The 72089-nt window shown below is 41.9% G+C and overlaps 1 protein-coding gene across 5 annotated transcripts; it reads right to left on the bottom strand.

Moving 5' to 3' along the window:
* Positions 1–25096: 25096 nt before the first annotated feature.
* Positions 25097–51457, bottom strand: fam3c (FAM3 metabolism regulating signaling molecule C). Of its 5 annotated transcripts, none has more exons than XR_014620545.1 (11): positions 51373–51457; positions 50658–50710; positions 47171–47275; positions 45458–45484; positions 39156–39279; positions 34998–35056; positions 32288–32338; positions 32111–32195; positions 31543–31669; positions 26270–27937; positions 25097–26238 (listed from the first exon to the last, which is right to left on the bottom strand). XR_014620545.1 is itself a non-coding variant. In XM_084330310.1 (10 exons), exons 2-10 carry the CDS (start codon positions 50680–50682, stop codon positions 27848–27850), a joined length of 693 nt encoding a protein of 230 aa, XP_084186436.1. In that variant the 5' UTR covers positions 50683–50710; positions 51373–51457; the 3' UTR covers positions 25097–27847. The 5 variants fall into 5 exon arrangements, 3 of the variants coding, with proteins under 3 accessions (XP_084186436.1, XP_084186437.1, XP_084186438.1); XR_014620546.1 differs by having other exon boundaries at positions 26391–27937; XM_084330310.1 differs by having other exon boundaries at positions 25097–27937.
* Positions 51458–72089: the final 20632 nt, after the last annotated feature.

Here is a 72089-nt window from a genome sequence, read left to right as displayed (position 1 = left end):
TTTGTTTTGCTGACGTTCAGGGAGAGGCTGTTTTCCTGGCACCATCCCGCCAGGACCTTGACCTCTTCCAGGTAGGCCCTCTCGTCGTTGGCAGAGATCAGGCCCACCACCACTGTGTCGTCAGCAAATTTGACGATTGTATTGCTACTCCGCTGAGCCACACAGTCGTGTGTGTACAGGGAGTAGAGGAGGGGACTCAGAACACAGCCCTGGGGGGCCCCTATGTTGAGGGTGATGGATGAGGAGGTGCAGTTGCCTGCTCTCACCACCTGGGGTCTGCCAGTCAGGAAGTCCAAGACCCACTGGCAGAGGTCATAGCCCAAGCCCAGGTCCCTGAGCTTGGCTATGAGTATGGAGGGGACTATGGTATTGAATGCCGAGCTGTAGTCGATGAATAGCATTCTCACATAGTTCCCCTGCCTCTTGTCCAGGTGTGATGCTGCTGTGTGCAGCACATGGGATATGGCGTCCTCCGTGGACCTGTTGGGGCGGTATGCAAATTGCAGGGGGTCCATGTTGATGGGGAGGGAGGAGCAGATGTAGCCCTTTACTAGCTTCTCAAAGCACTTCATGGCTATGGAGGTGAGAGCTACAGGGCGGTAGTCGTTGAGGCAAGCAGGCTTGGATTTTTTGGGTACAGGGATAATAGTGGACTTCTTCAGGCAGGTGGGGATGACAGCCTGTTCTAAGGACAGGTTAAATATGTCAGTGAATACTGGGGCCAGTTGGTCGGCACAGACTTTTAGGACGCGGCCGGGGATGCCGTCCGGACCTGCTGCCTTCCTGATATTCACTTTTTTAAAGGTCCGCCTCACCTCATGCTCTGTTACCCTGAACACTGCGCCTCCATCAGCATCCGACCCCCCCCCCCCCATTGCCGAGGCTTGTGAGCTGGTGTTGTTATTACCAGCATCAAACCTCGCATAGAAGGTATTGAGGTCGTTTGCTAAGGAGATGTCACTGTTCAGTTTGAGGGAGGCGCCTTTGTAGTCTGTCATCGTTTTGAGCCCCTGCCACATAGCTCTAGAGTCAGCTTGTTCAAACTGGAGTTCAATTTTATCCCTGTAGCGCCGTTTGGCCTCTGACACTGTCCTCCTTACGTTGTGTTGCGCCACCTTGTGGTCATTCATGTTGCCTGCCACTAGGCCGTCATTGTATGCTTTGGTGCGCTCTCTCAGAGCTTCACGGACGGATTTGTCTACCCAGGGTTTTTGATTTGGGTAAACTTTCATTTTGGTAGTGGGGATTGTTTCTTTCACCCTAGTACAGACATAGTCCAGCACTGTCTCCGTGTAGGCATTAATGTTATCTGTGTCGCGGAATACAATCCAGTCTGTGTTGTGGAACACTGACCGGATCGTATCCTCTGACGTCACATCCCATTTCTGCACCTCTCGCGAGACTACGGGAGTACTTTTAATTCTTTGTCTGTACTTTGGTGTAAGGAAAATGGATGCGTGATCTGACTTGCCAAAGCCACTATCAGAATGAGCCTTGTAGCCACCTTTAAATTGCGTGTAACAGTGATCTAGGATGTTACCGCCTCTGGTGTTGCAAGTCACATGCTGGTAGAAATCAGGCAATACCTTTCTCAGATTGGCGCTATTGAAATCTCCCAGTACTAAAATGGCGGCGTTAACGTTCGTCGCTTGTATATTATTTACCTCGTCGTGTAGTCTGGAGAGCGCGGCGTTGTTGTTGGCTTGCGGTGGAATATACACTCCAACCAGGACGATCGCCGTTAACTCCCTCGGGAGGAAGAAAGGACGACACTTGATGGTTATATATTCCAGTTCTGGGGAGCAGTGGTTGGATAATTCCTTCACATTCGTTGGATCACTCCAATTTTTGTTAAACATGAAGGCAATACCTCCACCACGTTGTTTACCGGACTCTGATTGTGTCCGATCCTTCCTATGGATAAAGAAGTGATCCGCTGGTTGAATCGCGTGATCTGGAACCTCCGGTGTTAGCCATGTTTCGGTGAAGCAAAGGACATTGCAGTCCCTAACGTCTCTTTGATATTGAATCCTTGCTCGGATGTCATCCAGTTTATTGTCTATTGATTGTACATTGGCTAGCAATATACTGGGAAGTGGTGTACGGTGTCGTCTGGATCTCAGCCTGTTTCGGATCCCAGCCCTTTTTCCTCAACGTCTTTTCTTGGGGTCTAGGAACAAAGGATCTGGTCCTAGTCTCCGGAGGATTTCTTCCGGCCATTGATGTGGTTCGGAAAGTTGATCCAGCGAGTAATCCAGTTGGTAAGTTTCCCGTAATCCAATGTCTATGAGTGACTGACGGTCATATACATTAAATGCACCAACAGTTGGTACGCACAAAACTCTAAAAACTATAAATATTAACAAAAGTAAACACAGTCTCGACGGAGCTAACAGAGAGGCAGCCGAACGGGGCGGCGCCATCATCAAATGTAGTGTGGTCGTGAAAGTGTTAACCCTTTGTTTGTCATTACCAAGAAATAGCCTACATTTCTTTTGTAAATTATTTTGTTATTTTCCCATTTATTTTATATATATTATTCAAGATAACCAATAATCAATAACTTACAGCACACACGCACACTTGTTATCACACACACTGCTGCTACTTACACTGAGTGTAGATCATTCTTTTAATTTTTATTTATCCGCTGTTTTCTTTTCCTCATAAAAAAAAGACTGTATACCTTGTATTGTATATAGTTTGTATAGATTGCTGTGTATTGTTGTTTACAAATCTACTACGGTTGAGGAGCCGGGAAAAACAAGCATCTCACGTTTTTCTGTATGTATTTTAAAAAGCGGTGACAATCAAATGATCTGAATCTGAACAATATTGACACAAAGTTTACATCCTTGTGAAGTGAAATAGTCGTGTTAAGTGTTAAGTAATTGACTGTGTGTACAAGTCGCTGCAGCGCACACAGATGATCAGGTCTGTGTGGCCTCAGGCCAGATGTTAATGGAGAGGCCTAAGTCCAGAGCGACACTAAAGATTAGTAAACAAACACGTCTGCTGCAGTGAAGGCTTACAGCAACTGGACACACAAGCTGACATACATGATGCAAGGGCGCCCCCTGTCTGTCATCCCAAGGACAGCAATTATGTACCTGTAGCCTGTAGGACAATGGGACAATATGGTAAACATTTACTTTAATGTACAAGAAAACAGCACACAATGAAACTCTATCTAATAAAATGTCATTCTGTAATATTTGACCACCTCATACTCATAACATAATGTATGTTTCAACCATTTGCAGACAATCATGTGGCACTACATTCCATACAAGGAATATACAGTAGGTAGACAGTAGACTATGAACAATTTCAAAAACTGATCTGTTAGCTGTCTTTAACCCTTTCACTACCATACTACCAAATGGTTAACCCTTTCACTGTGACGATACATAAGGTTAACCCTTTTACTGCCACACGACAAAGGGTTAACACTTTCACGACCACACTACAGAAGGTTAACCCTTTCACTACCACACAGATGGTTTGTAGTGTGGTAGTGAAAGGTTAACCTTCTGTAGTGTGGTAGTGAAAGGGTTAACCTTCTGTAGTGTGGTAGTCAAAGGTTAACCTTCTGTAGTGTGGTAGTGAAAGGGTTAACCTTATGTAGTGTGGTAGTGAACGGGTTAACCTTCTGTAGTGTGGTAGTGAAAGGTTAACATTCTGTAGTGTGGTAGTGAAAGGGTTAACCTTCTGTAGTGTGGTAGTGAAAGGTTAACCTTCTGTAGGGTGGTAGTGAAATGGTTAACCTGCTGTAGTGTGGTAGTGAAAGGGTTAACCTGCTGTAGTGTGGTAGTGAAAGGTTAACCTTCTGTAGTGTGGTAGTGAAAGGGTTAACCTTCTGTAGTGTGGTAGTGAAAGGTTAACCTTCTGTAGTGTGGTAGTGAAAGGGTTAACCTTCTGTAGTGTGGTAGTGAAAGTGTTAACAGTCTGCAGTGTGGTAGTGAAAGGGTTAACCTTATGTAGTGTGGTAGTGAAAGGGTTAACCGTATGTAGTGTGGTAGTGAAATGGTTAACTTTATGTAGTGTGGTAGTGAACGGGTTAATCTTCTGTAGTGTGGTAGTGAAAGGTTAACATTCTGTAGTGTGGTAGTGAAAGGGTTAACCTTCTGTAGTGTGGTAGTGAAAGGTTAACCTTCTGTAGTGTGGTAGTGAAATGGTTAACCTTCTGTAGTGTGGTAGTGAAAGGGTTAACCTGCTGTAGTGTGGTAGTGAAAGGTTAACCTTCTGTAGTGTGGTAGTGAAAGGGTTAACCTTATGTAGTGTGGTAGTGAAAGGTTAACCTTCTGTAGTGTGGTAGTGAAAGGGTTAACCTTCTGTAGTGTGGTAGTGAAAGTGTTAACCGTCTGCAGTGTGGTAGTGAAAGGGTTAACCTTCTGTAGTGTGGTAGTGAAAGGGTTAACCGTATGTAGTGTGGTAGTGAAAGGGTTAACCTTTTGTAGTGTGGTAGTGAAAGGGTTAACCTTATGTAGTGTGGTAGTGAACGGTTAACTTTCTGTAGTGTGGTAGTGAAAGGGTTAACCTTATGTAGTGTGGTAGTGAAAGGGTTAACATTATGTAGTGTGGTAGTGAACGGGTTAACCTTCTGTAGTGTGGTAGTGAAAGGTTAACATTCTGTAGTGTGGTAATGAAAGGGTTAACCTTCTGTAGTGTGGTAGTGAAAGGGTTAACCTTCTGTAGTGTGGCAGTGAAAGGGTTAACCTTCTGTAGTGTGGTAGTGAATGGTTAACATTATGTAGTGTGAAAGGGTTAACCTTCTGTAGTGTGGTAGTGAAAGGTTAACCTTCTGTATTGTGGTAGTGAAAGGGTTAACCTTATGTAGTGTGGTAGTGAAAGGGTTAACCTTCTGTAGTGTGGTAGTGAACAGGTTAACCATCTGTAGTGTGGTAGTGAAAGGTTAACCTTCTGTATTGTGGTAGTGAAAGGGTTAACCGTCTCTAGTGTGGTAGTGAAATGTTAACCTTCTGTAGTGTGGTAGTGAAAGGGTTAACCGTCTGTAGTGTGGTAGTGAAAAGTTAACCTTCTGTAGTGTGGTAGTGAAAGGGTTAACCTTATGTAGTGTGGTAGTGAAAGGTTAACCTTCTGTAGTGTGGTAGTGAAAGGGTTAACCGTCTTTAGTGTGGTAGTGAAAGGTTAACCTTCTGTAGTGTGGTAGTGAAAGGTTAACTGTCTGTAGTGTGGTAGTGAAAGGGTTAACCTTCTGTAGTGTGGCAGTGAAAGGGTTAACCTTCTGTAGTGTGGTAGTGAATGGTTAACATTATGTAGTGTGAAAGGGTTAACCTTCTGTAGTGTGGTAGTGAAAGGTTAACCTTCTGTAGTGTGGTAGTGAAAGGGTTAACCTTCTGTAGTGTGGTAGTGAAAGGGTTAACCTTCTGTAGTGTGGTAGTGAACAGGTTAACCATCTGTAGTGTGGTAGTGAAAGGTTAACCTTCTGTAGTGTGGTAGTGAAAGGGTTAACCGTCTCTAGTGTGGTAGTGAAAGGTTAACCTTCTGTAGTGTGGTAGTGAAAGGGTTAACCGTCTGTAGTGTGGTAGTTAAAGGGTTAACATTTTGTAGTGTGGTAGTGAAAGGGTTAACCTTATGTAGTGTGGTAGTGAAAGGTTAACCTTCTGTAGTGTGGTAGTGAAAGGGTTAACCTTCGGTAGTGTGGTAGTGAACAGGTTAACCATCTGTAGTGTGGTAGTGAAAGGTTAACCTTCTGTAGTGTGGTAGTGAAAGGGTTAACCGTCTCTAGTGTGGTAGTGAAAGGTTAACCTTCTGTAGTGTGGTAGTGAAAGGGTTAACCGTCTGTAGTGTGGTAGTTAAAGGGTTAACATTTTGTAGTGTGGTAGTGAAAGGGTTAACCTTATGTAGTGTGGTAGTGAAAGGTTAACCTTCTGTAGTGTGGTAGTGAAAGGGTTAACCTTATGTAGTGTGGTAGTGAAAGGGTTAACCTGCTGTAGTGTGGTAGTGAAAGGTTAACATTCTGTAGTGTGGTAGTGAAAGGGTTAACCTTCTGTATTGTGGTAGTGAAAGGGTTAACCTTATGTAGCGTGGTAGTGAAAGGTTAACCTTCTGTAGTGTGGTAGTGAAAGGGTTAACCTTCTGTAGTATGGTAGTGAAATGTTAACCTTCTGTAGTGTGGTAGTGAAAGGGTTAACATTCTGTAGTGTGGTAGTGAAAGGGTTAACCTGCTGTAGTGTGGTAGTGAAAGGTTAACCTTCTGTAGTGTGGTAGTGAAAGGGTTAACCTTCTGTAGTGTGGTAGTGAAAGGTTAACCTTCTGTAGTGTGGTAGTGAAAGGTTAACCTTCTGTAGTGTGGTAGTGAAAGTGTTAACCGTCTGCAGTGTGGTAGTGAAAGGGTTAACCTTCTGTAGTGTGGTAGTGAAAGGGTTAACCGTTTGTAGTGTGGTAGTGAAAGGGTTAACCTTATGTAGTGTGGTAGTGAAAGGTTAACATTCTGTAGTGTGGTAGTGAAAGGGTTAACCTTATGTAGTGTGGTAGTGAACGGGTTAACCTTCTGTAGTGTGGTAGTGAAAGGTTAACATTCTGTAGTGTGGTAGTGAAAGGGTTAACCTTCTGTAGTGTGGTAGTGAAAGGTTAACCTTCTGTAGGGTGGTAGTGAAATGGTTAACCTGCTGTAGTGTGGTAGTGAAAGGGTTAACCTGCTGTAGTGTGGTAGTGAAAGGTTAACCTTCTGTAGTGTGGTAGTGAAAGGGTTAACCTTCTGTAGTGTGGTAGTGAAAGTGTTAACAGTCTGCAGTGTGGTAGTGAAAGGGTTAACCTTGTTTTGTGGTAGTGAAAGGGTTAACCGTATGTAGTGTGGTAGTGAAATGGTTAACCTTATGTAGTGTGGTAGTGAACGGGTTAATCTTCTGTAGTGTGGTAGTGAAAGGTTAACATTCTGTAGTGTGGTAGTGAAAGGGTTAACCTTCTGTAGTGTGGTAGTGAAAGTGTTAACAGTCTGCAGTGTGGTAGTGAAAGGGTTAACCTTGTTTTGTGGTAGTGAAAGGGTTAACCTGCTGTAGTGTGGTAGTGAAAGGTTAACCTTCTGTAGTGTGGTAGTGAAAGTGTTAACCGTCTGCAGTGTGGTAGTGAAAGGGTTAACCTTCTGTAGTGTGGTAGTGAAAGGGTTAACCGTATGTAGTGTGGTAGTGAAAGGGTTAACCTTTTGTAGTGTGGTAGTGAAAGGGTTAACCGTATGTAGTGTGGTAGTGAAAGGTTAACTTTCTGTAGTGTGGTAGTGAAAGGGTTAACATTATGTAGTGTGGTAGTGAACGGGTTAACCTTCTGTAGTCTGGTAGTGAAAGGTTAACATTCTGTAGTGTGGTAGTGAAAGGGTTAACCTTCTGTAGTGTGGTAGTGAAAGGGTTAACCTTCTCTAGTGTGGCAGTGAAAGGGTTAACCTTCTGTAGTGTGGTAGTGAATGGTTAACATTATGTAGTGTGAAAGGGTTAACCTTCTGTAGTGTGGTAGTGAAAGGTTAACCTTCTGTAGTGTGGTAGTGAAAGGGTTAACCTTCTGTAGTGTGGTATTGAAAGGGTTAACATTCTGTAGTGTGGTAGTGAACAGGTTAACCATCTGTAGTGTGGTAGTGAAAGGTTAACCTTCTGTAGTGTGGTAGTGAAAGGGTTAACCGTCTCTAGTGTGGTAGTGAAAGGTTAACCTTCTGTAGTGTGGTAGTGAAAGGGTTAACCGTCTGTAGTGTGGTAGTGAAAGGTTAACCTTCTGTAGTGTGGTAGTGAAAGGGTTAACCTTATGTAGTGTGGTAGTGAAAGGTTAACCTTCTGTAGAATAGAATAGAATAGATCTTTATTTGTCATTGTTGGTACAACGAAAATTTGTTAGGAACATCACCACTGGCATACAACATAAGATATAGCATGTGCGAAATAATAATGTCAATAATAATAGTAATATAGTAATAAAGTATCAATGTCCCAATGTTCTCAATATATAACATACCATCATTGTCCCAAGTGCATTTAGTGCTAGTGCAAATAATTTAATAAATATAAATATTTCAGTCCAGTGAGTTGATGGAAGGAGGGGGGGGGGGGGGGGGGGGGCGTTGACTTGCAAAGGATGAAGTATTGTATAGTGCAGCAATGCAAGTCCGGTTCACAGTTATTGTTGTAATGTGGGAGTGGGAGTTATGTCACCGGGGGTGGGATGCGGGGGGGGGGGGGCAAGTTGATGTTCGTCGTTGAGCAGCCTGACAGCCCGTGGGTAGAGGCTGTTGGTCAGTCTGCTGGTTCCGGACTGGATGGATCTGTACCTTCGACCAGAGGGCAGCAGTTGAAAGAGATGGTTTGCTGGGTGGTACTGGTCTAGTAAGATGTTATTTATACGCCGTATGCAGCGGGAGGTAAAGACTGTGGAGATATCTGGGAGGCTAGCTCCAGTGATCCTCCTCGCACCCTTGACCACTCTGTGGAGGGCCTCCTTCTCTGCCCTGGTGCAGCCAGTAAACCACACCAGTAGTCCGTACGTGAGTACACTCTCTACTGCGCAGTGGTAGAAGTTGGCCATCAGTCCCTGTGGGAGTTTAGCCCATTTAAGCTTCCTAAGATAGAAAAGGCGCTGCTGTGCTTTGCCCACAGCAGAGGCAATGCTGACCCCCCAGGACAGGTCGTCAGACATTGTCACGCCCAGAAACTTAAATTTTGAAACCCTCTCCACCTCCTCATTCCCAATGAGGAGTGGAGAGTGGCTGAGGTCACCAGTCCTGCGGAAATCGATGATCATCTCCTTGGTCTTCGTGGGGTTGAGAGCAAGGTTATGACCATCGCACCACTCCACTAGTTGCTCAACCTCCCTCCTGTATGAGGTCTCATCATTCCCTCTGATGAGGCCAAGCACTGTTGTGTCGTCTGCAAATTTAACTATGAGGTTAGATGGAGAGGAGGAACAACAGTCGTGTGTGAAAAGTGTGTAGAGAAGTGGGCTGAGTACACACCCCTGAGGGGCCCCGGTGCTAATGGCCAGGGTGGGGGATGTGTGCTTGCCAATCCTGACATGTTGTGTGCGATTTGTGAGAAAGTCCAAGATCCAGTTGCATAGTGTGGTGTTCAGTCCGAGTTTGTGCAGTTTACTGTGGAGCTTGTTGGGTAGAATGGTGTTGAAAGCTGAACTGAAGTCAACAAAAAGGAGTCTACCATATGTGTGCCTGTGCTCTAGATGTTCCAGCAGAGTGTGCAACACTGTGTGGTAGTGAAAGGTTAACCTTCTGTAGTGTGGTAGTGAAAGGTTAACTGTCTGTAGTGTGGTAGTGAAAGGGTTAACCTTCTGTAGTGTGGCAGTGAAAGGGTTAACCTTCTGTAGTGTGGTAGTGAATGGTTAACATTATGTAGTGTGAAAGGGTTAACCTTCTGTAGTGTGGTAGTGAAAGGTTAACCTTCTGTAGTGTGGTAGTGAAAGGGTTAACCTTCTGTAGTGTGGTAGTGAAATGGTTAACCTTCTGTAGTGTGGTAGTGAAAGGGTTAACCGTCTCTAGTGTGGTAGTGAAATGTTAACCTTCTGTAGTGTGGTAGTGAAAGGGTTAACCGTCTGTAGTGTGGTAGTGAAAAGTTAACCTTCTGTAGTGTGGTAGTGAAAGGGTTAACCTTATGTAGTGTGGTAGTGAAAGGTTAACCTTCTGTAGTGTGGTAGTGAAAGGGTTAACCGTCTTTAGTGTGGTAGTGAAAGGTTAACCTTCTGTAGTGTGGTAGTGAAATCGTTAACCTTCTGTAGTGTGGCAGTGAAAGGGTTAACCTTCTGTAGTGTGGTAGTGAATGGTTAACATTATGTAATGTGTAAGGGTTAACCTTCTGTAGTGTGGTAGTGAAAGGTTAACCTTCTGTAGTGTGGTAGTGAAAGGGTTAACCTTCTGTAGTGTGGTAGTGAAAGGGTTAACCTTCTGTAGTGTGGTAGTGAACAGGTTAACCATCTGTAGTGTGGTAGTGAAAGGTTAACCTTCTGTAGTGTGGTAGTGAAAGGGTTAACCGTCTCTAGTGTGGTAGTGAAAGGTTAACCTTCTGTAGTGTGGTAGTGAAAGGGTTAACCGTCTGTAGTGTGGTAGTTAAAGGGTTAACATTTTGTAGTGTGGTAGTGAAAGGGTTAACCTTATGTAGTGTGGTAGTGAAAGGTTAACCTTCTGTAGTGTGGTAGTGAAAGGGTTAACCTTCGGTAGTGTGGTAGTGAACAGGTTAACCATCTGTAGTGTGGTAGTGAAAGGTTAACCTTCTGTAGTGTGGTAGTGAAAGGGTTAACCGTCTCTAGTGTGGTAGTGAAAGGTTAACCTTCTGTAGTGTGGTAGTGAAAGGGTTAACCGTCTGTAGTGTGGTAGTTAAAGGGTTAACATTTTGTAGTGTGGTAGTGAAAGGGTTAACCTTATGTAGTGTGGTAGTGAAAGGTTAACCTTCTGTAGTGTGGTAGTGAAAGGGTTAACCTTATGTAGTGTGGTAGTGAAAGGGTTAACCTGCTGTAGTGTGGTAGTGAAAGGTTAACATTCTGTAGTGTGGTAGTGAAAGGGTTAACCTTCTGTAGTGTGGTAGTGAAAGGGTTAACCTTATGTAGTGTGGTAGTGAAAGGTTAACCTTCTGTAGTGTGGTAGTGAAAGGGTTAACCTTCTGTAGTATGGTAGTGAAATGTTAACCTTCTGTAGTGTGGTAGTGAAAGGGTTAACATTCTGTAGTGTGGTAGTGAAAGGGTTAACCTGCTGTAGTGTGGTAGTGAAAGGTTAACCTTCTGTAGTGTGGTAGTGAAAGGGTTAACCTTCTGTAGTGTGGTAGTGAAAGGTTAACCTTCTGTAGTGTGGTAGTGAAAGGTTAACCTTCTGTAGTGTGGTAGTGAAAGTGTTAACCGTCTGCAGTGTGGTAGTGAAAGGGTTAACCTTCTGTAGTGTGGTAGTGAAAGGGTTAACCGTTTGTAGTGTGGTAGTGAAAGGGTTAACCTTATGTAGTGTGGTAGTGAAAGGTTAACATTCTGTAGTGTGGTAGTGAAAGGGTTAACCTTATGTAGTGTGGTAGTGAAAGTGTTAACAGTCTGCAGTGTGGTAGTGAAAGGGTTAACCTTGTTTTGTGGTAGTGAAAGGGTTAACCTGCTGTAGTGTGGTAGTGAAAGGTTAACCTTCTGTAGTGTGGTAGTGAAAGTGTTAACCGTCTGCAGTGTGGTAGTGAAAGGGTTAACCTTCTGTAGTGTGGTAGTGAAAGGGTTAACCGTATGTAGTGTGGTAGTGAAAGGGTTAACCTTTTGTAGTGTGGTAGTGAAAGGGTTAACCGTATGTAGTGTGGTAGTGAAAGGTTAACTTTCTGTAGTGTGGTAGTGAAAGGGTTAACATTATGTAGTGTGGTAGTGAACGGGTTAACCTTCTGTAGTCTGGTAGTGAAAGGTTAACATTCTGTAGTGTGGTAGTGAAAGGGTTAACCTTCTGTAGTGTGGTAGTGAAAGGGTTAACCTTCTCTAGTGTGGCAGTGAAAGGGTTAACCTTCTGTAGTGTGGTAGTGAATGGTTAACATTATGTAGTGTGAAAGGGTTAACCTTCTGTAGTGTGGTAGTGAAAGGTTAACCTTCTGTAGTGTGGTAGTGAAAGGGTTAACCTTCTGTAGTGTGGTATTGAAAGGGTTAACATTCTGTAGTGTGGTAGTGAACAGGTTAACCATCTGTAGTGTGGTAGTGAAAGGTTAACCTTCTGTAGTGTGGTAGTGAAAGGGTTAACCGTCTCTAGTGTGGTAGTGAAAGGTTAACCTTCTGTAGTGTGGTAGTGAAAGGGTTAACCGTCTGTAGTGTGGTAGTGAAAGGTTAACCTTCTGTAGTGTGGTAGTGAAAGGGTTAACCTTATGTAGTGTGGTAGTGAAAGGTTAACCTTCTGTAGAATAGAATAGAATAGATCTTTATTTGTCATTGTTGGTACAACGAAAATTTGTTAGGAACATCACCACTGGCATACAACATAAGATATAGCATGTGCGAAATAATAATGTCAATAATAATAGTAATATAGTAATAAAGTATCAATGTCCCAATGTTCTCAATATATAACATACCATCATTGTCCCAAGTGCATTTAGTGCTAGTGCAAATAATTTAATAAATATAAATATTTCAGTCCAGTGAGTTGATGGAAGGAGGGGGGGGGGGGGGGGGGGGCGTTGACTTGCAAAGGATGAAGTATTGTATAGTGCAGCAATGCAAGTCCGGTTCACAGTTATTGTTGTAATGTGGGAGTGGGAGTTATGTCACCGGGGGTGGGATGCGGGGGGGGGGGGGCAAGTTGATGTTCGTCGTTGAGCAGCCTGACAGCCCGTGGGTAGAGGCTGTTGGTCAGTCTGCTGGTTCCGGACTGGATGGATCTGTACCTTCGACCAGAGGGCAGCAGTTGAAAGAGATGGTTTGCTGGGTGGTACTGGTCTAGTAAGATGTTATTTATACGCCGTATGCAGCGGGAGGTAAAGACTGTGGAGATATCTGGGAGGCTAGCTCCAGTGATCCTCCTCGCACCCTTGACCACTCTGTGGAGGGCCTCCTTCTCTGCCCTGGTGCAGCCAGTAAACCACACCAGTAGTCCGTACGTGAGTACACTCTCTACTGCGCAGTGGTAGAAGTTGGCCATCAGTCCCTGTGGGAGTTTAGCCCATTTAAGCTTCCTAAGATAGAAAAGGCGCTGCTGTGCTTTGCCCACAGCAGAGGCAATGCTGACCCCCCAGGACAGGTCGTCAGACATTGTCACGCCCAGAAACTTAAATTTTGAAACCCTCTCCACCTCCTCATTCCCAATGAGGAGTGGAGAGTGGCTGAGGTCACCAGTCCTGCGGAAATCGATGATCATCTCCTTGGTCTTCGTGGGGTTGAGAGCAAGGTTATGACCATCGCACCACTCCACTAGTTGCTCAACCTCCCTCCTGTATGAGGTCTCATCATTCCCTCTGATGAGGCCAAGCACTGTTGTGTCGTCTGCAAATTTAACTATGAGGTTAGATGGAGAGGAGGAACAACAGTCGTGTGTGAAAAGTGTGTAGAGAAGTGGGCTGAGTACACACCCCTGAGGGGCCCCGGTGCTAATGGCCAGGGTGGGGGATGTGTGCTTGCCAATCCTGACATGTTGTGTGCGATTTGTGAGAAAGTCCAAGATCCAGTTGCATAGTGTGGTGTTCAGTCCGAGTTTGTGCAGTTTACTGTGGAGCTTGTTGGGTAGAATGGTGTTGAAAGCTGAACTGAAGTCAACAAAAAGGAGTCTACCATATGTGTGCCTGTGCTCTAGATGTTCCAGCAGAGTGTGCAACACTGTGTGGTAGTGAAAGGTTAACCTTCTGTAGTGTGGTAGTGAAAGGTTAACTGTCTGTAGTGTGGTAGTGAAAGGGTTAACCTTCTGTAGTGTGGCAGTGAAAGGGTTAACCTTCTGTAGTGTGGTAGTGAATGGTTAACATTATGTAGTGTGAAAGGGTTAACCTTCTGTAGTGTGGTAGTGAAAGGTTAACCTTCTGTAGTGTGGTAGTGAAAGGGTTAACCTTCTGTAGTGTGGTAGTGAAATGGTTAACCTTCTGTAGTGTGGTAGTGAAAGGGTTAACCGTCTCTAGTGTGGTAGTGAAATGTTAACCTTCTGTAGTGTGGTAGTGAAAGGGTTAACCGTCTGTAGTGTGGTAGTGAAAAGTTAACCTTCTGTAGTGTGGTAGTGAAAGGGTTAACCTTATGTAGTGTGGTAGTGAAAGGTTAACCTTCTGTAGTGTGGTAGTGAAAGGGTTAACCGTCTTTAGTGTGGTAGTGAAAGGTTAACCTTCTGTAGTGTGGTAGTGAAATCGTTAACCTTCTGTAGTGTGGCAGTGAAAGGGTTAACCTTCTGTAGTGTGGTAGTGAATGGTTAACATTATGTAATGTGTAAGGGTTAACCTTCTGTAGTGTGGTAGTGAAAGGTTAACCTTCTGTAGTGTGGTAGTGAAAGGGTTAACCTTCTGTAGTGTGGTAGTGAAAGGGTTAACCTTCTGTAGTGTGGTAGTGAACAGGTTAACCATCTGTAGTGTGGTAGTGAAAGGTTAACCTTCTGTAGTGTGGTAGTGAAAGGGTTAACCGTCTCTAGTGTGGTAGTGAAAGGTTAACCTTCTGTAGTGTGGTAGTGAAAGGGTTAACCGTCTGTAGTGTGGTAGTTAAAGGGTTAACATTTTGTAGTGTGGTAGTGAAAGGGTTAACCTTATGTAGTGTGGTAGTGAAAGGTTAACCTTCTGTAGTGTGGTAGTGAAAGGGTTAACCTTCGGTAGTGTGGTAGTGAACAGGTTAACCATCTGTAGTGTGGTAGTGAAAGGTTAACCTTCTGTAGTGTGGTAGTGAAAGGGTTAACCGTCTCTAGTGTGGTAGTGAAAGGTTAACCTTCTGTAGTGTGGTAGTGAAAGGGTTAACCGTCTGTAGTGTGGTAGTTAAAGGGTTAACATTTTGTAGTGTGGTAGTGAAAGGGTTAACCTTATGTAGTGTGGTAGTGAAAGGTTAACCTTCTGTAGTGTGGTAGTGAAAGGGTTAACCTTATGTAGTGTGGTAGTGAAAGGGTTAACCTGCTGTAGTGTGGTAGTGAAAGGTTAACATTCTGTAGTGTGGTAGTGAAAGGGTTAACCTTCTGTAGTGTGGTAGTGAAAGGGTTAACCTTATGTAGCGTGGTAGTGAAAGGTTAACCTTCTGTAGTGTGGTAGTGAAAGGGTTAACCTTCTGTAGTATGGTAGTGAAATGTTAACCTTCTGTAGTGTGGTAGTGAAAGGGTTAACATTCTGTAGTGTGGTAGTGAAAGGGTTAACCTGCTGTAGTGTGGTAGTGAAAGGTTAACCTTCTGTAGTGTGGTAGTGAAAGGGTTAACCTTCTGTAGTGTGGTAGTGAAAGGTTAACCTTCTGTAGTGTGGTAGTGAAAGGTTAACCTTCTGTAGTGTGGTAGTGAAAGTGTTAACCGTCTGCAGTGTGGTAGTGAAAGGGTTAACCTTCTGTAGTGTGGTAGTGAAAGGGTTAACCGTTTGTAGTGTGGTAGTGAAAGGGTTAACCTTATGTAGTGTGGTAGTGAAAGGTTAACATTCTGTAGTGTGGTAGTGAAAGGGTTAACCTTATGTAGTGTGGTAGTGAACGGGTTAACCTTCTGTAGTGTGGTAGTGAAAGGTTAACATTCTGTAGTGTGGTAGTGAAAGGGTTAACCTTCTGTAGTGTGGTAGTGAAAGGTTAACCTTCTGTAGGGTGGTAGTGAAATGGTTAACCTGCTGTAGTGTGGTAGTGAAAGGGTTAACCTGCTGTAGTGTGGTAGTGAAAGGTTAACCTTCTGTAGTGTGGTAGTGAAAGGGTTAACCTTCTGTAGTGTGGTAGTGAAAGTGTTAACAGTCTGCAGTGTGGTAGTGAAAGGGTTAACCTTGTTTTGTGGTAGTGAAAGGGTTAACCGTATGTAGTGTGGTAGTGAAATGGTTAACCTTATGTAGTGTGGTAGTGAACGGGTTAATCTTCTGTAGTGTGGTAGTGAAAGGTTAACATTCTGTAGTGTGGTAGTGAAAGGGTTAACCTTCTGTAGTGTGGTAGTGAAAGTGTTAACAGTCTGCAGTGTGGTAGTGAAAGGGTTAACCTTGTTTTGTGGTAGTGAAAGGGTTAACCTGCTGTAGTGTGGTAGTGAAAGGTTAACCTTCTGTAGTGTGGTAGTGAAAGTGTTAACCGTCTGCAGTGTGGTAGTGAAAGGGTTAACCTTCTGTAGTGTGGTAGTGAAAGGGTTAACCGTATGTAGTGTGGTAGTGAAAGGGTTAACCTTTTGTAGTGTGGTAGTGAAAGGGTTAACCGTATGTAGTGTGGTAGTGAAAGGTTAACTTTCTGTAGTGTGGTAGTGAAAGGGTTAACATTATGTAGTGTGGTAGTGAACGGGTTAACCTTCTGTAGTCTGGTAGTGAAAGGTTAACATTCTGTAGTGTGGTAGTGAAAGGGTTAACCTTCTGTAGTGTGGTAGTGAAAGGGTTAACCTTCTCTAGTGTGGCAGTGAAAGGGTTAACCTTCTGTAGTGTGGTAGTGAATGGTTAACATTATGTAGTGTGAAAGGGTTAACCTTCTGTAGTGTGGTAGTGAAAGGTTAACCTTCTGTAGTGTGGTAGTGAAAGGGTTAACCTTCTGTAGTGTGGTATTGAAAGGGTTAACATTCTGTAGTGTGGTAGTGAACAGGTTAACCATCTGTAGTGTGGTAGTGAAAGGTTAACCTTCTGTAGTGTGGTAGTGAAAGGGTTAACCGTCTCTAGTGTGGTAGTGAAAGGTTAACCTTCTGTAGTGTGGTAGTGAAAGGGTTAACCGTCTGTAGTGTGGTAGTGAAAGGTTAACCTTCTGTAGTGTGGTAGTGAAAGGGTTAACCTTATGTAGTGTGGTAGTGAAAGGTTAACCTTCTGTAGAATAGAATAGAATAGATCTTTATTTGTCATTGTTGGTACAACGAAAATTTGTTAGGAACATCACCACTGGCATACAACATAAGATATAGCATGTGCGAAATAATAATGTCAATAATAATAGTAATATAGTAATAAAGTATCAATGTCCCAATGTTCTCAATATATAACATACCATCATTGTCCCAAGTGCATTTAGTGCTAGTGCAAATAATTTAATAAATATAAATATTTCAGTCCAGTGAGTTGATGGAAGGAGGGGGGGGGGGGGGGGGGGGGCGTTGACTTGCAAAGGATGAAGTATTGTATAGTGCAGCAATGCAAGTCCGGTTCACAGTTATTGTTGTAATGTGGGAGTGGGAGTTATGTCACCGGGGGTGGGATGCGGGGGGGGGGGGGCAAGTTGATGTTCGTCGTTGAGCAGCCTGACAGCCCGTGGGTAGAGGCTGTTGGTCAGTCTGCTGGTTCCGGACTGGATGGATCTGTACCTTCGACCAGAGGGCAGCAGTTGAAAGAGATGGTTTGCTGGGTGGTACTGGTCTAGTAAGATGTTATTTATACGCCGTATGCAGCGGGAGGTAAAGACTGTGGAGATATCTGGGAGGCTAGCTCCAGTGATCCTCCTCGCACCCTTGACCACTCTGTGGAGGGCCTCCTTCTCTGCCCTGGTGCAGCCAGTAAACCACACCAGTAGTCCGTACGTGAGTACACTCTCTACTGCGCAGTGGTAGAAGTTGGCCATCAGTCCCTGTGGGAGTTTAGCCCATTTAAGCTTCCTAAGATAGAAAAGGCGCTGCTGTGCTTTGCCCACAGCAGAGGCAATGCTGACCCCCCAGGACAGGTCGTCAGACATTGTCACGCCCAGAAACTTAAATTTTGAAACCCTCTCCACCTCCTCATTCCCAATGAGGAGTGGAGAGTGGCTGAGGTCACCAGTCCTGCGGAAATCGATGATCATCTCCTTGGTCTTCGTGGGGTTGAGAGCAAGGTTATGACCATCGCACCACTCCACTAGTTGCTCAACCTCCCTCCTGTATGAGGTCTCATCATTCCCTCTGATGAGGCCAAGCACTGTTGTGTCGTCTGCAAATTTAACTATGAGGTTAGATGGAGAGGAGGAACAACAGTCGTGTGTGAAAAGTGTGTAGAGAAGTGGGCTGAGTACACACCCCTGAGGGGCCCCGGTGCTAATGGCCAGGGTGGGGGATGTGTGCTTGCCAATCCTGACATGTTGTGTGCGATTTGTGAGAAAGTCCAAGATCCAGTTGCATAGTGTGGTGTTCAGTCCGAGTTTGTGCAGTTTACTGTGGAGCTTGTTGGGTAGAATGGTGTTGAAAGCTGAACTGAAGTCAACAAAAAGGAGTCTACCATATGTGTGCCTGTGCTCTAGATGTTCCAGCAGAGTGTGCAACACTGTGTGGTAGTGAAAGGTTAACCTTCTGTAGTGTGGTAGTGAAAGGTTAACTGTCTGTAGTGTGGTAGTGAAAGGGTTAACCTTCTGTAGTGTGGCAGTGAAAGGGTTAACCTTATGTAGTGTGGTAGTGAATGGTTAACATTATGTAGTGTGAAAGGGTTAACCTTCTGTAGTGTGGTAGTGAAAGGTTAACCTTCTGTAGTGTGGTAGTGAAAGGGTTAACCTTCTGTAGTGTGGTAGTGAAATGGTTAACCTTCTGTAGTGTGGTAGTGAACAGGTTAACCATCTGTAGTGTGGTAGTGAAATCAATCAATCAATCAATCAAATTTATTTATATAGCACATTTAAACATGACACTTGTCAACCAAAGTGCTTCACAAAGGATGCTTGGTTCATACACATACAGCTCATTATAGTAATATTCCACAATTATTACATTGATAGTAATAATGGCACACAGTCATAAATTCACCAACATGCGCATTTGTTATACATGCAGGACTCTTTGAGACAGACGTATGCGTATTACCGCTGCCATGTTTGGCGCGGAGCACCCGGGGGGGGGGGGGGGGGGTAGGGGGTTAACCTTCTGTAGTGTGGTAGTGAAAGGGTTAACCGTCTCTATTGTGGTAGTGAAAGGTTAACCTTCTGTAGTGTGGTAGTGAAAGGGTTAACCGTCTGTAGTGTGGTAGTTAAAGGGTTAACATTTTGTAGTGTGGTAGTGAAAGGGTTAACCTTATGTAGTGTGGTAGTGAAAGGTTAACCTTCTGTAGTGTGGTAGTGAAAGGGTTAACCTTATGTAGTGTGGTAGTGAAAGGGTTAACCTGCTGTAGTGTGGTAGTGAAAGGTTAACATTCTGTAGTGTGGTAGTGAAAGGGTTAACCTTCTGTAGTGTGGTAGTGAAATGGTTAACCTTCTGTAGTGTGGTAGTGAAAGGTTAACCTTCTGTAGTGTGGTAGTGAAATGTTAACATTCTGTAGTGTGGTAGTGAAAGGGTTAACCTTCTGTAGTGTGGTAGTGAAAGGGTTAACCTTCTGTAGTGTGGTAGTGAAAGGTTAACCTTCTGTAGTGTGGTAGTGAAAGGGTTAACCTTCTGTAGTGTGGTAGTGAAAGGGTTAACCTTCTGTAGTTTGGTAGTGAACAGGTTAACCATCTGTAGTGTGGTAGTGAAAGGTTAACCTTCTGTAGTGTGGTAGTGAAAGGGTTAACCGTCTCTAGTGTGGTAGTGAAAGGTTAACCTTCTGTAGTGTGGTAGTGAAAGGGTTAACCGTCTGTAGTGTGGTAGTGAAAGGTTAACCGTATGTAGTGTGGTAGTGAAAGGGTTAACCTTATGTAGTGTGGTAGTGAAAGGTTAACCTTCTGTAGTGTGGTAGTGAAAGGGTTAACCGTCTCTAGTGTGGTAGTGAAAGGTTAACCTTCTGTAGTGTGGTAGTGAAAGGTTAACTGTCTGTAGTGTGGTAGTGAAAGGGTTAACCTTCTGTAGTGTGGTAGTGAAAGGGTTAACCTTCTGTAGTGTGGTAGTGAATGGTTAACATTATGTAGTGTGAAAGGGTTAACCTTCTGTAGTGTGGTAGTGAAAGGTTAACCTTCTGTAGTGTGGTAGTGAAAGGGTTAACATTCTGTAGTGTGGTAGTGAAAGGGTTAACCTTCTGTAGTGTGGTAGTGAACAGGTTAACCATCTGTAGTGTGGTAGTGAAAGGTTAACCTTCTGTAGTGTGGTAGTGAAAGGGTTAACCGTCTCTAGTGTGGTAGTGAAAGGTTAACCTTCTGTAGTGTGGTAGTGAAAGGGTTAACCGTCTGTAGTGTGGTAGTTAAAGGGTTAACATTTTGTAGTGTGGTAGTGAAAGGGTTAACCTTATGTAGTGTGGTAGTGAAAGGTTAACCTTCTGTAGTGTGGTAGTGAAAGGGTTAACCTTATGTAGTGTGGTAGTGAAAGGGTTAACCTGCTGTAGTGTGGTAGTGAAAGGTTAACATTCTGTAGTGTGGTAGTGAAAGGGTTAACCTTCTGTAGTGTGGTAGTGAAAGGGTTAACCTTCTGTAGTGTGGTAGTGAAAGGTTAACCTTCTGTAGTGTGGTAGTGAAATGTTAACATTCTGTAGTGTGGTAGTGAAAGGGTTAACCTTCTGTAGTGTGGTAGTGAAAGGGTTAACCTTCTGTAGTGTGGTAGTGAAAGGGTTAACCTTATGTAGTGTTGTAGTGAAAGGTTAACCTTCTGTAGTGTGGTAGTGAAAGGGTTAACCGTCTCTAGTGTGGTAGTGAAAGGTTAATCATCTGTAGTGTGGTAGTGAAAGGGTTAACATTCTGTAGTGTGGTAGTGAAAGGTTAACCTTCTGTAGTGTTGTAGTGAAAGGTTAACCTTCTGTAGTGTGGTAGTGAAAGGGTTAACTGTCTGTAGTGTGGTAGTGAAATGGTTAACCTTCTGTAGTGTGGTAGTGAAAGGGTTAACCTGTAGTGTGGTAGTGAAAGGTTAACCTTCTGTAGTGTGGTAGTGAAAGGTTAACCTGCTGTCGTGTGGCAGTGGAAGGGTTAAAGACCCCCGTGAAATGGAGCATTTGGTTTCTTCCGTGGTTTTGACTGTGTCCAAGGTAAACGGGATGTTTGTAGAGGCCTTGACTTAACCAAGGATACATGGAGTGACGTCGGTGTTCGCCTTGAAACTATTCAAGGGCAATTAGTATGAAATGAAACATAACGATAGGTGGAAGTCTCTAATGAACCTGAGGCACTTTAATAGTGGATATTCCTCCAACTAACATGTACCTCGCATTCATCAGGGAGAAACTCACTCAGGACTCTTAATCAGATTGTAACTCACTCAGTCAGGAGCCTTCATCAGTAAACTGAGCTCAATCACAATACCCAAGCAGCACATAATTATGGGCGGCTCTCATTTAACACGATGCCATCCAATATTCAGAACCATGTTTCTTTAGAAATAAAAGTAAACAAGGGGCCTATTCTATATGTAAACAGATTGTTCTATTAATAAGTGTGTGATTCCATTCATCTCAAAATCACATACAAGTCCCCTTGAGTTCATGGAAAAACTTTGGAATTGTATTTTTCTTAGAAACAAAACAGAAAACCTTGCCAGTGTCTCCGATTATGAGCTGCAGGAAATTAAGACACGGTGAACATTTAAGACCATTAGTTTTATTAATCAGTTCAATCATACTGTACATTTTCACATTAAGACAAAACGTGATCCTAAGAACATGAGCTATCTCGGCCACCATAGTGTACAGTACGTTCAGTGCTTTGCAGTTGTAGGCTAGCAGAAGGGGGTTGGTTGGGAAATGGGCATAGACCCATGGTGGACCGATACAGTTTTAAAAAGGCACAGTAGTGGGCTGGATGCCATTGGGAAGATGTGACCCCCCCCCTCCCCCCCCCCTAGTCTAGACACTTAACCCCAACCGGATAGGAATGGAAATGGAGGAGATGCTATATAATGTTATGCACATCCATTCATTTTAATGTATGTAGGTCAGGTCATGGGCTTTTGTCTAGACATGGTGCCCTTTGGAGGCAAGAAGCTCAGAGAAGGTGAAGACCAGAGAGGGGGCATATCTTCTGAATGCCATTAGTTCCCGCTTTCATGGGAAGAGCTTGTTTTGTTTTTATGGGAGCCCTCTGATGAAGGCCAAGCACGCGAGTTAGACAGGAGAGATGGATGACGGTAGGTTGTTGGTTTGACACTATAACTGATTTTGAGGTTTACTGAAGAGGGTCTAATATCTAATTGGACGGTGAGTCATGCATTGTGCTTTTAACCAGGTACAAAAAGCTAAGGCAAACAGCATACTTTACCACAAAAGATTCTGGTTTGTGTTTAGTTTTTTTCCGCCAGCCGCCCTGTCCCAAGTGTTACTATAGTTACAGAGGGCAAGAATTCAAAGGCCTTCATGTCAGGGCTGTGGAACTGGTTTAGAATGGCTTCCATTAGACCGTGACGGACAGAATTATCTTCCTCTTTAGCCGTGCCAGTTAGCCTGTAAATGTTGTCTTTATGACCCAAGGTGGGAAACCTGAACCCAGACTGTCCTGCTCTAATAATTCGAGAGGTGCCTCTTTCTCAAGCAAATCAATTTACCAATAAAACAAATCTAAAAACATCGTGCCTCTTCAGTCTGCCGACCTTCAACTAACGTGTCAACAGATTGAAATGTCACCCATGTTTTTAAGAATTGTAAAAAGACATTGATTTGATCGTCTTTACCCTGAGAGTGTGTCCTACCAGTTTACCGCCTTACAAGTTTACTTCCTGCTGCAGTGTTTGCGAATATCAATTACTAAGCTGTTCCCCTGGAAACACAATTCCAGTGAAACCGTCTGTGATGAGCGACCACCTACTCTGGACCCCACAGCCACTTCCATGATCCAGTTTCCTGTAATAATCTCGCTGAGGATTACGGAGTATTGCTGTAGAAGTTGCCTAGCAAGGACAAAGCGGAGGAAGACAAAATATTTAAATACTTTGCAGTCAACTAAAGGTCCGACTGTAACAATGCAGTAGTCTGATTGAAGCACATTAGACCCAAGTGTTAATATCTCCCTTTTCAAGCGCACAGAATTGCTTTTACCAGCTTTCAATGTGTTTATGAAAGCAAAAGAGATTATCATACCATATAAATCACTAACAATTGGCTTTTATCGATTCTCCTGAAAATACAAATATATTTCAGCCCTTAATGGTTTTGTGAATTAGGTCCTTATGCACACAAAACACAAATGCTCATTAGCAAACAAACACACAAAACGATCTACTTTATACTACCAATAACAAAGCATTAGGAGATCACTAACAATAGCATTTATTTTAAGAAATTATATTAATATTATTACAATAAGATTCATTTAAATAGGATCTCTAAAATTTGGACCCTTCTTTGTAGTAATATTTACAAAATTCACAGTGAATTTGGTACTTGGTTGAACTCAACCAAAAGTCTTTGAAACGTACAACTTTCCCAAACTTCTCCCTATAAATAAACAATTCTCATTAAAAAAAAAAAAAAAAAAAAAAAACCTTACGAGCATGGATTCCTCTCATAACGGACACAATCATTTTTGCCAAGCCGTTGCGCCTTATTTTGGTATACGAGAAAAATTAATTAATCACAGAAGATCAACTGCTAAATAAAGCATTAAACATGAATGCGAGTGTAGCTGACAAAAAAGGAACATGAGACACAGTTGACACTTAATACACCTGGCATATGAAACATATTTGAATTGACATCTCAGCACACTATCATAGCACAGTCCCAAAAAAATTTAAACACTCAACAGTTCCATCCTGCCATGGCCACAAGCAGTAGAACCACACGTTCCCTTTGCTACTGTCATTTACAGCAGCTGTAATTTACAGTAGCTGTCATTAACAGCAGCTCTCATTTTACAGTAGCATTTTGCCACATAAAGACATCAAAAGACAAGTATAGGGAGGTGTAGTGGTGACGTCATTGTTGTTTCCGGCCGGTCCACCTCGCTTGAAATTGCAATGTATTTCCAATGGACACATTTCTAAATCGTCTCGGTTAAAAGAAATAAAGCATGAACATTGGCATGGTGTACCTTTCTGTGTGTATTCATCCACAATCTATAGCTCAACATGAAACAATTCGTAATTAAATCGTAAAATAATTACGTATAATTTTATTTCAACCAAAAATGCTTAAACAATAATGTTAGTGATAGAAGGGAACTCATTTAGTGCAAAAATGGAAAGCTTGCCAATGTTCATGAGACAGAATTATTACAATAGCCGATAATACATTTTCTCAATGATAAATTCCCTTTACGGGTGGACCGCGTGGGAAACTAAAGTGACGTCAGACTACAGCTCCCTATAGCCAGGAATGTTCGGATGGGTCTTCAAGGCATCCAACAGAGTTTTCCTTGTAAACAACTCACTTTGGTTTATATTCACATGTTCACCTATACAAGACACCTCAAATAGTATGAATAAATACTATTACAGAAGCTTTGCAAAGTGCATTTTCACTGTTCCCTTTGCTCTTGCATTGCTTAGCAGGATAGCAGTTATACATATTTTTGTTTTACTATCCGCTGGGTGAAGTCGTAGCAACCACCTCCTTCGATTGACAGGTAGTTAGCGTGCGTGAGATTCCAATGAAGAAGTATGACCAATCAATTTAAAGCTCAAGGGCGGGCTTACACGCATACTGTACTCGAGGTGTGCTGGAAAAACATTAATACTCAATTTCTAGGGACCCCTTGCTCCCTACTGTGCTCACTAGTGCTGCTTTTTAAACTAGTGGTCAAAAACTCTGTTGGATACCTTTAACACTTTCAGCGCCATGCTTAATCACCATCCCTGCCGCTAGAAGGCCATTTTAAAATAGTCATGTCCGCGGTGTTTCACAATGTTTGCAGAGCTGTGTGTGTTCTGTATTATAGCTGTGGAGACAATGGCGTGGCTCATTTGACAGACACTACTTGTAGTTCAACATGGAAAAAACTGTTTGTTTCTACACACTGTAGTTTATCACACGCTAAACATTGCGCATTTCCAGGATAATCCAGTATTTTTTCATAGATTGCGAGATTAAACGTGCTATGTGCAATAAGTCTGAATCGTTCTGGTTGATTCCCTGAACCCCCAAATCAAAAAGGTATATGACATGTACATATGTACCTTCACAAAATCATCAAGAGGTCTTACCCCGAAAATCTGATAGTTAGAAAAAGCCTTGTTTATGACCTGTAAAGTAAGCCACTGTGATCGTTACATAAACATGTTTCACGTTCGGTAAAATAGACATAGGGGGTCCTTACCTCAGCCAGAAGGTAATCCAAAAAGAATAATTCCAATGATCCCATCGGCGATCGCGATTACCTGTTTATATGTAATTACACGTGTCTACGGGACACTATAGGTTCCGAGGCGATCAGATCCGCCAGCGATTGCTTTGGAAGAGCTCCTCCCCCTAAAGGCCTCTACATGCTACAGCAAATTCAAAGCAACTTCGACACAACATCGACAAAGCAACGGTGTTGCAGACACTCTACCTTTATGCTTCTGCAAAATCAACGCGCAGCCTATGTAACATTGTACCCCGTATGTAGCTAGGTTCCCTAGATAGATGACGCTTCCCTTCTCAACCAACCCATTGATAAAAGCAGAAAAATAAGCATAGTTTTTACTTCCGGGCGGGGGGTTTCAAAATAAAAGAGCGAGTCTAAAAGCACCGTAAATACGTTTATTTTTTACAATATCTAACGTTACACGAACCTAAACTAATCTAAAGTTAGTTTAGGTTCGTGTTAACGTTAGATTATGTACAAAATAAACGTATTTCCGGTGCTTTTAGTCGTCGCTCTTTTATTTTGAAATTCCCCGACCGGAAGTATTATAGTGTCTGTTGCTAGCAGCTTAACCTTTGTCAGCCGGTTCTTTGCTTTTTAACGTAACTTCATTCGTTTCCAATGGAGAGGAGAGAAAGACCGGCTCACATGCAGCTCAAACTACCTATTGGAATAAATTAATTGATTGATGTTTAACTTGTCCCTGTGTGTGTCCAGTCATTTCGACTAGCAAACGTTGTATTTAACGTTAAAGTTACCTCAGGATACCATTGTATTTAGCTATGCAGCTAATGTGGATAGCATTTTGTATAGCACCAATGCTAGCTGGCTGGCTACAGCTTTATTTACTAAATTATGGAGGCTTTTTTATCGTCAAGGTAAGAGAGGATTTGTCATGATCAACTGAAGGCGTATGCTATGGAACAATATGTGCTTGGGTTTTCAGAAAAAGGCCAGCTATGTGACGCTAATTATTTAGCATCAACGCTGGCTGGCTACAACAATGGCGGATGGTATTCTCTGCGATACCTATATTATTCTATGACAGCCCCGCCCCCATTCGCTAACCAACCAATCACTGCTACGCAATATCAACGCAACGGTTGTTTAGGTTAGATTTTGGAGACATGTACGCAGATTCCTCGCAACACAGTCTACAAGACCCTAAACAACAACCGCGCTGAAATCGCGCTGATGTTGTGTTGAAGTTGCTTTGAAGTTGCTGTAGCATGTAGAGGCCTTCAGAGCGAGCCTCGATAGTCCGGTGCATTCACCGACTATCCTGTTGCCTTTCTATCCGAGTTCAAAAGGTAGGTGATACTGCCCCCTAGTGATATTCGATCGGCATTGCAATTCCAACGTATACAAACGACCCAGGGACGGCTAGAATGACCCGGATGATGATTTAGAACGGGGATCAGAGGAAAAAGATCAAAGGATCTAAAAACGTAATATTGCGTGTTTGGCGCTCAACTGCTGGCGAGCAACGTAATATTATGTTATTGGCGCATAATGAGTTAAGTGTAATCAAAAACTCTGTTGGATAACTTTAAGTGTGATCAATAACTCTGTTGATACATTTAAGTGTGATCAATAACTCTGTTGATACCTTTAAGTGTGATCAATAACTCTGTTGGATACCTTTAAGTGTGATCAATAATTCTGTTGATACCTTTAAGTGTGATCAATAACTGCTGATACCTTTAAGTGTGATCAATAACTCTGTTGATACCTTTAAGTGTAATCAATAACTCTGTTGGATACCTTTAAGTGTGATCAATAACTCTTGATACCTTTAAGTGTGATCAATAACTCTGTTGGATACCTTTAAGTGTGATCAATAACTCTGTTGGATACCTTTAAGTGTGATCAATAACTCTGTTGGATACCTTTAAGTGTGATCAATAACTCTGTTGATACCTTTAAGTGTGATCAATAACTCTGTTGATACCTTTAACACTTTGGATGCGACGGACGACATAACACGTGTTATCAGCCCGCCCCCTGAATGCCCACAACGACAAATATCGTTTTATTTTTTTATTAGCGATCTGAATTCATATTTCATCAACCGAGTCTACCGTTGGGAAACCAGCCCCGCCAGGCGCTCAGATGTGAAAAAAGCGCCCCCTATCGTCTCTCAGATGGTAATGCACCCTTTTGGAATGGACTCAATGAAAATGGATGAGAAAAAAAACGTTTAATTTTACTTCTCACGCATGTAACCAGAGCCGATCGGATTCATTGTGGACCATCAGAACAGCGTGTAATATGTCTTTACAGTACGTAGCATTGGATCAATAAAAGGATAGATTTTTGGAATGGCGATCAGGAATTGGAATAATCTTTTTGGATACCATCTGATCTCAGGTAAGGAATCAGACCTGTTTTCACTGAGATTTAAGCTTTTCCCCTATATGTGATATGGCTGTTTGGCTGTGCGAGCGATCAGGAAATAAGATAATCGATTTTCAGCTTGCGGCACCAGCGTGCATACGTACACATACTATCGATAATGTAGCGTTTATTTGAAAACTATTCATAAATAGGCAGAAAAATGACAACGTTCTAGAATATTCCAGTACAGGGCGTTTATCACGGAATATTTTTATTTTCCGTGAAAACGAGGGCTTTTCAAAATGCTATAAAACGGAAATGAACCGATAAAAAAACAATCCGCTTCGACAATGTTAACTGGAAAATGAGTCATTGATAAGCGACGGGCAGATTAGACACATAGCCATAATTTAAAACATAGATTAGGCAATATTAACGTTAACATTGAAGTGGTTGATGGGCATTCAAGGGGGTAAAAAGGAAAACACGGCCGGCTTTGAAAGTGTTTAAGTGTGATCAAGAAGTAGTGGATAAGAACAGGCGACTCCAAGCAGCGCAGACTTCACCTTATTTTGATTTGGGGGAATTTGAACAAACAGTTTGTGGTCAGTTCTCTCCTGGGAATCAATACTTCTCAACTGAACCGACAAGAAAATAATGGTTAAAGCGATTAACAAACGTGCGCAGGCTCAGTTAACTATCGAGTTCTTTATGGTCCGTTCTGGAAGGAAAAAAAAGGAAAAAAAACCTTGTGCTGGAAATATTTCCTGGGTTTCTAATGATTTTAGAATTTTTGAAGATGAAGACTGTTTTGTTAAATCCACACAAGGTAGCCTTATCTGAGGAGGACGGTGGGGCGTGCCCCCAAAAAGAGACGGAAGATCCAAGGTTTAAACTCAAAGAGTTCAAAAGGTCACTCTTGCCGCTGGGGGACGCAGCCCTCCATCTCCAGGACCTCCGGCCAGCCTTCGTACTTGTTGGTGTCTGCGCTGTTCTTTATGTGCTGCAGGGGGGGAACACACAGCGTGGAGGTGGGGAGGTTATGACTGATAGCGAGCCTCTACCGTCATAATAATTTCTTTTATATAATTCATTTAATTTATAGAGCGCTTCTCAGTAGCCCGATGTCGCTGACAGTAGGCAGAAACAAAAGAAAAACAAAGAAACAAAAGAAACATAGAACCACAGGGAAAACAGGGAACAATATGAAATACACAGGAACATAGAGCCAGAGTAACAACAGGTTGGAGGAGGGTGGTTATGGGTAGGGAAGGTTAAAAGCTAGGGAGAACAGGTGGGTTTTGAGACGGGATTTGAAGGTGGGGAGTGAGGGAGAGTCTCTGATGGTCTGAGGGAGGGTGTTCCAGAGTCGGGGTGCAGTGCGGGAGAAGGCCCGATCACCAAAACATTTGAGTTTGGATGACGGGACGGTGAGGGAAGCAGTGGAAGAGGACCGGAGGGAACGGGTGGGGCGGTAAGGGAGAAGGAGATCAGTCATGATAAGCTCATGGACACAGTGAGCCTCTAGTCATGATAAGCCCATGGACACAGTGAGCCTCTAGTCATGATAAGCCCATGGACACAGTGAGCCTCTAGTCATGATAAGCCCATGGACACAGTGAGCCTCTAGTCATGATAAGCTCATGGACACAGTGAGCCTCTAGTCATGATAAGCCCATGGACACAGTGAGCCTCTAGTCATGATAAGCTCATGGACACAGTGAGCCTCTAGTCATGATAAGCTCATGGACACAGTGAGCCTCTAGTCATGATAAGCTCATGGACACAGCCTCTAGTCATGATAAGCCCATGGACACAGTGAGCCTCTAGTCATGATAAGCCCATGGACACAGTGAGCCTCTAGTCATGATAAGCCCATGGACACAGTGAGCCTCTAGTCATGATAAGCCCATGGACACAGTGAGCCTCTAGTCATGATAAGCCCATGGACACAGTGAGCCTCTAGTCATGATAAGCCCATGGACACAGTGAGCCTCTAGTCATGATAAGCCCATGGACACAGTGAGCCTCTAGTCATGATAAGCCCATGGACACAGTGAGCCTCTAGTCATGATAAAGCCCATGGACACAGTGAGCCTCTAGTCATGATAAGCCCATGGACACAGTGAGCCTCTAGTCATGATAAGCCCATGGACACAGGCAGCCAACATGAGATAAAAGGACTGCACACCAGGAAGTCTACAATATTTACAATGCAAACAAGTATGATATTCTAGGAAGTTGTAAGTGAAGTAGTATATGGTAGAATGTTACATTTAACTTTAGTACAGTACATACAGTATATACAGTATATATATATTAGGGGTGGAACGGTTCACAAAATCGACGGTTCGGTTCGTATCACGGTTTTAGGTTTGGTTCGGTTTATGTTGTTTTTTTATTTAAAAAGAATTTAACACTCCAAAAATACCATACATCAACATAAGATATGTAGCCTAAAAATAATCAAAATTTTCAGTTATTCTCAAGGACATAGTCATGCAAAAACTGAAAGAATGAGGCCATTTGACATCAGGCACATTATTTTGACAGTGACAGTTAGAGCTAGGAGAGATTTTGGTAGAGCAAGAGGGGAGGCATTGCTGATTTAAACATGCTTCTCATTTATTTGGTAAAAAAAAAAGTTGACCTTTTGACATTAATAATGTTTGGCACACAAAGACCGAACTGACTGAAAAATATAGGCAACATTTGTCAAAGTATTAACTTAGTGCAAACAAACTAAATAATTAAACCTTTCCATTTTTGTGGCCACATTATAGACAAAGGCCAACATAAAGTATGCATAATGCTCAACCAGCACTAGACTATCAAAAAGTAAAAGTCACAGAAAAGATGATTAGGGTTTTAAACGAGGAAGTGTATGGGGTTTCTTGTATTAATAATAACTTGCACTAAGGAATGTTGTAACTGTTATCTTAAAAAAAAAAAAAAAAAAAGGGAGATGTTACAAGGGAATGGGGAATATAAACCCCCCACAGTGGTGTGTGGAGTTGGTACGTCCCAGCAGCAGGGACCAGGATGTTATGGGTTGGCAATACAGACGCAGTTGACATACATGCTCTAGTCTCCTGGCTCGTTATTGAACACAAACAGTTATATTTGAACCTCTGTCAAGCCTCGTCAATATACCCCCCTTTAGCTCGCGGCTAAAGTTAGTTAGCTCGTAGCTAACGTAACGTTAGCCTAGCTCGAGGCTAACGTTATATAACCGAACAATACACACATGCCCCGAACCGTGGAGGTCGTATCGAACGGTGTACATATCGAATCGTATCGAATGCATACCGTTCCACCCCTAATATATATATATATATTAAGGCTGTCAAAGTTAAAACCGCGTTATCGCCGATTCTATTAACGCCACCATTTATTTTAACTCACGATTAACTTTTAAGATTTTTTTTTTACTTATTATTATTATTATTTTTTTTACTAGACTTCACTTAGGTGTATTATTGATGCTCTCATTGATACTATGTTTGTTTCTGAAGTGTGTGTGTGTGTGTGTGAGATATATAGAGAGAGAGGGGGGTGAGAGAGATGAGGAAGGGGCAAGAGAGAAAGAGAGCTGGGAGAGTGTGTGTGAGAGAGAGGGGGGGGGTTGATTACTCAGCCCTTGTGTGGGTGAAGATAAGATAAGATAAGATATTCCTTTATTGATCCCCTTGGGGAAATTCAGGCATCATAGCAGCATGGGGGGGAGGGGTACAGGTAGTAAAACAACACAGTATACAGGTAGTAAAAGACAACACAGGCAGTGTAAACAATTTGATCAATATGGTCAATATAATTTACTATCTGACTAGCTGAGGAATATTCACATTATTCACAGTGTCACATGAGGTGCAGTATGCAAGAGGTAGTGTTATAATAATTTACTATCTACTGAGTGTACATTAATCAAAGTACCAGGGTAGTCTACTTTGTCCCCCTTGGGTTCCTATAAGTCCCAGGTCAATGTCTGGTAGCAGTCGCTGTCGCTGCCCCCTGTTGTGGGGCCTGGAGGCTGCTAGTCGCTGCCCACTGTTGTGGAGCCTGATGGCCGCTGGTATGAAGGACTGTCCGAGGCGGTTAGTTGAGTGTCGGGGGGGGATGAGTCTGTGGCTGAACGAGCTTCTCATCTTGACTAGCTCGTCGTAGAATGTACACTTTATTCATTGTTTTAAATTATTATTTTCTTTTAAGTTGTGTGCATCACTCTGTTTTGAATTTGATGCAAATTTGCAATGCATGAGGGTCATCCTTTTGTGTTAAATGGCTGCATAAAGAAAGCATTTGTTGACTCTCATGTTGATAAGAGTATTAAAACTTGGAACTTGAGAAATATCCGTTTAAGGTAGATACAAAATAAATGTAAAAAATGCGATTAATCGCGATTAAATCTTTTAATCGATTGACAGCACTAATATATATACATGTATAACAAATGTAATGATACACAAAAGTGATTTCAAAGTGCACGCCTGCTCACAACTGTTATCTTGACATCTATATACTCTATGCAAATTACTCTGTGGAAAACAGGTTACAGGTTACGTGGTTCAGTACCTGCTCAAACAGGTTACAGGTTACATGGTTCAGTACCTGCTCAAAGGGACTCTTTGTCTTGATGCCTTTGCCCCCTACGAAGATCCAGTTATCCCGGAAGCCCAAGGTACTGATGTTCGAGCTGCCCAGTTCACCTATCAGCTTCTTGGCCTCCTCATTTAGTCTATACAACAAAAACACCAAAAAGGTAAGTTAGAATTGTCTGAATTAAATTAAGTACCTGGTACACTTGATGACACAGCAAACCCCCCCACCCCCGACCATTTATTCATTTTTAGAAGACCGGTATTTAAATATATCATTTATTCCAATACATTTATCTAGTATCACATTTATTGGAAACAGCTAAACATTCTTCCAGGTAAAGTAAATGTAGTTACAGTAAGTAACTCATTCTTCCAGGTAAAGTAACTGTAGTTACAGTAAGTAACACATTCTTCCAGGTAAAGTAAATGTAGTTACAGTAAGTAACTCATTCTTCCAGGTAAAGTAACTGTAGTTACAGTAAGTAACTCATTCTTCCAGGTAAAGTAACTCTAGTTACAGTAAGTAACTCTAAATGATTGCATCAGTGAGAAGAAGCCTTCTGTTGAAAAGCCAGTACTTTGTTGCAGAGTCATCGAAGGTGGCTATCAACACGACCGTCCCGTCTTCGATTTCCTTCAGGAACTTAATCAGCGGCGCCACATCTGCCAGGTGCCATGAAGAAATAACTTTATGAAATGCAAAATTATGAAATCGTTATCATGTTAAAAGTAAAAAGGGAGGGAAGTGTGCTCACCCCCTGCCCACATGTCGAAGAACTCGGTCCTCGTCAGAGCCCCCGTTTTCCCTGTTGTCGGGGAGGTGGAATCAGATCACATTATCATCCACATATAATTGTATTTCCATTACTACAAATAGTGATGTTTAACCCTTTCACTGCCACACGACAGAAGGTTAACCCTTTACTATCACACAACCGACGGTCGCCAGCTGTCGTGTGGCAGTGAAAGGGTTAACCTTCTGTGTATTGTCGCAGTGAAAGGGTTAACCGTTTGGTAGTGCGACAGTGAAAGGGTTAAAACAGTGCTGCGTATTGCATTACCTCCCAGTGTGTAGGTACAGTAAGCGCAACAATGGGATTATTATTATTTAAAGAACTGATGTGGTTCTTGTATAGTATAGTTTAGAAATAGCAAGCATAAGGATATAGAGTAAAAACGGTATATTGTATAGTAGTGTACATAGGACCCAGTGCCTTAATACGTAGCCAACATTGTATTGCACTATCTCAGGACTTTAGCATGCCTATTTTATGTCTATTTTATTACCCGTTTATTATGTCTATTTTATTATTTAGTATTATTGCACAATCTAAGCGGGCATGGCCACCCGCATTTCACTGTATGCCCTGGTATGTATGTGACAAATAAACCTCTTGAATCTTATTATCCAGGTTTACCATTGGGGGGATGGGTGCCACACAGGCTGCAGAGCAGAAGCTACCGTTTCACTCCAGGTACACGTCTCCCAAAGTACCGGACAGTTTCACTCCAGGTACACGTCTCCCAAAGTACGGGACAGTTTCACTCCAGGTACACGTCTCCCAAAGTACCGGACAGTTTCACTCCAGGTACACGTCTCCCAAAGTACCGGACAGTTTCACTCCAGGTACACGTCTCCCAAAGTACCGGACAGTTTCACTCCAGGTACACGTCTCCCAAAGTGCGGGACAGTTTCACTCCAGGTACACGTCTCCCAAAGTACCCGACAGTTTCACTCCAGGTACACGTCTCCCAAAGTACGGGACAGTTTCACTCCAGGTACACGTCTCCCAAAGTACCGGACAGTTTCACTCCAGGTACACGTCTCCCAAAGTACCGGACAGTTTCACTCCAGGTACACGTCTCCCAAAGTACCGGACAGTTTCACTCCAGGTACACGTCTCCCAAAGTACGGGACAGTTTCACTCCAGGTACACGTCTCCCAAAGTACCGGACAGTTTCACTCCAGGTACACGTCTCCCAAAGTACCCGACAGTTTCACTCCAGGTACACGTCTCCCAAAGTACAGGACAGTTTCACTCCAGGTACACGTCTCCCAAAGTACCGGACAGTTTCACTCCAGGTACACGTCTCCCAAAGTACCGGACAGTTTCACTCCAGGTACACGTCTCCCAAAGTACCGGACAGTTTCACTCCAGGTACACGTCTCCCAAAGTACCAGACAGTTTCACTCCAGGTACACGTCTCCCAAAGTACCAACATTTGCCAACAGTCGACTATGGAAGTAATATATTTATATATTACATAATTATTTTTAATTTGTTTATCATTCCATTTGGGCTGTAGGGGTGCTTAATGTCTAAAGGAGTCGAGTGAAGGCTTCTTGTCCTCAGAGAAATCATGCAATTGGTCCACTGATGGATACATCTTGATATTTGTCTAGTCTAGTGTGTTCATTAGACGGGTGAAATCCTCTTTCAGTGCCTCTGTGCCCGTTTTCTTAGGCAGTTAGCCTCGCTGGTATGCACGCCATTAGTGTTAGCCATACAGCCTCTTTGCTTTTAGAAATAATGAAAAAAATCGGGGTCAGCCCTAACTAACCGATGGAGTACAGCACTGTATCTTTGTGGGAGACACATGTAGGTTTGTTTCAAACTGGTTATTGGTCCGAAACGTCGGCCTGTGTCAACACTGGGATAGAATGTCAAGTTAGACCGCGCTCACAAATCCGACACTGGGTGCTGAAATCCCGTAAATTGATATATAAAAAGAAGCAGGGAAGCTGGACCAGCACTCTCAGGTTCAAGTATTTAATAGCAGCCTGAAGTGGTTAGCCATAACACTGACGAAGGAATAAGAATTCCGAAACATGTTTGTTTCCACTTCAGGCTGCTATTAAATACTTGAATCTGAGAGTGCTGGTCCAGCTTCCCTGCTTCTTTTTATATAACACTGGGATAGAACAAATATCTTCACCATTGTGTTAAGATGACGTTTATTCAACTTCATCTTCCTCAAAAGCAGATGAACCATAGTTCTACCAAAGCACAGTCATAGGGAGGTGTAGTCTGACAACACTTTAGTTTCCTGCGCGGTCCACCCGTAAAGGGATTTATCATTGGGAAAATGTATTATCGGCTATTGTAATAATTATGCCTCATGAACATTGGCAAGCTTTCCATTTTTGAAAAAAATTTGTTCCCTTCTATCACTAACATTATTGTTTAAGCATTTTTGGTTGAAATAAAATTATACGTAATTATTTTACAATTAATTGCGAATTGTTTCATGTTGAGCTATAGATTGTGGATGGTACATCATGCCAATGTTCATGCTTTATTTGTTTTAAACGAGACGATTTAGAAATGTGTCCATTGGAAATACATGGCGATTTCAAGCGAGGTGGACAGGCTGGAAACAACAATGACGTAAACACTACACCTACACAATACACATTAGAGTACAACTGCAGCAATGCCAGTAAATAGTTTTGTAAATATTTACCATTAACCAGAGCGATGTTGAGTCCTCTCCCCACGTTGTTCTTCAAACCACTCATTAGTCTGCAACGAGCAAGGAAACACTGTGAGAACAGAGTCCATGTTTGTTTTACTGCACACACACCGCATGGCTTTGTGGCGAGACACACACCAAAACAAACATTTCAAACTACTAGGCTGGGGTGGACGGTATAGAAAGTACACCGGTAGGAATTTGCACTACGGTATGGATTTTGACTATACCTTGTGACCGGTAGAGCAGCTCTAAAGAAGCAATGACGTAACCACACCAGGGCTCTACAGTGTGACAATTTCACTCGCATTTGCCCCTAAAAATAGATATGTGCGAACTGGAACAATTATTTAGTAGCACAGAGGCTTTGCGTAGTGGGCGTGTCAACGTGCAATTGTCATTTCATAATAGACACGGAGCAGAGCGGACCTTCAATTCTAGAAGCAAACTAGCTCTTCCGCCCTGCGTTTGAAGGCTGTGTGACAACTTCTCTCGCAAGTCGCGCAGTTTCTATGTGTAATGTAAACTGCGACGGGTCCAATGGTCTAACATGCTTTGCATCCTCGCCATTCTGGAATGCCCATGTCGCGCTTTTTATTCATATTGTTCGATATCGATAATTATCTATATTGTTATTAGTATATTTCTATAAAAAGAATTATTATTATTATTTAAACAACAAATGTATGTTTATTTTGCAGCAATTCTTTTTGTCGTTGCCGCCATCTTTAGTGTTACAGCCCCTCACACTCCAGTTCTCAGGCTGCAGCTGGTGTGAAAGCGAAAGTACCAAAAAAAGTGGCTGTGGCTCCAGGGGAGTTGAACAGTTCTGGCTCTGCTAGTTTCTTTTGGCACTTTTTTGGTGGACAAACCACCGCACACGTGCACCGTGACCAGCTCTGCTAGCACACATAACCAGCTTCCTCTGCTGCTCTGTTTGAGTCAATCTTACCCTGCCTACTTGTATACACTTCCTATCAAATTCATGTGTCGGTTCACACTGATGCACTGCTCTGTTGCATGTTAAATACCCTGTTGTATGTCCGTTCTATTTGATAATTGTTTGCCTATTTTTTAACTGAATCAAAGCACACTTTTTTTTTTACTCTGTCTATTCTATTTTTATTATTTGTTTTTTAGTTTTTAGTTTTTTTGTCCACTTTGTCCTTATTTTCTATTTTTCTCCCGTCCCAATTTCGTGTTTCCAATTCTCCCCTCCCCTGTCTTGAACGTTGCTCACATATGCCCCCCACAGGTCGGCCGTAGGGAGGATAGAAGCCTTGCATCACGTGTCCCCTCCGGTACACAAGGAGGCAGCCTGTCACATCTTTTCACCTGCCAGCGCGGACTCTCATTGGCGAGGTGTAACATGTGGGAGACTCACACTACCCCCGCCATCTCCTGTCTCTGCTGTGCAGGCGCCCCAACCGACCTGTAGGAGTCGCTGTCCACAACGTCCAGATTACCACCCGCTAACTCTGCCAATGAGTTAGTGTGACGGCCGGCCCAAGCCGGAGGCAACGCCGACAGCCGGAGTCAAACCCGGTGTCTCTTGCGTTGGTGACGAGCGCAATGTCCGCTGTGCCACCCAGCCGCACCTATTTTTATTATTTTTATTACTGAATGAAACTGTAAACAGAGGCCTATTTACAATGCTACCTCTATCTTTTTATGCTAGCTTACGCCTGTATTTTTCACTGTTGTGAAGCACTTTGAACTGCAACTTTTGTATGAAAAGTGCTATACAAATAAAGTTATTATTATTATTATTATAACAATGACAATAACTGCCTGGTTTTAAATGTTAAGAAGACTGAGGAGATGGTGTTCGACCCCAGAGGTGTTGGGGACCACAGGCCTCAGTTCAACTTTTAAATAGTGCCAGATAAATGGCGGGCAATTATCGAATAACCAATATTTAGTCGTTATATATTATAGATATTCGATAATCAACATTTGGTTATACTATTACTATATATATATGGTGTTGCCAGACATCCTGCTGTGCAGGTACTTTATTGTATTTTTTATATTGTTCATCTCTTCTGTTTGGAGTCAGTTGTGTCATGTCTGTATGTATGCGTCTGTGGCTGGCCTGCAGTGTGGGTGTAAGCCCAAAACTAATTTCCCAGCTGATGGGACAATAAAGTGACTCTTGACTTAAGACATTTGAATGCATACATGTTTTATAATATAATAATAATAATAATAATAATAATAATAATAATAATAATAATAATAATAATAATAATAATAATAATAATAATAATAATAATAATAATAATAATAATAATAATAAGCCCCACAGCAAGTAGCACAAAATTAACAGGCATAAAATCAGCATACAGTCGACAGAATAAAAACAATGTATAAAATGCAGCAGGTATAAAAGACAATAAAAGTAGTGCAACGTAGAATGTGCAGACATAAGAATAGGCATAAAATAAGTACAATAAGTACAGTGTCGCTCGAAGGCATGTGAACCCCCCCTGGACAGCCAGTCCCCAAACACCCCCCACCACATCCCCATCCAAGACACACCCCCTGATAAAGCATGTCATAACCGAAGGAAAACACAAACAGCCCGCGTGCCACTCACACCGCCATGCACGGCGACACAGATGTCACCGCCACAGGCTGCACCTCCCCCGGCGACCTCCAGGAAACCAGCGATCCCCACGCCAAAACAACAAGTACACTCAAACGACCCACGTCCCCCTCCACCATGACGCGCTACACCAGAAACTGCATCCCAGATGAAGATACCACAAAGACCAATGAGTGAAACACCTGAAAAGCGATGTACTGTTTTTAACTAATATAAGTAGGTAAAAAACAGTTACAGACTGGCAGGCCTGCAAGTAAGCCTCTAAACTCCCCCTGCATTATAGGTCGTTTCATCTTCAGTGAGAGCTGAAGAGAGTTCCATGTAGTAGGGGCACTATGATGAAAGGCTGATTTTCCAAGTTGAGTCTGTATATGGGGAAACTCCAGTGTAAGCCAATAATTTGAGCATGAGTCATATAGGGTCTAGAGTTCCAAACTAGTAGTGATGTGAGATAAGGAGGTAATTTCCCGTTAATGGCCTTAAGGATAAATAAATACCAGTGTTGATTTTGCCTATCTGCCAGAGAAGACCAACCCACTTTCTCATAAAAGATGCAGTGGTGTCTGTATCAAAGTCCAAATTCTGGCATCAAGACAACACAAGAAGTACACAGACAACACAAGAGGTACACAGGAGTATTGAGAGGCTGGCATCAAGACAACACAAGAAGTACACAGACAACACAAGAACTACACAGACAACACAAGAAGTACACAGGAGTATTGAGAGGCTGGCATCAAGACAACACAAGAAGTACACAGGAGTATTGAGAGGCTGGCATCAAGACAACACAAGAAGTACACAGGAGTATTGAGAGGCTGGCATCAAGACAACACAAGAAGTACACAGGAGTATTGAGAGGCTGGCATCAAGACAACACAAGAAGTACACAGGAGTATTGAGAGGCTGGCATCAAGACAACACAAGAAGTACACAGGAGTATTGAGAGGCTGGCATCAAGACAACACAAGAAGTACACAGGAGTATTGAGAGGCTGGCATCAAGACAACACAAGAAGTACACAGGAGTATTGAGAGGCTGGCATCAAGACAACACAAGAAGTACACAGGAGTATTGAGAGGCTGGCATCAAGACAACACAAGAAGTACACAGGAGTATTGAGAGTCCCTCCTCTTCCGCTAACCACCATGGGACCCTATTTCAGAAAAAATCTATAGGGTAGTGAAATAATAGTGTTGTATCCTGTTTGTGCCACACATACGTTTGTAAATTTAAAAAGAAAATGTTTCATGTCAAGAAAGTTAGCTAATGTTAGCCAACATTATAAATAGCTTTTGATGCTATAATGTAACGTTAGCTAGCTGACAATTACACTTTTAAAATTCACAAAACATCACATTTGTAATTCATGGCACAATTCAAACTGGATCAAAATTATATATATAATACAAAAATATATATATTTAAATTTAAAAAGATTGTCCTTTTGCCGAAGCTGGAATTCTTAGATATTTTCTGAAATAGGGTCCCATATGAGTCCAGTGAAAAGGGGAGGGACTTGGCCTCTATTGTTGACTCACATATTATCCTCCAGGCACATCTTGGGCCCCACCACACTGGCCGCCCCACTGGCCATCTTGAAGGAGAAGTGTCCGGCTGGACAGGCCTTGGACAGGCCACACTTGTACCTGGCTGGTTTAGTAGCTGTGGAAAGGAATTTCAAAAATCGATTAAAAATACATTATTCTGATGATATCACCCTCCACAACGCACAGTACGACACAAACGTAAGTAAATGGAATATTGCTTCACCTCTACAAGGTCCATTTGCATATTCTTGGTATCTAGGGACATCTATGGACCTCAGTGAATGTATTCCCAGTGTCAGAAATATTGTGTCTATTACTAGGCTTGCTTAAATTGTGATTAAAGAGAATATGAATTATGATTTTTCTTTGCATCTTTGACAGTGAATAACACCATGCTAACAATGACCAGACATGAAAAACTGCCACTGATCTCGTTCAGTACCTTCTTGAGATAATGTGTACAAAAGATTTATTGATTGATTCATGACGTGATGTCATTTTGGGACCGGTACCGGTCTCGTCGGGCTTAAGAGGTTAACTGTGGTTTTAAATTAACCTCTCAAGCCCTAGCCATATTAAAAAAAAGAAATCCACCTAAAAGTACACACCCAAGTAAATAGAAGATTGCTCCACTTCTACAAGGTCCATTTGCATGTCCTTGGTATCTAGGGACATGTAGGGGAATGTATTCCCAGTGTCAGAAATATTGTGTCTGTTACTATGCTTGAGTAAATTGGAGAAAAACCAAAAGGAGAATATGAAATTCATGAAATTTCAATGTCGATCGAAAGCCCTGGGTCTCCCCTTTCTTAGGACTACAACGATTTCATGACAGCGTCATTTCCTCACGTCCAAATCATCTGGTTTCCGGCGCAATGCACAGAGATTTTTATAAGCTCATATTTAGCTAATAACACTTCAAATCATTGCTAAACACAGTGCTGAAAATATACACTTTGACTGCCGTTTTGACAGGGTTAGGGTACTCTTGGCTACATTTTAACACAATGGTGCCCAAGCACGGATATATCCGGCTTTCGAATGCATGCTTAATGGAACGAAGGACGGATATATCCGTGGCAAGTTGTTTTGGCTTTTATTCCATTTTAATAACCTATTCAAGGTCGCCGAGCTGCACTGCAGATGTACCCTACTCTTTGAATTCGAGAAAGTGCATTACCGGCCAGATCCTCTTAGGGGCGCTATCACGATAATGCAGTGTTCCCTGTGGCCGAAGTTGTCTTTTTTTTTTTTATCTCTAATGTAGTTTCCTACTCACCTGAAGCGATAGCTATTGTCTGTTGCACGGAATACGTTTTGGATCGCGGATTTCACTATGCAGTAAGGGGATTTATCATCAGCCAATGGACATATCGATCTACCAGATGACAATCGATAACGGGGAAATGCTCGGGGGGATCCAACCGGCTCATGGTAAGATCTTTTTCACGTAAATTACAGCCCAATCGGGCCTTGTTATGATACTCAACCAGGCGACCAGCGTATGTGTCTACTTTGACGAACACGGTTATTGGTAATAAATCATCAGAAACGACGTCCCCCGCCCCCCCCCCCCCCCCCTTTCATTCATACATGCTTGAGAATCATACCGATCATATGCAGTTTGAGTTTTAACTGTAGCTTATGTATAACGGAAATGCCATTGGATATAACGTTAGTAGCTATTATCCCTTTATCTCGCCTTCCAGGAAATATACTAGACCAAATGCCATATAACGCTTATATTCACGGCGCTATAAAATGAGAACATATTGATGACATTTTTTTTCTTTAATCCATTTTGAAGGGACGGTTTATGATCTCAATTGACAATGAGAATGGACAGATAGCAATACTAAAGTGTAGATTTAGCTCTACAAACAGCCCCAAGTCTGTTTACATATGCTGGTCGTCTAGAGTGGGGCCCGTCTAATCCCTGTGGCCGTCAATGTGTTAAAAGGAAACACAACATCACTTAATACGGACTCTATTGATCTATTTGTGATGCGAAATAAATCTTGTACCAAATTTATTCAAAACATGTCCCTCCGAGGGGAGGGGATCTAGACACACCACCATTGAAACACTACCTGGGCAGATAAGCCCAGACTGTACTGTAGGTCATGGACGCATTTTGACTAATTATCAGCAGCGGTCCGAGGTGTGTTATCTGCCTGTAGTACAGTAAGTAAACCCAGTACACCGTATCAGCAAATACATATAAAGCTGATCTGTGTAGCTGGGAAGACATAAAGTTACATCCCCGAAACGGCCCAAAACCTCAATGATCAACCAACTGTCTTTATGAAAACTTTAAAAACTGGTGGTCATAATGTTATAATAACATTATGACCACCAGTTTTTAAAGTTTTCATTTTTTAGTTTTAGTTTAAAGTTGCATAAAGACAGTTGGTTGATCAGGGGCTTTGATCAACCAACTGTCTTTATGGAACTTTAAAAACTGGTGGTCTAACTATCATAGGAACATAAATAGTTCCCGTTTATCTGTGAGCTACCACTACCCGTTTTACCATGAGGTCCCACTTCCTGTATATACCAAGTTCGACCAACAGGTGGTGCCAAAGCAAATCAAAACTGGATACAGATATTCTCCTATAAGAATTAGAGGGTAAATGCTTAACCACTGTATGATGTTATAATAGAACCTTCTAGAACGTTTGTGGTGATGTCATAATAGAACATTCTAGATGACATATCGATTATAGCTGAATCACTGATCGTTTTCCTGTAAAGAAAAAGGGTTTAAAGGGCCAATTCACCTAATAAGGTATTTGCATTCCCTGATAAACTAATATAGATTTACCGATGATAACCTCAGAGACGTCTGAACGAACCCCAATGTGTTGATCCAATCGACCTAGGCCTTGATATCGACCTAACCCTCCCGCAAGGAGAGGTTACTGACCTAACCTAAAAGGGATACTTCAAAGCATAACTTGTACTTTACGTATGTATGTATTATTACTGTTTATCTAGCGCGCTTTTAATTAAAACACCGGTTAACGTTATAACTCTGCCTCTGGTCTACTATTCTTTTAATTGTGCATATTACTCCTCATCTCATTCGAACCTAGAACTGTGCCCGTGGCAAACAGCCGTTACCGTTATTAACACAAGTGCTACAGGTGCTTGAGGAAAGGTCATGGGGTCACCGAGATCTATAGGGCTCTTCCTCTACTGGGCATGAATGTTCATAGCAAATTTTCAAAAGTTACAAATGCTTGAAATCTGTTTCTAAATTATGGGAATTCATGAGACTCTAGTCTTCTCTAGAGATAAATACCAATATCCTCTCTGTGTTCAGTAGAAAGCTATCCAGCTGCAAGCTAGTCTAGCTTAGCACAAATTAATAGGGGTGTTTTTGGCAAACAGTCAAAGACTAAATGCAGAAAGTAAATTGGTACTATCCATCTTCTTGTCTGACTCTGGAGAAGATGGTAAGCGCATTTCCCATGTTGGCGTGTCCCTTTAATATATTCACTACTAAAGATATAGCATACATTTAATATATTCAATATTAAAGATATAGCATAATTAGGGCTGGGCGATTCTTGCTAAAATGTGAATCACGATTTGAGATCACGATTCTCTCACACGATTCTTATTTTTTCAATAAAATCATTTATTGCACTCTTTCTTAAACAGACAACATAATATCAAAGTGCTTGACTTAAACTTAAACATAACATATATGAAAGTGCTTGACTTAAACTTAAGTCTCTTGTAACATGCAAAATAACTCAAGTCAGAATCGTCATCATTTAAAAAAAGTAAAAAATATATATATTCTTTTTTCTTTTCTTTTTATAAAAAGAAATAGTCATAATTTAGAAATGAGATTGCATAGGTCTATGAATCAAGATCGTGATTTTTTTCCGATTAATTGCCCAGCCCATATACATTTAATATATTCAATACTAAAGATATAGCATGCCATATACATTTTATTGTTTTCAGAGGTTAGTTTTTCACCCGAAAACTACACAGTGCAGCTTTAAGGAATAATTCACAAACGTTATTTCTACAATATTGTACAGCTCAATTAAAATATGTGAATGCGACAATGATGGTAGACATGTATGGTAACTATGTCTATTCTGCATCGAACATTGTACATATGTCTAAACTGAACACTGTGACCTCATTTTTTTTACTTCTAATTTTACTATGTTATTTTATTTCATACTTATCTTGTCTTGCACAGTCTCTGGAGCGCAACAGTAAGAAGCAGTTTGTATAAAAGTATTCTGTACTTCTGTATGACAACTATTAAAGAAACTTGAAACTTGAACTTGAGTAACCCTCTAAAGCCTACATAGACAAAAGGTTATCCTGGACAGTGTTATATTTTTGCCAATTATGAGCTTATTCTTTAAAGTTAGTATCAATGTATCACTATGATTGTCATCATCACTGCCCCAACATTCTGGCTCCGAGTCCTTTTCATTTATATTATCTGGACCGTCCTCAACAAGTTAGAATACTTGAACATACATCATGATCATACACCTTTTCTTTTGCGCCATTTTATTATAAAACCAGGGACAAACTCCTCTGTCTATATCCGATCAAGAGTGCATTGTATGCTCTCTTATGGAGAAATTATAGGAATTTGCTAAACATGTAGTGTCGCCTGGGTGCGACAGTCGGCTTTAGAGGGTGAAGCTGAACAGCAGAGAAACGGGGACATGGTCTGATTCAGAGCTGCAAGCCCTACATTTAAATTAATCATTGGGATTTAATATCTAAAAACTAAATTCTATGAGCCCACAAAGTATCACTGATTCATTATCACTTGATGACATCACAAACTCAAAGAGTTGATACTCTTAGGGAAACAGTTGTCCATGTTTATTGACTTAAAATGGTCACAGATCATTGGAAAGTACAATATAAATTCTGTTTTATATTGTGGTTTTTCCTTCGAGGTATAGGCCAGGGTTTCCGTTAGCTGGTATCTACCGCCCAATGTCTAGAATTTCAATTGGCTGGCAAATATAAATCTTGACGGCCATCGTGGCTGGTAATTGTTTTTTAAATAAAAACATTGACTGTGGCGAGTGAATGTGGGTTAAGTGTGCCGCAGCCATGGCTTATTGAATGCATAACTACCCGCCCTGTCCTGCAACGAGAGAGGGTGAGTGCATTTTCTGGCAATGACATCACCTTCTGGCGACACACATTCGCAAGTTCAAATCACAATGCCCTCTGTTGCGGTAGACTACAGTAATGGCGAAACAGAGGTCCCTTTACACGAAATTCCCCCACTAGTAACGTTGACAATGAAGAGAAACACGGAGACATTAAAAAAAAAAAAAATGAACAAACCGATCTTTCAAGTATGAAGTACACTATGCTTGCTAATTATGTTAATGTGATTATCAGAGGGAGTCGTAAAAATGAAATAAATAGAAAAAGGAGTTTTATTGGACAACTTCGCTGTCCAAAAATTAAATGCTCATGGATACCCTGCTCTAGGCTATAGGGAGACAAACTGTGGTGCATTCCAACCACACAGACATGCAGAAACAGACCGAAGCTTTACACACAGACCGGTTTGAGTTGATAATCTCTCAACATACAGCTCTATTCATACTGCAAAGCACTACACAGACTTAAGCTAAACAGTGCATCTCTAATAACCACATACTAAGTCTAAGTGTATTTTTATTAACTATCTGTATGTGGTAGGATCAACTATGGCCATTATAAGCTTACATAGAGTAAATCTGACACTAGAGGCTAGATCCACAAAGAAGGGATTGCACGGTGCTAGTTGCACCCTACTTACAATTCATTATAAATTGAAAATGGGGGACCCTGGTGTAAACAAGACAAAAGTAACAATTGTGTGTATTGAGCCTTAGTTTTGAACCCATTCTGCAATCTGTTAATAAAATGTTCTTTGATTGATTGAAACTTTTATTAACAGATTGTAGAATGGGTAGAATACAGTAAGGCTCAATACACACAATTGTTAAGGGGATGCAGACCAGAGAAAGACTTTCGTCTTGTTTACACCAGGGTCCCCCATTTTCAATTTATAATGAATTGCAAGTAGGGTGCAACTAGCACCGTGCAATCCATTCTTTGTGGATCTAGCCCTAGGTCTCTAGAATCCATGACCATGGCTGTGTTGTAATAGGAAGATATGGAAGATGCAAAAAAACAACAAAAACAAAACAAAAATGGAAGAGAACAATGTGAATCTACAGAGACAATTTTCATTCAAAAGCAAAATGCTGAAATGTATGATGTGAAAGTATACTTACGACTCCCCTCCAATGGCACAGGTCGTGCTGAAAAGAGAAACAAATAGTTAGTGAGTGCATAGGGCTTGGCGATAAAATAACGATAATCACGATATATTTTTCATTTTCTTTTCATTATTAATGCCAGTTATTAAAGTTGTATTGTTATACAGTTTGTGTTCTACCTCTGATTTGTGGACAGACTTGTCTTTCTTGCCCACAACTTAAAAGTAATGGCTTTGTTTGTCCAAATGATACTGACCAAATTGAGATTTATTTTTCTCTTGTCCATTTATTTTGTTTGCTTTTCTAATTTAAAATACAGTTTGAAACCGTCTGTACACAGTAGGCTATGTGTGCTAATCAGACTTGAGATTTAATTTATTTTTCATTATTAATACCAGAATTGAGATTTTATTTATTTATAAATTTTCCATTGTTAATGCCAGTTATAAAAGTTGTATTGTTATACAGTTCGTGTTCTACCTCAAGATTTGTGGTTTGGCAAGTAGGCCTAGTTTGTCATGTTCTGACAATAAAGAATATTCTGAACCACAATTAACCTTCTGGTTTCTTCAGCAGCAAAAATATCCTTTAAACTCGACAAAAATAATTATTTCATGTATATCGAGATAATTATCTATATCGAGTGATATGACATTTTTTAATCGCGGTAAGGTTTTTGGCCGTATCGCCCAGCCTTAAGTAGGCATAGCATATGCTACTTGGCCAGGGTGTCAGCCCGAGCAGGAAGACAGAGATCAACATCAAAGTAACCCGGAGTGTTCAGATTGACTTTTCTCTTCATATCATTCATATACAGTAGTCGTATGAAACAAGCATCACGTTGAACCTGAAGAAGCCACATCATTCACTGTTTTTTTTTATACACGTATGAATCAAATCAAATTAAAGAAAAGCTGGACCTGAACGCTCCTGGTGGATGCTGGATTACTTTCGATCTTAGAAACAAAATGATATCCAAGGAGATTACCAGATGGTCACTTGATGATGTTGTAAATATATAATGCTTTCGTTTTCAAGTACTAAAGTCAATCGACAAGTCCCTCATTTTGAATGACACAAGGTCCATCATTTGGACTCTCACCCATCCCTTAAGGTAAATAACCCTGTTGTTCAGCTATGAAGGTGCGGGGTTACAAGTATAGAAAGCAAGGTATATGGTTTCAAGTGTGATCCATGTTAGGCTGGTAAAGATATGCCTCCTAAAGTGTCTAAACGGAAGTACAGGAAGTACCGGCTACAGGCGTTCCGGTTCCGACAAAACAATTATAGAAACGTGTGAAGTGCACAATATTTCCTCGTTTAAGCCACTGCAACGGCTTTGCCTGAAGAATTTACTACATGACCAGGACGTTCTAGCTTGTTTGTCGACAGGATTCGGCAAATTGGTTGGTCCGTTCGGACTAGAGGCAGCTTCCACGGGAAGTATACACCGGAAATTCTACAGCACAGACACTTTCGGCAGTAGTTCTTTACCAGACTTTATCTCACGGAGAAAAAAATGGGAACGAGGTTAATGGTACATAAACATAACCTACAAGCCAAAATAGGGGGAAAAAATAACTCTTGTTGCTACTAGAGGGGCAATAACCTCGGAGCATTTCCGGAGTTCATTTTCTCCACACACAATAGCAATGTGCACATAGTGAGTGGAAAACTCACCAAACATGCTCCCCAGGTTAAAATCCATATTAATCTCCAGTAACTCACCAAACATGCTCCCCAGGTTAAAATCCATATTAATCTCCAGTAACTCGAAGGCCAGAAAGACAGCCAGGATGAAGGCAGAGATGAGGACTGCCAACTTCAAGATACCTGAGAGACAGAGAGACAGAGAGACAGAGAGACAGAGACAGAGACAGAGACAGAGACAGAGAGAGAGAGAGAGACAGAGACAGAGTCAATTCCCAGGGCCAAGCTACATATTGGTACAATATAAGTAACTGTATTGCAAATGGTATATTGGACCCTTTATCTTTCACATAGTTCATGTCTTATATACATCATAACAAGCTGGGGTTACCATATTCGATTTACAGAATCCTATATGGGTATTGTTTGTGGTTATCGGGCAGTATTCTATAGCACTGGGACACAAACTGCTCCCGCCTACCTCCGTCAATGGTCTCTAACTACTAGGGGTGGGAATCACCAGTTAGATCATGATACGATACGATATCGATTCTTTGGACAACGATACGATATTTGCCGATATCACAAAGTCTCTCACGATACAATACGATACGATTAGATTCAGGTGCCTGCGATCGATATGAGATGATATCATATGCCCATTTAACACAATCAGTAACATTTAGATCAACAAAAAAAAGGTAATGAAAATATCATTTGACATTTGTATTTTTGAGCTCTTCCAGACATTTAAAAGAAAATCAATCTATTGTTTTTAATACAAATAGACCTCCTGTTCACTGTAAAGTGCCACGTTTTTATATATTGAGCTTTAAACTTTAAGCTACATTTTTTGGAACTCAAAACTCACAACCTCCCTCTCCCAAACCGTTCCTACAACAATTTGTTGATGTTGCATGATCATGTATAGGCCTACATTTATTATGCATTATATAGTTTATGTTTAAATAACATTTAAACATCAAACTCCTCTGACCTCATCTGGTCTTTCCAAAGACGCGCGCACACACACACACACACACACAGAAAGGGAGAATGCTATGCTGTAACATCTACACACACGGAGCTACTGCTGTTGTTCTTGGGCGGATATGAGACTCGCCACAGGATTTTCAAAATAAGAGTATCGATATGAATCGATCTTATTACATCGCATCGATCCGATTCGATTGTTGATAATTACATCGATGTATCGATCTGGATCGATGTATCGTCCCACCCCTACTAACTACACACCCTCAAGACCCCTATGCTCTGCATCTTCTGGCCGCCTCAGACCTACTCCTATCCGAGCTCCGGGAGGGTCATCAAAGAGAAGTCGCCTATTCTCAGTCCTTGCCCCACAATGGTGGAATGAACTACCCACCCCAGTTAGGACAGCCGAAACCTGTCCAATCTTTCGCCGTTGACTAATTATGGTTAGACTGGGTGTTTTTGTTTTTGTTCTGTTGCTGAATGATTACGTTTGCTGTCCTAGTTAAATAGAAATGCCGTTTTGGCAGGAAAACGTGTTTCCCTAGCGGGAACGCTGAAAAGGTGTTTTCGTGTCATGTAATCTGCGCGGAGCCGTTGTTGCTCAACGCCCATGCACAGTAGATACCGACATCTGCGTGCCCTCACCAACGTCCGGTGACGACAGAGCCGTCGACAGAGCTGTCCCAAATAGCTGCAGCTACCATGTGTTGTCAAGTTATTGTTATAAGGAGCCCAGTCCCATTCCCTTAACAATTGTTTGTATTGAGCCGTATTGTACCCATTCTGCAATCTGTTAAATAAAGTTTACATCCATTCATTCTGCTAGCATTAACGATTGCATGAGCAGCTGGCTAACGTGAGCTAACGTTAGCTACCAGACCCTGTTAGCTCAGAGCTCCTCTTTCAATCTTAACAAGCATTAAACAAAATGGCCCAGTCATCTATTCTCCTTTGTTTAATACATGAGGCGTTGTCTAATGTTATCTAGCTACTGATAGCTCCTGATATGATCAGTTTGGTGCTGGCTGGCTAACATGAGCTAACTTTAGCTGCTAGCCACAATGCTATACTGTTATAATGGCATATCCCTATCGCGTTAGCACGTAAGCTAACAAAATCAGCGACGATGAGACTAAACTCCGCTCTTGGTGGTCAATTGTGTTGATGTTAGCTTTGTTTCATCAACAAATGAGGCAGAACACAGTGAATGTATCCGTTTTGTTTATTGCACTTTCTTTGCTGAAAAATAAATGCTGTTGGCTAAATGCCTGTATACTTTCCGTAGCCGCATTTCTGGCAGACGCTCTCCGATTGGCCGACATCAGTTTCTACACTGGTTAAGCTTAGGCAATCTTCCAAGTTGGTTAAGGTTAGGCAAGTTCTTTCGACGGTTAAGCTTAGGCACTCTTTCGAAGTTGGTTAAGGTTAGAGTTTGTCTTAGACTAGAGCATGGCGATAGAACGCCAGGTAGTTTGCAGGCTGTTTGACGTGGAAATGGGCAAAGACACAGCTCGTCACACTATTGGGCGCACATGTCACATGACCAGAAACGTCTGCCAGAAATGCGGCTATGGAAAGTATAGACGCTGGCTAAATGGCTCACAGAGGCATTTAAAGATGGTGGTTTGTTGTTTTTTTGCAGGAAGTGTATTGGCACATTCAAGTCGTCTGATTGGTTGAAAATTGCCTTCATGTTCGCCACCTACTGCCACCTACTGCTTTGGCATTGTACTACATCACTGTGCTCAGGAGGCAAAACCAATGTCTAACATGCCTGCCATTACGTTGCATTCTGGAAAATGAAACTGACCTTGAAAACGAAACGAAATACCCCTGTGTCTAACCGACGCCTAAAGACGCACTTCTTCAACCGTTATCTGAATTAAAAAGAAAAAAATATATCTAACCCTAACTAACCTTACTGTCATGCACTTGTCCTAATAAACTAACCTACACTGTAGCACTCAACACGTTGATGAGTTGTGCCCTTCCTGATGACTTAATGTCGTACAGAACTTGTAAGTCGCTTTGGATAAAAGCGTCAGCTAAATGACTAAATGTAAATGTAATGCTAGGCTACCAACCAAGTGTTGATTGATTGATTGAAAACTTTATTAACAGATTGCAGAATGGGTACAATACAGTATGGCTCAATACACACAATTGTTAAGGGGATGCAGACCAGAGAAAGACTTTCATCTCGTTTACATCAGGGTCCCCCATTTTCAATGCATCATAACATATATGACATACAGATAGACAGTACTGCTACATTTATACATTTATGACATACCAGATTTACAAATACAGTACTGTTTGTGGTTGGTAAATGTTGGCTATAATCAGTTGATAAGACTGTGAATTCCACAAGGCCACTTTGTGTAAGGTAATGTTCCCGAGTTCAATCAGTCTATTTTAAGTTTTTAAACGGGCTATGGACGCTGAGAAGTTTAGCGTTAACTAGCCAGTGGTGTTCTGGCCAACTTTAATAACTTCAGCTAGAATGGTGGTGAGTTGGTCATTTCAGCTCCGTGTCGTGTCTCATTTAATAAAAAGTAGGGAAACTTACCTCCAGCTCTGAACATCTTGATCATGCAGTCAATCCCCCCACGACTGGAACACCTATTGGGGATAAATAATGTGAACAAATAGTAGTAGTAGTAGTAGTAGTAGTAGTAGTAGTAGTAGTAGTAGTATATTCAGTTATCATCACACACAATACAATATACACCATCATTTAACAATATTTGATTTTACAGTGACTGAAAAGATAGACTGAAGCATAATGCTTATATATATATGCCTGTCCTATATTCTCTTAACAAAAATGAAGACTCCAAAACAGTATTCTAAAAGAAAATAGCACAAAAAAAAGAATTATTCACATTTGTAGTTTTCAAAAATAGCTTTACAAACCATTTTCTTAAAAACCTTCTTACTGTAACAACGTGTCAATGAAACAGCACTGACTGAGCTAGTGAACGTGTTAGCTGCACCACCAGCCACCACAGTAACGTTAGCTAAAGAGAGGACAACTACTTCAGTTTAAATCACGTTCAGGGGGAAACAACACGTTATCGTTAGCTAACGCCAGGCAGAGTAATACTACATTCCTAATACTACAGGAAACGCTGTTGTTGTTGCCACCTCGTCCGGGTTCTAACCTTCTCGTAGTTTAGCTAGCAGCGTTATTAGAACTAGCGACAGTTCATGCTAACCTTAGTGAATCATGGATACCAGCTGAGATCAACCACAGCTAGTAGCAGCAGGGCTCTGGTTCTTACCGGTGTGTCGCTTGTGAAGGAGATATTATGAATGTTATGATGATGACCACCGTCCAGCAGGCGACTGACAGCTCAGCTAAGCTACAAGCCACGCCCCCTTATTCTTCTTCTGCTTCTTCTCTATTCAACACTCCACAAACTGACCTCGGGCGCAGCTGCTGCCACCTTCAGAATGAATGAATGAATGACAACTTTATTTAACAGATTGCAGATACGGCTCAATATACACACAATTGTTAAGGATGCAGACCAGAGAAAGACTTTCGTCTTGTTTACATCAGGGTCCCCTCATTTTCAATTCATAGTGACATTTATGACATACAACATACATGACATCATGACATTTATGGCATAGGGACAGGCACGTGCACACATAGAGGGGTGCCTGAGCACCTGCCTTTTTGAGCCTCATCAAAAAAGTGCCCTTTTTGAAAAAAAATTATATATATATATATATTTATTTTTTTACAGTTACGCATATAGACTGCCCTTCCAACTGAAAAATGTCAGGATAGAATCAAAATATTAGGTAAAGAGAGAGAGATGCCCCATATTCCATTGCAGTTTGCACGGCCTCCTCAGCGTGCCTCTCCGCGGACCTATATATTTTATGCATAGCGTGGGTGGTGATGATGATGATGATAGAAACCGCTGTTGAATGCTGGTATTACACTCATTGAGGGACACGAAGAAGTCAAGTCCGATGGGATTTGGGAATCTCAAATAGAAATCGGGATTGGAATAAAAAATGCATTTATATTAAACAATACAGAATATACAGCACTTCTTGGGGTCTGTAGGGTAAGCACTTATTCCCTCCCCCCTGAACATTTATGGAGATGTATGGTCCTTTTAAGTCAGTGATAAAAGTGTCTTTCAAGGATAAGTGAGCTCCTGCACTGATTATTATAGTTCAATATTCAATATTTGATCACCAAAACCCCCCAAAAAACATAAAAAGGGGGCCCCCCGCCCGAAAAGGGCCCTTAAAAATCGTGCTTGCGCGTGTAGTGCAGTGTAGTGCCCTTTTCAGCCTTTGAGCACATGCCCCTCTAAAGTCCTGTGCACGTCCCTGCATAGGGACATACAGGTACCATCTATGGGAAAAAGACATTTCCAGTGAGTGAAGGTTTGTTCAAATCATGAGGGAACAAAATACTATTTTGAGGCCTCAAATTGATTACACATAGAGGGGTGCCTGAGCACCTGCCTTTTTGAGCCTCATCAAAAAAGTGCCCTTTTTGAAAAAAAATTATATATATATATATATTTATTTTTTTACAGTTACGCATATAGACTGCCCTTCCAACTGAAAAATGTCAGGATAGAATCAAAATATTAGGTAAAGAGAGAGAGATGCCCCATATTCCATTGCAGTTTGCACGGCCTCCTCAGCGTGCCTCTCCGCGGACCTATATATTTTATGCATAGCGTGGGTGGTGATGATGATGATGATAGAAACCGCTGTTGAATGCTGGTATTACACTCATTGAGGGACACGAAGAAGTCAATTTCATCAATGACAAAACTGAGGAAAACAAAAACAAACCACGTGAACTTTGGAAATTACTCAATAATCAACTAGGATGCAGTAAAAAACTTAAAACCAGATTCTCAAACATAAACATAAAAACTGACAACACGCTCATCACAGACAAGCTGGATGTAGCCAATTACTTAAACATTTTCTTCACAAACATAGCCACAACACTGGTAAACAAACTACCCTCCCACTCAGGGCTTTATGGGGTAGAACACATAGTAGCTTTCTACAAAAACCTAGGGGTCCGCAAGGACGACTTCAAGCTGGAAACGGTAACAACAGATGAGGTACTCAATAAACTGAGCGCCCTCCAACCTAACAAGGCCACTGGCCATGACAACATCCCCTCCAAATTCCTCAGAGACTCAGCAGCCGCCATCACACCAATCATCACACACATAATAAACCTCTCCATAAAACAGGGACACGTCCCCAAGGACTTCAAAATTGCGAGGGTGACCCCTCTGCACAAAAAGGGCAGCAAATTAGACCCAGGCAACTACCGCCCTGTTTCTATTCTCACCTCCATCTCGAAAGTCATGGAAAAAATAGTCTACGAACAGGTCGAAAAGTACCTAGCGGAAAAAAATCTAATCTACGAATTCCAATCTGGCTTCAGAACATCCCACTCCACTGACACATGCCTTCTCTATTTGAATGACCACATCAAACAAGAGGTGGACGCAGGCAAATACTGCGGCATGGTCATGCTGGACCTACAAAAGGCCTTTGACACGGTCAATCACTCCATTCTGATTGACAAGCTAAAAGCAATTGGTTTTGATAGTCTATCAGTGAGCTGGATGCAATCCTACCTTGAGGGGAGGGAACAGATGGTGGAGGTAAACGGTACCCTATCCCCCCCCCTCACAGTGAGCTGTGGTGTTCCACAAGGAAGCATACTAGGACCGCTACTGTTCCTAATTTATGCAAATGACATGTCGTCAGCTTGTGACTGCAACTTGTTCCTGTTTGCGGACGACTCAGCCCTGCTGGTCTCTGACAAGAACAAGTTACAGGTTGAAAAAACCCTCAGCTCGGAACTAGGCAGAATCTGCATATGGCTCGCTGATAACAAACTATCATTACACATGGGCAAAACAGAGTCCATTCTCTTCGGTTCAAATAACAAACTCAGCAAGACCGACGGCTTCTCAGTTACAGTGGGTGACAATATTGTCACAAGGAAAGATGAAATTACCTACCTGGGGTCCATCCTAGAGGCTAATCTCTCCTGTGACAAAATGGCATCCAATGTAATAAAAAAAGTCAACCAACGAACTCGATTCTTGTACCGGATCTCCTCTCTGGTAAACAAGAACACCCTGAAGACTCTGGCAGGAGCACTCATTCAGGGGTACTACGACTATGCTTGCACCTCATGGTACCAAAGCACCTCAAAGGCGCTAAAAACAAAATTACAAACATCTCAAAACAAACTGGTCAGACTACTGCTTGACCTTACTCCTAGAACCCACCTCACCCCTGCCCACTTCGACAACCTAGGATGGCTTAGAGTAGACGACAGAGTACAACAACTTGCAATGGGCCTGGTCTACAAGATACACTACACGACCAAGGTACCCATGTACATGTCAAAATACTTCCCAAAGGTCAGTGAATACCACGATCACAACACCAGAGGGAGCTCCACAAATCATGTCAAACCCAGATTCGGCTCAAATAAGGGACTAAACACGTTTCGCAATTATGCCACATCAATGTGGAACGCCCTACCCAAAGCTGTAAAGGAATGTGGATCACTACCCACTTTCAAAACCTCTCTCAAGGGACACCTACGGGAGACTGCAATTCAACACTGGCCCCTGTAAATATCCTAACCCAATCATTCCAACCCCCTCCAATGTACAGTCATTTACCTAGTATGGTTTTGTCAATAGTTCAATGTACAATTGTGTTTGTTTGTACAGTGTCTCCTCCCCCCCCCCCCTCAATGTACAGTGTTACTTGTTTATACAGTATGCCCCCCGCCCCCCCCCCCCCCCCAACCACCTCCAATGTAAATTACCCAGTATGGTTGTCAATATCCCAATGTACCCAACCCCCCCCACCCAACCTCCAATGTACAGTTTCTACGTCAAATGTATATACTCCCTTTTCTTGACTCCTTCTGTATCACAAACAGTACTGTATTTGCAAATCTGGTATGTCATAAATGTATAGATGTAGCAGTACTGACTATCTGTATGTCATGTATGTCATATATGTCTATATGAATTGAAAATGGGGGACCCTGATGGAAACAAGACAAACGTCTTTCTCAGGTCTGCATCCCCTTAACAATTGTATGTATTGAGCCGTACTGTATTGTACCCATTCTGCAATCTGTTAAATAAAGTTTTCATTCATTCATTCATTCATTAATTTGAGGGAACAAAATACTTGAGGTAACTATTTTGAGGCCACAAAATATGTTTCTATTTTGAAGCCACAAAACTATTATTTTGAGGCCCAAAATGTATTAATTTGAGGTAACTAAATACTATTTTGAGGCCACAACATATTTTTTTCCTTTTGCGTGGCAGCAATAAGCCTTTGTAGCAAGCAGATTAGCTGGGCTAGCTAGCTAACATTAGCTGAACTGACATTAGCTTGATAGCTAACTAGCGAATAGCTAGTTAACATTAGCTAATGTTCTTTGACACTATTATTACACCCAGGCATGCGTTGCTGATTGGCTGACTGGCTGCACAGTGTTTTAATGACGCCACATGCATGCGCGCTCCCGGGCGCGCGCTCCCGCGCATGTGCATTAATTTTCCCTGTTTGTGATACAAAAAGAGTCTAAAAAAGAGAGTATATATACATTTGACGTAGAGACTACATTGGAGGAGGTTGGGTAGGTGGGGTGGGGTGGGAGGGGGGACTTTACATTGGAGGTGGTTGGGTGGGTGGGGTGGGGTTGGGTAGGCGGGGTGGGGGAAACTGTACATTGGAATATCGATGAAACCTTACTTGGTCCCAAGAAGAGGGTTTAACATGATTTGTGGAGCTCCCTCTGGTGTAGTGGTCGTGGTATTCACTGACCTTTGGGAAGTATTTTGACATGTACATGGGTACCTTAGTCGTGTAGTGTATCTTGTAGACCAGGCCCATTGCAAGTTGTTGTACACTGTCGTCTACTCTAAGCCAGGGGCGTATCTAGACCCAGCACTTCAATAGGGCACAGAAGGGCACCAACAACTACGAAGCGGGAGCGCGTAGCGTGACCGCAAAAAAAATTTGGCCGGTTTTGGCCGGTTTGTGGGCGAAAATGGGTGGATTTTGTAACTATTTTTTTTTAACTTTATTTCGGTTTTAGGGTTAGGTTAGGGTTATGTTATTTAATTATTTTGGGGAGCCAGCCCCCCAAACTCCTGAAATGCATAGAAATCTATGAAATAAATAAAACAATCTGACATTTATATTAAAAAGAGCTAGCCACCCAAACCCCTAAAATACATAGAAATCTATGCATTTTGGAACAGTTACTATATATATAGTCAATAAAGCATTTAGTCATACTTAAAGTTTAAAGTGCTTTACTTGCATTGAACATTGCATTGAACATTGAACATTGAGGAGACATCATTAGAAAGCACAATGTATGTTTCCATAGTTACGCAGATGACACACAATTGTACATCTCCGCTGAACCAAATGATCACACAGCTATAAACTCCATTTCCGCCTGTCTCTTAGCAATAAACAAATGGATGACGAACAACTTCCTAAAATTAAATGAGGGCAAAACTGAAATCATACTAGTCGGTCCTATAACAAAAAGAGAAATGTTACAGAGCAATATGGGGCAACTTACTCCTTGGATCAAACCCAAAGTTACAAGTAAGTAACCTACACTGGCTTCTGGTAACATTTAGAATTGATTTCAAGGTCCTCCTCCTTATATACAAAGTATAAACATTGTGATCATCTACTACTGGTCTATTGAAGGTTCCAAGCCACAGTCTAAAGAAAATCAGGGATACAGCCTTTGCTAACTATGCACCAAAGTTATGGAACACACTACCTATGGACATTAGGGAAGCTAGATCTCTTAATATTTTCAGAAATAAGCTAAAAACGTACCTCTTCACCATAGCCTTCTAATACACCCCGCTGTTGATTGTACTGTAGCACTATTTTACTCTGGCCATTCTATTGCATAATTTTACTATCTATTCTACTATTCTATTATTGCACTGTATTATTGGTGTGCAAACCAGTCAACTTACAAAAAAGAGCCTGTTGGAGGATTTCAACAAGATAAATGCAGTGCAAAATATTTCACTATAATATTTCAAAGCGAAGTAAAAAATATTATAATAATTATTTGATCATGTTAAATGATCATTTGATCATGTTAAAAAAGGGAAAATAAAAAACATTTGTTAAAAAAAAAAAAAAAAAAAAACATTTTTTTTTTTTTTTCATCACTGGGGCACAGATGATCATCACTAGGGCACGTGCCCTAGTGATAGTGGTCTAAATACACTTTCTACATGAACTTCAGTTCACAGTTCACAATTTTTTAAATGAACTAGTTCAGTTCATAGTTCATAAATCAAAATTTTGAACTAAAGTTCATGGTTTCAAAAATGAACTAATTTATGGTTTATAGTTCTTTTTTATTTTTAGGTTTTTTTAATAGATTTTTCACGTACAGTTACTTACATTACAAAAACACACATTGGGACAAGGGGGGGGGGGGGGGTTCCTCCAGTTCATCTATGCCATCATCCACACCATAAGAAAGCAAAAACAAAACAAAAAGAAAAACAAGCAAAAAGGAAAGCAAACCAAGACAGGCACTGTACAGTATTGCACTTGCCTCGAGCCCATTCACATGTAGACATACATATATATATTTTTTCTATCCTAGGTCTGTCCATACAATGGGGCATTGGGCCTTCAGAAGGATCCGAGAAATGTCAGCAGGAAAATAGTCTATAATAGTGGGGCCCACACCTCCTGAAAGGAAGCGTTGTTGCCTCTATGCATTGCACAGAGTCTTTCATGGGGTAGCACTTGTCATGCACTTGTCCTAATAAACTAACCTACACTGTAGCACTCAACACTTTGATGAACATTGTTACTCAGCTGATAGAGTTGTGCCCTTCCTGATGACTTGTCGTACAGAACTTGTAAGTCGCTTTGGATAAAAGCATCAGCTAAATGACTAAATGTAAATGTAAATGTAGCACACCGAAGATCTCTCTATACCACATTTGTATAGATGGAGGCTTATCCTTAATTCAGTTTATCAAAATGCATTTCCCGGCTGAAAGTAGAAGTTTATCAAATAGTTTGAATTGTAAGGGTGTCAAATGAATTTCCTTTGATGGGAGTCCCAGTAAGAAAGCTCCCGGATCCTTCTTTATTTTCACCTTGAAAATGTCGCTTAACTCACGTGCCACTTGGCCCCAGAACCTGGATAAATACTTACATTCCCAAAAGTAGTGATAGTAGGTACCCAGATCTGTTTGACATTTGGAACATGAAGGAGATATTGAACGGTCCATTTTGTTAGTTCTTTTTTCAATACGTTGCTGCGAGCTATTATTTGTAAAAAATATTGAACCACAGACAGCAATCGGAATACTGGCATTTCCATAATGCTTTGCTGCCGCCCATTCAGTCCACAGCTGCAGCTTTCATCTCTACAGTATATTTTCAAAAACATGAGGAAAAACTTTGCTTGAATTGTCTTTATTATGAAAACAAAAACAGGACGTTTGCTTATTCTCAATGTGCCGTTTAAGGTTTGCTGTCGACGTCGTCGATGTAGGGACTTGCTTCTTCAAACCGGGTGGACAAAGTTTACAGACAAACGTTAGATTTTTTCCGTCTGAGTCAGTGTTAAAGTTAGAGGTTATATATCAGGGGTGGCCAACCCGCGGCTCGCGAGCCGCATGCGGCTCTTTGCCCGTCAATGTGCGGCTCTTCCATCCAAAAAATTTTTTTTTTTTTTTTTTTTTTTTTGTCACTCATTCCATAAGGACGTAGAATAAACATTTACAATTTTTTTTTAAATGGTCCATTTGCATGTTCTTGGTATCTGAATCTAGGGGCATATATGGATCAGTGTCAGAAATAGTGTGTCTGTTACTAGGCTTGAGTAAATTGTAATGAACCAAAGGAGAATATCAATTCTATTTTAAGAAAAAATTATCTTTGACTGTAAATAACACCATGCTAAAATTGACCAGACCTGAAAAATCTAAGAAAATGAATAAAGGGAAGATGATTAAACAGAAGGTTTTGTAGATACAGTACTGAATTCTGCCATCTTTTTTATAATGTAAATTTCTCCACCATTCTTCATCATATTGCAACACCGTTTTTTGCAAGACGTTCACAGAAAGGTAGAGAAACTAACTGCGTTCTGTTTTATGGCAATAACGTTCAGGTTTGTGGGAGATAATCCCAAAAAATAAGAGAAATTAAAAAGTAAATCCAGAAGTCAGATGATTGACAGGGGCTGGTGTGAGCTGGGTAGGGTAGTTTTTCGAAATTTGAAAGCCCTGAGTCTCTTCCTTCAAAAGACTACACTCACTTTTGGCTGTGCCACTTCCTCCTGTCAATATGCGCCGGTTTCCGACTCAATGCCCTGAGATTTCTATAATCTTATATTTCACTAATAACAGTTAAAATAATTGGTAAACAAACATAATGCTGAAAATATACACTTTTACTGTATATCTCGGGCTTAAGAGGTTAACCCTGTGAGGCCCAAATTAAAAAGAAATTAGCAACTTCAGAGGCCAGAGGGTGGGACATATAAACACATTTACTATCAAATAGCATTGTGAGGCTGAACAACAGGACCAATTGACTATACATGTGCTTAAAGGGGAACTATCTTATAAATGGCTTTTTTCAGTGTTTACCATTGTTTCTTAGCTATGTGGACTTATATTAATAGGATATATGTCTCTAATTCTCATATTGGCGAATTCTTCCAATTCTCCTCTCACAATATTCACCCTCACTGAACTGAGTCATCTGAAAATGTGCATATCTGTGATGTCAGAGATTTCTCAGCTGCATAATAATGTGGCAGTTGATGTGGCAGTTGGCACCAGGCCACACAGTGGTTGGAGCCCAGCCTCAAAACGGCTTAAGATCTTGAGGTAGAAAAATGCGGTTTTTAGTACTTGATTAGAAATACAAAACAATGCATTTTTTTTGAAAAAAACCTAGGTGTTCCATAGACTCACAGGAATTGTGTAAAAGTGCCCAAATAGTGAAAGAAATAGTAAAATAGTTCCCCTTTAACATTTTTTAAATAAACATTATTTTTTTAAATGGCTAAAAGTGATTTTGTAATTTTGCAACCGTGGGTCTCACAGGGTACTTTTAACCCTGTGAGACCCAAATAAAAAAGACATTAGCAACTTCAGAGGCCAGAGGGTGAGACCTATAAACACATGAAGGGTGCCGTGACTGAAAAAAAAGGTTGAGAAACGCTGGTATATGGTGTGGCTCTTTGTGGTACCACAGTCATTTTTTTGTGGCTCTTAGTCTCTGACTGGTTGGCCACCCCTGTTATATATGATTGCTAGTAACTGTCTAACTATGCATAACTGTTTCCACTAGAGGGCGCTATAGGCGGAGCCGCTAATGCTACCGCCAGGTAGAGGGTATTTAAGGAGATGTCTCCTCCCCCTCTATCTCTTCCCACCTACCTCTCACGGAGAGGAGAACTCATGTGCTGCTGTGTACCAATGTAAATAATAAACCACGCCGATTAAAGGCTGAAGGGAGAAACCTTGTCTCATGAACATATTATTGTCGCCTCATAGCCAGACTCTGTCAACAGGTTATGGGCCCAGATCACGCAGGGGCGAAATAATAAGGGTAGCAAGTTTAGCTGAAGTATAGGCTAGTTTAGCGCCGGGAGCACCACTTTGCTAAAGGCTATACCAACAGAGCTAAAGCTACGCCTACCATCAAAAAGGAGGATGGCGACCAAGGGAAGGAGCAAATGGCCCTCATTCAATGGAAAGGCAGAGAACTATGAGCTCTGGGAAGAGCGCATGTTATGCTGCATGCACGGTGTGGGACTGAAGACGACGATCTTGACGGCCCCCACGGGAGACCTGACGGCGGAAGCACAAGCCCTGGACGACAAGCATAATGCAGATGCATACTGTGAGTTAGCACCACTGCTCGACGACACAAGCTTGGGGCTGATATTCCGCGACACTAAAGACAAAGGCCGAGAAAGCCTGGAAGTGTTGAGAGAACATTATATCGGGCAAGGAAGACCCCGAGTCATGGCCCTCTACATAACACTAACAGCACTGAAGAAGGGGTACACCGAGACTGTGACCGAATACGTCATCAGAGCTGAGCAGATCATTACGGCATTGAAGAGTGCAGGAGAAGCACCAAGCGATGGGCTAATGATGGCGATGGTGATGAGGGGACTAGCTGTACAAACCGTTCACACTCCTGGTAACACACGGTTCAGCGGACATGATGCTGGGAAAGTTCAAGGTCAAGTTACGAAATTTCGAGGCCTCAGAAGATATCCACCCAGCCGCCGCGGAGGCGGGAGAGAGGGTGCTGAAGGCCAGAGCGACGCTTCAATGAAGGTAAAAATGTTCTTGTAGAGCCTGACGGTACGCGATTTAACATAAAGGTGTACAAGAGAATGTATTATCTACAAACAGAGTGTAATGACAACGACAAGTGTAATGATAATAATGATATGTGTAACATGACTGTCAGTCACGATATTCAGACATGGCATGAGATTATGGGTCATTGTAATTACGAGGATTTACTGAAACTGCAAGCAGTGACAGAAGGCATGCACATTGAAGGTGAAAAGCGTAGACCTGACAAAGAGTGTGCATAAAGGGGAAGTTTACTCAATCGAGAAACAGAAATCCCACAGAAAAAGTAAAGGTACCACTTGCGCTAGTTAACACAGATCTAGCCGGTCCAGTAAGCAACAAGTCCATAGGAGGCTTTAGATATGTACAGTCTTTTACAGATGTGTGTACAGGGGCAGTGTTTGTTTACTTTCTCAAAGCAAAGAGTGACATACTCCAAGCCACGGAGAAATTCCTTGCAGATGTAGCCCCTTATGGTAACATAAGATGCTTGAGGTCCGACAACGGAACCGAGTTCACAAATAGAGAGTTCCAATCACTGTTGAGAAGGAACAAGATGAGACACGAGACGTCATGTCCATATTCCCCACACCAGAACGGAGTGGCAGAGAGGGAATGGCGCACTCTTTTCAAAATGGCTAGGTGTAAGCTAGTAGACAGTAACTTACCTAAGAGTCTATGGCATTATGCGGTGCAAGAATCCGCTTACACCAGAAACAGGTGCTTTAATAAGCACACGGGCACCACCCCGTATACAGCACTGACAGGAAAGACGTGTAATCTAGCTAGGATGCACCAATTCGGATCAGTGTGTTATGCTTACCTGCAGGACAGAGGAAAGCTTGAGTCCAGATGTGAAAAAGGACTCTTTGTAGGGCACAACAAAGGAAGCCCCGCTTTCCTAGTTTATTATCCCGGTAAAGGGAGAGTGCAGAAACACAGGCTAGTCAAGTTTGTCACAAAGACAACATGTGAGAACGAGACACAGACAGAGGAGCCAGAGCTGGACTCCAGAGTAAGGTGTGAAGAAACAGAGACACCTCAGCCTAGTGTACTTAGCACGGTCATGCAGACAGACAGTCAGCAACCCCCAGAGGGCGATGACGAGGAGCACCCGAGGGTGACGTCACGTGCCCCAAGCAGTGGGAGGTATCCCTCAAGGGAACACAAACCCCCAAAGTATCTGACAGACTATGCCCGGAGAGAAAGTGGCGAGAATGACAGTACACTTACCACCATTGATTACTGCTACAGAGTAGTCAGTGGGGTACCTCAGACCTTTAAAGAGGCCATAGTGTCCCCTGAATCAAGTAAATGGGAGAGAGCAATGGATGAGGAGATGAGGTCCCTAGAGGACAACCACACCTTTACTCTAACCAAGTTACCAGCGGGCAGACAGACAGTGGGAGGAAAAGGGGTGTACTCAATCAAGGAGGGTATTGAAGGCCACGACAAGTACAAAGCGAGATTTGTAGCTAAAGGTTACAGTCAGAGGGAGGGGATAGACTACGGTGAAACATTCTCCCCCACAGCCAATCTAACCAGTGTAAGGGTAGTGATGCAGAAAGCAGCTGAGGACAATTTGATTTGACATCAGATGGATGTGAAGACAGCCTATCTGCACGCACCCATAGATAGGGAGATATATATGGAACAACCTGAAGGTCACGAAAAGAAAGGAGAGAAGCTAGTGTGTAAGCTAGAAAAATCCATTTACGGCCTGAAACAGTCTGGGCGAAATTGGAACGAGATGCTTCATACATGTCTCATTGAAGATCACTTCCTACAGAACCCAGTAGACCCCTGTGTTTACTCAAGGGAGTCAAAAGAGTCAGGAAAAGTGATAATCGTCATTTGGGTGGATGATTTGATCATCGCAGCAGACAACACTAGAAACCTAGAACAGGTGAAAGGTATGCTCTCCACCAGATTCAAAATGAAAGACCTTGGAAGGTTAAAACATTTTCTAGGCATGGACTTTGAACAGTCTGCCAATTGTGTAAAAATATCCCAGAAAAGATATGTGGAAAAGATCCTGAAACGTTTTGACATGCAAGAATGTAGATCATGGGAAACACCATGTGATCAAAAACTAGACTACCAGGAGGATGCTCGGAAACTGACAGATGTAAAAATGTACAGAGAAGCTGTGGGTAGCCTCATTTATTTGACAACATGTACTCGCCCTGACCTATGTTTTGTAGTGAGCAAATTGTCACAGCATTTTGCTGACCACACAGAGAAGCACTGGATTACAGCAAAACATGTTTTTCGTTATCTCAAAGGTACAGCAGATAAACAGCTGTGTTTTAGAAAGAGCAGCGAGGGCTTAGGGCTTAAAGCCTACAGTGATGCAGACTGGGCAGCTGACACCACAGATAGAAGAAGTACCACAGGATATTGTGTGAGTCTGAACTCAAACAGCTCACTGGTTTCGTGGAAAACAAAGAAGCAGCCCACAGTGGCATTATCAACTTGTGAAGCCGAATATATGGCTCTAGCTATGACAATACAGGAATGTATTTATCTAGAACAACTGCTCGAAGGAATGGATACCTATGTATATAAGAAGACTGTTGTTTACGAGGACAACCAGGGAACCATTGCGATTGCTAGAAACCCTGTGTGCCGACAGAGATGTAAACATGTCGATATAAAATATAATTTCATCAGATCTGCCATCAGAGAAGAAAGAATGACCCTGATTTATTGTCCAACAGACGACATGGTAGCAGACGCTATGACAAAACCTGCTTCCAAACTGAAATTGAAAAGATTTGCAGAGGTCATGTTTGGTGTGTAAATATTGCCTGTTATGTAGTATTGACTGTCATATTCTTTTTGATGATTCTGAACTGTTTTTGGAGAAGTTGTACAGTGTACTAGACAACCCTAAGTGGGAGTGTTAAAGTTAGAGGTTATATATGATTGCTAGTAACTGTCTAACTATGCATAACTGTTTCCACTAGAGGGCGCTATAGGCGGAGCCGCTAATGCTACCACCAGGTAGAGGGTATTTAAGGAGATGTCTCCTCCCCCTCTATCTCTTCCCACCTACCTCTCACGGAGAGGAGAACTCATGTGCTGCTGTGTACCAATGTAAATAATAAACCACGCCGATTAAAGGCTAAAGGGAGAAACCATGTCTCATGAACATATTATTGTCGCCCCATAGCCAGACTCTGTCAACAGTCAGTACTGACTTTAACGTTAAACTCTTTTAAATGCTCATACGCCGACGTCGTAGAGGTAGAGTCTGACTCTGAGCGAGTGCTGCTGCAGCTCTCGGCCTCTGCTCGCCGATTCCGCTGTTCCATTGTTTGTTGTGAGGAGTCTGATGACGTAGCCAGGGGGTGACAGGCGCGTTGCCAGATTGGGTGTTTTCCGAATTATTTTGAAGCCTGTTTACAGTGTGTTTTAACTAGGTTTTCGGCTGAAAGGCATATGAAATCTGGCACACCTTTGAACGCCGTTATAATAGAGTGCTGAGAATGAACGCACTTTTGAACGCCGTTATACAGCGCTGAGAATGAACGCGTTCTCAATTACGTTCATTTAGCGGATATACAGTACGTTCAGTTCACGTTCGCCCAAAATACGAACACGTTCTGGTACATCACTGGAACCTAGGTATGTAATTTCATCTTTCCTTGTGACAATATTGTCACCCACTGTAACTGAGAAGCCGTCCATGCTGAGTTTGTTATTTGATCCAAAGAGAATGGACTCTGTTTTACCCAGGCGTAATGATAGTTTGTTATCAGCGAGCCAGGTGCAGATTCTGCCGAGTTCTGAGCTGAGGGTTTTTTCAACCTGTAACTTGTTCTTGTTAGAGACCAGCAGGGCTGAGTCGTCCGCGAACAAGAACAAGTTGCAGTCACAAGCTGACGACATGTAATTTGCATAAATTAGGAACAGTAGCGGTCCTAGTATGCTTCCTTGTGGAACACCACAGCTCACTGGGAGGGGGGGGGGATAGGGTACCGTTTACCTCCACCATATCTGTTCTCTCCCCTCAAGGTAGGATTGCATCCAGCTCACTGATAGACTATCAAAACCAATTGCTTTTAGCTTGTCAATCAGAATGGAGTGATTGACAGTGTCGAAGGCCTTTTGTAGGTCCAGCATGACCATGCCGCAGTATTTGCCCGCGTCCACCTCTTGTTTGATGTGGTAGTTCAAATAGAGAAGGCATGTGTCAGTGGAGTGGGATGTTCTGAAGCCAGATTGGAATTTGTAGATTAGATTTCTTTCCGCGAGGTACTTTTTGACCTGTTTGTAGACTATTTTTTCCATGACTTTCGAGATGGAGGTAAGAATAGAAACAGGGCGGTAGTTGCCTGGGTCTAATTTGCTGCCCTTTTTGTGCAGGGGGGTCACTCTCGCAATTTTGAAGTCCTTGGGGACGTGTCCCTGTTTTATGGAGAGGTTTATTATGTGTGTGATGACTACACGTCACGGCCATTGTGTAGTTTCTCAGTGAACGAAAACATAAACTTTTGTTATTTTGCTACTTTTACGATTAATTGCTAATTGTTTCATGTTGAGCTATAGATTGTGGATCTACACCGTGCCAATGTTCATGCTTTATTATTTTTAAACGAGACGATTTAGAAATGTGTCCATTGAGAATACATTGCCATTTCAAGTGGGGTGCATGGACCACGCGGGAAACAACAATGATGTTACCACTACACCTCCCTATACCGTTAGTTGGTGAGCGATAGCCTCATCATGGGCCTTCTGTGACAAGATGGTGACCATTACACCCTAAATTCTTAAGTTACATGTTCTTATACAACGGCATGCAAATTTCTCGATTCTGATTGGCCATTTACACGTCTTTATTGGCAACAATCCACGGTCCTGGCATCCAATGTAATAAAAAAAGTCAACCAACGAACTCGATTCTTGTACCGGATCTCCTCTCTGGTAAACAAGAATACCCTGAAGACTCTGGCAGGAGCACTCATTCAGGGGTACTACGACTATGCTTGCACCTCATGGTACCAAAGCACCTCAAAGGCGCTAAAAACAAAATTACAAACATCTCAAAACAAACTGGTCAGACTACTGCTTGACCTTACTCCTAGAACCCACCTCACCCCTGCCCACTTTGACAACCTAGGATGGCTTAGAGTAGATGACAGAGTACAGCAACTTGCAATGGGCCTGGTCTACAAGATACACTACACGACCAAGGTACCCATGTACATGGCAAAATACTTCCCAAAGGTCAGTGAATACCACGATCACAACACCAGAGGGAGCTCCACAAATCATGTTAAACCCAGATTCGGCTCAAATAAGGGACTAAACACGTTTCGCAATTATGCCACATCAATGTGGAACGCCCTACCCAAAGCTGTAAAGGAATGTGGATCACTACCCACTTTCAAAACCTCTCTCAAGAGACACCTACGGGAGACTGCAATTCAACACTGGCCCCTGTAAATATCCTAACCCAACCCCCTCCAATGTACAGTCATTTACCTAGTATGGTTTTGTCAATAGTCCAATGTACAATTTTGTTTGTTTGTACAGAGTCTCCCCCCCCTCAATGTACAGTTTTGCTTGCTTATACAGTGTGCCCCCCCCCCCCCCCCAACCACCTCCAATGTAAATTACCCAGTATGGTTGTCAATATCCCAGTGTACCCAACCCCCCCCACCCAACCTCCTCCAATGTACAGTTTCTACGTCAAATGTATATACTCCCTTTTCTTGACTCCTTCTGTATCACAAACAGTACTGTATTTGCAAATCTGGTATGTCATAAATGTATAGATGTAGCAGTACTGACTATCTGTATGTCATGTATGTCATATATGTCCTGATGAATTGAAAATGGGGGACCCTGGTGGAAACAAGACGAAAGTCTTTCTCTGGTCTGCATCCCCTTAACAATTGTGTGTATTGAGCTGTACTGTATTGTACCCATTCTGCAATCTGTTAATAAAGTTTTCAATCAATTTCAATCAATCAATCCTGGGCTCAGGACCCGCCCACAACCGAATCACATATCACTCCCCGGCTCACTCCGGGAGAAAACAAGATCGCGGACAACAAATGGATATGTTGATAGCACCATAACGACTAAATATGAAGCGATTCTGTCAAGGGGAATGTGTTAGTCCTTTAAACAATGTTGGATGATGTAATTGATGGGTCTTGAGTCAATCTAGAACAAAAGAAAAATCGCGGATTGATTGATTGATTAATTGATTGATTTAAATGTCTACTTCCTTCCCACTGACTGCAGTGTTCACTCTCACACTGTCCGACGCTGGCGTACCCACAAACACACACACACACATACACACACACACACACACACACACATACACACACACACACACACACACACACACACACACACACACACACACACACTGTGACACACACACACACACACACACACACACACACACACACACACACACACACTCCTGTCTGCAACAGCGGGGGAGTCAGACTGAGAGAGAAGCAGCGCTGTTTTGAGTGAGCATGGTCTATTGAATTGATTGATTGGTTGATTGCTAATTTTATTACTGTACCCCTGGTTTCCAACTGGTTAAGTTTAGGCTAAAAGAAATAAATAAAAAAATAGGGCGAAGAAAACGATTTTTTCCTATAGGGCAAAGAAAACGTTTTAATTTGTTTTACCTACTTTATATAGAAGCATCTAAGAATGAAGTTCTATGGAAAGTAGGTCTGCATTCCCTTAACAATTGTGTGTATTGAGCCGTACTGTATTGTACCCATTCTGCATCTGGTAATAAAATTTTCAATCAATCATTCCAATAATACACAGTTGGATGTGTTAGTTGGTTGGATGCACTTCAAGCTGCTTCCACATGAGGCAACTTCTCTCAATCATTCCAATAATACACAGTTGGATGTGTTAGTTTGGTTGGATGCACTTCAAGCTGCTTCCACATGGAGGCAACTTGTCTTTTTTGTAGTTGTGGGAACTACTTTTTCTGGCGGATGGTTTTTTCAATAAATCTTCGATTAATGTGTGTTTATTGTATAGAAATAAGGTTGGATGAATCTGGCAGTTGTATAAAAGCTTTACACCACTTGTAGTCGTGATTTGTGACCAATAAACCATGCCTAGGGGGGTCTAACGACCACCCCTAGGCATGGTTTATTGGTCACAAACCACTCCTGCGCGTGATGTAATGCTTAATTTTATACCACCTATCCGCCAAGCATTTCATCATAAATTATTCTGTATTTTGTTGTGACAAATAATAAACAAACTTCAGCCATGTTTAAGTCCAATAATGGTGTCAGGGGTTTGAATAATGACAAAATAAACTAGACTTTTGCAGTGGAAACATTTATTTGATGTGTACAATAACTCCAAGATCGGGTTATCTCAAATAACGAAGGCTTTCTGAGGATCTGCATGCAACAATGTATAATGTAAAAGTAAATGCGGCGAAACTATTTCAAAATCCAAAATCTGATTTAGTTTGGACCCTAAAGGTGTATTTACATACTGTAAGTAACTGAAGGAATATCTTCCACTTCAGCCCCTTCACAATCGGAAGTCGTGCTCAGAATAGGACAATAGAGTAGAAACGGGTCTATGGGTCGCTTCTCAGCGAGTGAACCCAAAGAAGACTAAGGCTGAGACCACTTATCGATTTATATATATATTTATATTTTTATATATATATATTTTTGTAATACTTTATACTATACTAAAATACTAGGTCTTGTGGCATGTTTTAGTTAAAACATCCCCATTTCATGTCAATTCAGTTGAATTGCAACTCTGCACTGTGCATTCAATATGCAGTGCACTCCTCCATCACATCCAGAGACCAGCGACTATAACATGAGAAGGATCACTGTGGTCGTTTTGAACGGGGAAATCTGTAACACTGAAGATGGCGGCAACGACAAAGAATTGCTGCAAAATAAAAATACATTTGTTGTTTAAATAATAATAATAATTTAAAAAAAAAGTATAATATATATATGTTTTTTATGATAATTTTTTTTAAATCGATATTTTTAACAATAAATCTATCCTTCCAAATGGCGTATCGTCTCAGCCTTAAAGAAGACACTGGAGCACTGGAGGGTTTGACTCTGAGGAAGATGCAGTGCATGTCGAAACATTAGCGTCGTTTGCGCCGTATATCAATAAAATACTAAAGTGAACTGTGTGCTCCAGTATCTTATTTGGGTTCAGTCATTGAGAAGTGGCCCATATGCCTGGTTCTATGTAGTTACATAAATTAGACTTGATTCAACCATTTTATTTTGCCACATGTAACAGGTAGACGACAATAGAACGCTCACTCCACTCCCCACTCACTCCCACAACATAAGACATTGAAAGACAACGGTGATGGGCGGCTAAGTGGCGCAGTGGGCAAGGCGCTCGCCACTAACGCAGGAGATGCTGGGTTCGAGCCCAGCTCTCGGCGTTGCTTCCGGCTTGGCTGGTCGTTCATACTGGCAGTATTAGGGGGTGGGAAAGCCAGTGGGTGGGGATCGGACGTTGTGGACAGCGACTCCTACAGGTCGGTTGGTGCGCCTGTACAGCAGAATCAGGAAGTATCGGGGGCAGCGTGAGCCTCCCACGCGTTACTCCTCGCCACTGAGAGACCGCGCTGTACAGGTGAAAAGATGAGACGGCTGCTTCCTCGAGTACCGTAGGGGACACGTGATGCAAGGCTTCGTCCACATTGCAGCCGACCAGTGGGAGGCATGGTCTAACAGCGTTCGAGACAGGGGAGGGAAGAATTGGACAATACGAAATTGGGATGGGAGAACAATTTTAAATGGGGAGAAAAAGTCAACGGTGATGATGGTACAAAAAACGAAACAAAATACAACTCAGACCGTGGGCTCAGTGACGACACGTCCGCTCTCCTCCAGCGCCGTAGCAGGGAAAAAAGTTTGATTTGCAGATGGAAAATGAGCCTAAACTTTCTTAACCCAACGTACTTCTGAATAATGTACAGTAGGATTCCAGTGTTTACAAACATTACCGATGTAACACAAATATTTTACAGCCACAAAGTACAGCAAATACAAAAGTAAAAACATATTATGTACCTGTTTTAGTCCTTGAATCAAGAGCTCAGTCAACTATTAAATGAAAACGTCTCCATTCCAATATTATTTATTATTGAAAAGAATTTTTTATTTATTTTTAAAATTTATTTATTATAATTTAATTGTATGATTGAATTAATTTAATATTAAATGATTGGATTTATTTTCTTTTTAAATAGTGGTGGGTCTACCCATTTCTTAAGACATTTTGGACTTCCGGTTTAGCGTAATATGTAGCACACGCATTTGGCAACTGCTCCGCTCCCACCAACGTTAATTTAGTTTAAAAACATTATTTGGACAATATCAAAAGAGATTAGACCACATCGTATGTATTGATAAGACCTTCTACTAGCTATATCAAAAGACAACATGAGTAAGAATAAAGGAAATCAGGGAAAGAAACAAGATACGGTAACTCCAGGGTCGCAGAAAGATACTCGCTCAAAGAGACACGTTCCAGCCGACGCGGGTAAACTGCCGTTGGCGAAAAGCCCCGACGTGGAGAATGAAGAGGAAAATACACCGGGACCATCGACTACGGTCCCCGACAGAGAGTCAATAGATGCCAACATAACAGAAGTGACAGGTACAAGCTCCGTGAAAGTTAGAGCAGCCGATCTGGATAAGATGATACTAATAGCAAAAAAATCCACCGTCACCGTCACTGCACCTATATCACCAATTGAAACAAGCAGTACAACCGCACCAGCCGATTTCAACACACTGTCTATCCTGATGAAAGAACAGATTACACAGATGGAGGCGCTCAAAGCAAACGTCGAAGATAAATTCGATCGCATCGATGCTAAATTGGAGGAAGTCATGAAAGCGGTCGCTGCTCAATCCGAGCGAATCACGTCAGTGGAGAATTAGATGAGACAGCGGTATATGCCCCAAATTTGTACGAAGTGGGTTTCTTCACTTCACTAACCGGAGAAATGTTAAACCATCCCGAGTACTCATATATAATAGGTGCGGATTTTAATGCCATTTGGAATCCAAGGATGGACAAATCTTACCTTGCCTTTTCCAGCGAACAAAAAAATTAATCTAAAGCATTAAAAGATTGGTCAAAGTCTACAGGGGTAATTGATTTATGGCGTTCACTTAATCCCATGACCCGTAAGTACTCCTGTCGTTCGACGAGACACAACACATTATCCAGAATTGATTACGTCTTTGCATCCCCGAGAATATTTGATAAATATGAAGTGGAAATGATACCCAATGCGCTATCAGATCACTGTTACTTAATCCTGAAAGCAACATTTGGTACACTATCTTCCCGGGCCCCAAGATGGCGTTTTAATACTATGCTGCTTAACAACAAGGAATTCATTACACAAATTAAAGAAGCACTCACAGTATTCCTACGGGATAATGCAAACGCGGAGCAAGACCCCAGAATATTATGGATGTCGGTAAAGGCAATGATCAAGGATTTCACGGATAGATTCTCCTCCATAT

This window comes from Notolepis coatsorum (genome assembly GCF_963971535.1).
Source record: "Notolepis coatsorum genome assembly, chromosome: 15".
In the NCBI taxonomy this organism is placed as follows: Eukaryota; Metazoa; Chordata; class Actinopteri; order Aulopiformes; family Paralepididae; genus Notolepis; species Notolepis coatsorum.
The sequence above is the reverse complement of the archived record's forward strand: the minus strand, read 5'-3'. Positions and strand labels throughout refer to the sequence as shown.

Excerpts from the sequence above, each read along its gene's own strand:
- fam3c (XM_084330310.1), bottom strand. The coding sequence starts at position 50,682 with ATGATCAAGATGTTCAGAGCTGGAG. Across the intron at positions 31,670-32,110 it reads TTCGATGACTCTGCAACAAA|ACTAAATGAGGAGGCCAAGA; the intron begins GTACTGGCTTTT and ends TTTGTTGTATAG. Across the intron at positions 27,938-31,542 it reads CAAAGAGTCCCTTTGAGCAG|CACATAAAGAACAGCGCAGA; the intron begins GTACTGAACCAT and ends CCCCCCCTGCAG.